This window comes from Phyllobates terribilis, unplaced genomic scaffold, assembly GCF_046119375.1.
Source record: "Phyllobates terribilis strain yellow unplaced genomic scaffold, ASM4611937v1 Scaffold_9__5_contigs__length_417890890, whole genome shotgun sequence".
Classification (NCBI taxonomy): domain Eukaryota; kingdom Metazoa; phylum Chordata; class Amphibia; order Anura; family Dendrobatidae; genus Phyllobates; species Phyllobates terribilis.
This window is the reverse complement of record NW_027362769.1, coordinates 25,032,116-25,104,204: the sequence shown is the minus strand read 5'-3', so window position 1 is coordinate 25,104,204 and position 72,089 is coordinate 25,032,116. Positions and strand designations below refer to the sequence as shown.

Below are 72,089 nucleotides of genomic sequence, written 5' to 3'. Positions count from 1 at the left end.
TTGCGGTGGACAGCCGAGCTCGATCCTTATAAAAGCTTTTTAACTGCAGCAGCTTTAGTGGACGCTACTGGAGCTGGAATTACGCGGCTGCTGGCATGAGACTTGCCCTCCAATAGATCTTGTAAATGGATTTAAAGTGTATTCATTCAAATTAGAGGGACAATTTAAATTAAAAAGCTTAGAGCTGCCTCCACCACAGGGGGGCTCTCTCGACCCACCAGCGGACAGGCACCAGTATTGGGAGAGGGGGGCTGGCCGTCAGGGTTCACCGCGGCTCTGGCACAAACCCAGCGACACGGAGGTGGCACGGGCAGGAGCGGACTGGCCGTCTCGGCTTCTCACTTTTTGGATTTTAGAAGGGCATGACATGCCTATATCTGTGTCTCCCCCTCCTTTTACTCCTCCACCTCTTTTCTTTTCACATGACTATATGTACTTGTCACTTTTCCATGTGTTAGTTGTGTCTTCTGAGCAGTTTGTCAGCTTTTGGACACCTTTGAAGGTGTTTTCTATGTGTTTCTATGTGTTTTTGTTTGCCTGCCATTGGTTTTAACGGTGTACGAAGGTGTTCGACGAACAGTTCGACGAACAGTTCGGCGAACACACGGGTGTTCGACGAACCGAACCGAACTCGAACACTACGGGGGTGGCTCAACACTATTTAATACTCGTGATGGTCATTATGAGTATCTCGCTATGCCCTTCGGATTATGCAATGCCCCGGCGTTTTTTCAAGATTTTGTCAATGATATCTTTCGGGATTTGCTGCTATCTTCCGTGGTAGTCTATCTCGATGATATCCTTATTTTTTTCCCGGACCTCTCCACACACAGAGAGGATGTTAGCAGGGTTTTTGAATGTTTGCGAGCAAATTCTTTATATTGTAAGCTGGAGAAGTCTCAGTTTGAACGAGAGTCGTTACCGTTCCTGGGCTACATCATATCCAGTAAGGGATTGGCTATGGATCCACAAAAATTGGTAGCGGTACAGAACTGGCAGGAGCCTCATTCTCTCAAAGCGGTACCATGCTTCATGGGCTTTATTAATTATTACCGGCAGTTCATACCACATTTTTCCACACTGGTGGCTCCCTTTGCCGCTTTAACCCGGAAGGGTGCCAATCCCAAGATTTGGTCTAAGGAGACATCCGAGGTGTTCCGGGAGATTAAATCCTATTTCTCTAAAGCTCTCATTCTCCATCACCCGGATGTGAATAAGCCATTCTTTTTGGAGGTCGATGCCTCCTCGGTCGGAGCAGGAGCGGTTCTCTCTCAAAAGAATGAACAGGGTCGGACAAGGCCATGTTTTTTCTTCTCCAAGACCTTCTCTCCAGCAGAGAAAAATTATACGATTGGTGACAAAGAATTACTGGCTATTAAGATGGCTTTTTCAGAATGGAGGTACCTCTTGGAGGGAGCTAAACATCCTTTCGTGGTATATTCCGATCACAAAAACCTTTCGTACCTTCAGACGGCGCAGAGTCTTAACCCGAGGCAGGCCAGGTGGTCTCTTTTCTTTTCCCTGTTCAATTTTTCCATTCATTTTTTAAAAGGGGAAAAGAATCCTCGGGCGGATGCATTGTCCCGGTCTATGGATACGGCTGAGGACGAGGACGAGCCCCGGCTTATTGTTCCGCCAGAATGTATGCTGACTGTGGCTCCAGTGTCAATAAACCAGGTTCCTCGCCGGGAGGACGTTCGTTCCTCCTAATTTACAGAATGAAGTACTGTCTTGGGCACATGCCTCTAAGATCGGAGGTCATTTTGGGGTCAGACGTACTACGGAGCTTCTCCAACGGTCGTATTGATGGCCTCGGTTGTCCCAAGACGTTAAGGAATATGTCCAAGCATGTGTCTCCTGTGCGAGAAATAAACCGTCCCGTCAGAGGCCAGCTGGTCTTCTTCATCCTTTACCCGTGGCGGATAGACCTTGGGAGCTGGTAGGGATGGACTTTATTGTTGAGTTACCTAAGTCCCGGGGAAACACGACAATATGGGTGGTGTCTGACCATTTCTCTAAGATGGTTCACCTGGTTCCTCTGCCTAGGGTTCCTTCTTCCCGGGTTCTGGCATCACTGTTCATTCGTCACGTTTTCCGTCTCCACGGAATGCCTGATAGGATTGTCTCTGACCAGGTCCACAGTTTTCCTCCCGGTTCTGGAGAGAGTTGTGCAACTTGCTCTCCATTGAACTGAATATCTCTACTGCCTATCACCCGGAGACTAATGGCCTGGTGGAATGCACTAACCAGACGCTTGTGACATACTTGCGTCAGTTCGTTTCGGCCAACCAGAATGACTGGTCGATATTGCTACCCTGGGCTGAGTTTGCCCTGAACAACGCAGTGGCGGATTCCACAGGTCAGACTCCGTTCCTCCTAAATAATGGGCAACATCCGCGAGTTCCGGTCCCTATGCCGGTTTCCTCTGTTGAACCTGGGGTCAGAGATTGGGCTCTGGAGGCACGGGAGGTTTGGGATCATACCCAGGAGGCTATATTGGCTTCCAAGAATCGGATGAGAGAGTCGGCTGACACTCATCGCCGTCCGGCCCCCGTATTCTCGCCGGGCGACAAAGTGTGGCTCGCAGCTCAGAATATCAGAGTACGTGGAGAATCCGCTAAGTTTGCCCCCCGTTTCATTGGTCCATTCAGAATTTTATCCCAGGTAAATCCCGTAGTGCACCGGCTACAGTTGCCACGACACATGAGGATTCACGACACGTTTCATGTGTCACTTCTTAAGCCGGTTCGCCTGTCAAAATTCTCGAAACCCCAACCTGCTCCTGACATCAGGGGGGATGATTTTGAGGTGCAGGCGATTGTGGGGTCCAAGATGGTCCGTTTGAAAAAACATTACCTCGTACAATGGAGGGGCCACAGATCTGAGGATCGTTCCTGTGAACCCGTGGACCACATTCACGCTCCCCTTCTCATTGCGGAATATGAGCGTCAAGTGGAGGGGTAGGTTAGAGGGGGGATAATGTTAGGCACCAGGCAGTTGCTGGATCTGAAATGGGTTCAGAATCATCAGTGGATTCGGTGGTCTCCCATTTAGGTTCAGCCAGGGCTGATGCTGCACAGCATCACTGTTAGTCCCAACGCCTAGCCAATGCACAAGATGTGCAAGTTGTATCTTGGGTGTTTGTGCCTAGCGCTATGAAGTATAGGTTGTGGAGGGAGTCGGGGCTCCGGCAGCCTAAGTCCAAGATGCATCACGCTGAGCTTGCCCGTGACATGGCGGACCGTGATTGGTGGTTCGGGAACTAGCTAATCCGGTGACCTAGCACCGCCTGATTGGTCACAGGTGACATCACCAATGGTGCGACAGTGGGGCAGGGCTTAATCTTTAAAAGGCCCGCCCACAAACATGGCGGCGCGCTCAGATCATTTAAGAAAGCGATGCTGTTGTGTGGACTACTGTGTTCCATGTGCTCTCTATCTGTTCACTCCGTGACCTGCCGATGCCAGAGTTCGCTCGGCTAATTAGCACAGGTCCCCTCGGCAGGTTAGCTCCATAGAGGCAGGTTAGCTCCATAGAGGCAGGTAGCTTTGTCTAGCAGCCTGGCTCAGCCAAAGGGGTCACCTAACACCCCGAGCAGCCTGCAGACGTCCTGATCTCGGCTAACGCCTGTCAGCCACGTGGAGTTGAACTATTCAGTCCGGTAGGACGCCGGCTGGAGGCATGTGTACCCATTGGCATAGTCACACACGCATTATAGCACCGCCACTGTAGTCCCTGTCCAGCAACAGGGCTACAGATAGGTTTCCGGTGGCTCATCTCCCGTGCTGTTAACGGAGATAGAGCGTACAGCTATACCCATTCCTGTGTGGAGTAACACGGAAGGGTTTAATATTTAAGTTGTCGCTTTCTTTCCACCCGGGAAGTGTTCGGCAGCAGTCCACCAGGCTGTATTGCGGACTCCGGGGTAGGGTGCGTTCCTATTTAATAAAGTTGTTTGCAACCGTCCCCTTAACAGGGAAAATTCTTTTTACGGAGACCCTCCTCTATGTCTCTTCAAAGGGGTATTGGGTTGCGTCCAAATTTTTGGCAGCCCTTGCAGTCACTGGATATGCAATAACAGTATAGGAGACCTACTTGTTAATAATGGGAACAACAAAGCATAGCCGGCTGATGGCTCTCTAACAATAGCTACGGCCGACTGCTGGCCTTTTAAGAATAGTAAGGGCCGTCTGATGGCCCTATAAAAATAGGCTTTATGACTTTCAGAGTCCCTCCATCATAAATAAAAATGGATGTATCTAATGATATGTCACACACCACATTGCCAGATAAGGTTGTAAAATGTTAAAATGACATTTCCCGGTGAATGCATTTGTCTTAAAAAATAACGTAAAAAAAACAAAACATTAGGATCTTTCTTTAGTATAAAAAACAGCGTCACCAATTTAACCTCAATGTAATCACATTGTTCAGCTCATGCACCTCCTCTTCAATCTCTGAAAAGACCACATCAGTCACAAGCTGACAGCACTGCAGCACTGCCTTGGCCAAGCGGCAACAGGCTGTGCTGAAGATAACATGCTTAATTGACAAACCGCCCAGAGCTGCAGAGTTGTTGAAAACTGTAACACAGCAGCCTGATGTTAGGCCGGTACGCAGGAAAAGGGCTTTCTCGCGGCGTTGAGCCAGCCCCTTTCCTGCTGATCAGTGATCGTCAGCATTTAGGTTCCATTATAGGGATTCTAAGTGTGGTTTCTGTGTTTCTGCTCATGTGCCGCTAAGCCACACCCCTTGTGGTCATGTGCCACTAAGCCACACCCCTTGTGGTCATGCCCGCTAAGCCACGCCCCTGTGTGGTCATGTGCCACTAAGCCACGTCCCCTTGCGGTCATGTGCCACTAAGCCATGCCCCCTGCTGTCTGGTACGGTGTGGTTGGTTGTCCTGGGGGGCTGTCTCTAAGTGTATTTAAGGGCTCCGTGGGCTCCGCCCCAGTGCTTAGTCTATCTCTTTCTAACCAGTGGTGAGGTCTCTGGCAGTAAATGCAGTGTGTGAGAGTTGTTGTCAAGGGTTCCTGCTGAAAGCTCCCTAGTCATCCTAGCCATCAATTAGGTCTAGGGGAATGCTGTGAGCAGCACGCTCTACCGTGTTGGTTCACCGGTTGGTGTCCACCCACTGAGGCATCCTTGCTGCCGATCCAGCATTCCAGGGTCCGCCATTGTATGTGTGGTCACACTGCCGCTTTTACACCCATGTGTTGGGTGCTGCAGAGATCCTCCTACTCTTTAGTAACTTAGGTTCCAGGCCTTTCCTGGCCTACAGCTATCTGCAGCTCTATACGCCGCCATCTTGTGATCAGGTTTTTCATGCTGCCAAATCCTTCCTGCTCTGCACAGCGGTGTCTTGCAGTGCAGAAGTTTATTAGTTTAGTTTCTGGAGTGTTGTTAACTCCCAGCATTATCCCTTGTTTAGTTACTACTTGTTTGTGCACTTAACACACTAGCTAATTGCTTTCTCTGTGCTTAGCTGAACATTCCTCTGGGACTCATCTGCTGCAGCTCCTCTGCAGTCCGGTGGACCCTGACGTGTCCTTTAAGTTTTATTTTATTAAAGGACACGCCAGCGTAACATTAGACTAGGCCAGGGTCTGGCTGAGTATGACGGCTGTTGCATGGAGTCAGAATGGCTCATCCTCGATGCAACGCCATATCCAGCAGCTGGAGTCTCGGTTGCAGCAAGTAGAACAATCTCTGCCGACTCTGGACATTCCGACTCTGACCGCACAGGCTGTGGGCCAGACGGTAGCCGCCCTAATACCCTCTCCTGTCCCAACTCCTCACCTAGCACTTCCAAGTAAGTTTTCTGGGAGCGCTCGGACCTGTCGGGGGTTTCTCAATCAATGTGTGGTGCACTTAGAGTTAAAACCGCAGGTGTACCCCACTGATAGGTCTAGAGTGGGATTCATATTTTCCTTGCTCTCCGAGCGGGAGCTGGAGTGGGCTTCTCCACTCTGGGAACGGACAGATCCAGTTGTGCAGACTGTAGCCGGTTTCACAACAGCCCTCAAACAGGTCTTTTTGGGTCCTGAGGTCACCAATGACACTGCCATGCGTCTTCTCACTATTAGTCAGGCTACATCTTCTGTAAGCAACTATGCGTTGCTTTTCCGCACCCAGCGGCTGAGTTGGATTGGCCAGACAAAGCTGATTCCCATTTTCTGGAGAGGTCTGGCCTCCCATGTAAAAGATACGTTGGCTACCCGAGAGGTGCCAGTAACGATTGAGGCATTGATTAATCTCGCTACCAGAATTGACCTTCAGTTTGCCGAGAGACGACTGGAGGTGACTGCTGAGAAGCTACGGGAGCGTTCTGCTCCAACCTTCTCAGTGCCTCTGAGTGAGGGTTCGGGCAATTTCGGCCCCTCTGTGCCCATGGAGGTGTCACGCACGGAGGGTCTTTGTCTTCCCAAGCTGTCAATAAAATCCGGTCTATTGTCCCACACCCCTCGGGGGTCTGGGCGATGCGCCAGTCGCTCTCCACTTGTTAAACGGTGAGTTCTGGTGTCTGTTGGAGGCGAGTCACTAGAGAATGAATTTGTTTCCTCCAAAATTCTGTTGCCATCCTCAGTCATTCTTGATCAAAAGACTGTGGAGATAGGAGCTTGTGAGGACTCGGGAGCAGAGGCAAACTTTATGTCCGCATCTTTCGCTCAGAGCCACTCAGTTCCATTAATTTTACTTCCTAATCCAGTTAAAATCAGAGTAGTTAACGGGTTTGTTCTGCCTAAGGAGGTTACTCATCGTACTGAGGCTATACAGCTCCAGATAGGAGCTAGCCATTACGAATCTATTTCTTTCCTGGTGATGGAGGAGGGGGTGGATTCAGTACTTTTGGGCCTGCCCTGGCTCCGGAGGCATTCCACCCATCTGGACTGGTCAACTGGTCAGGTTATCCAGTGGAGCTCTTCCTGCCAGGGGAATTGTATTCGTCCGTCGCTTCCGGTTTCTCGTTCTGAGTTACCACCGGAGCTGTCAGCGTTACCCATTCAATACGCGGAGTATGCAGATGTTTTCTCCAAAAAAGCTGCAGAGACTCTACCACCTCACAGGGCGTATGATTGCGCCATAAATTTGCTACCGGGTTCGGAACCCCCAAGAGGCAGGGTATATCCTTTGTCGGTCCCTGAGACAAAAGCAATGTCAGAATACATTGCAGATAATCTGGCAAGGGGGTTTATCCATAAATCTAATCCATGGGCAGATGCTCTGTCTCGCTCTTTTGACCCCCTGGGTGAAGAGTCGGAACCACGGCTTATTGTCCCATCCGAGAGTTTACTCTCGGTGAACCCTGTCACCTTGCAGGGACTTCCGCCTGGGAGGATCTTTGTGCCAGAGTCTTGTAAGCAAGAGGTTCTCCATTGGGGTAACTCTTCCAAGATTGGAGGACACTTTGGGGACAAAGGGACCAAAGAGCTAATTTCTCGGTCCTATTGGTGGCCCAAGATGTCCACTGATATCTCCCATTTTGTCGCCGCTTGCGTCTCTTGTACGCGAAATAAGCCATCTAGGGAACGGTCGGTGGGGCTTCTTATGCCTCTTCCCACTATGGAGGATTGGGCAACGAATGCCAGGGATATCTGGGATCAGACTCAGGAGTCTTTTCGTGCTTCTAAGGAGCGTATGAGGGTCACGTCCGATAGGCATCGGCGTCCTGCTCCAAGTTATGCTCCTGGGGACTTGGTGTGGCTTTCTGCACGCAATATTCGCGTCTGGGTGGTTTCAACTAAATTTGCTCCACGGTATTTGTGGCCATTTAAAATCTTGGCCAAAGTGAATGATGTGGCCTATCGGCTGAAATTGCCGGCCGCTTGGCGAATTTCTAACACCTTTCATGTTTCTTTACTCAAGCCGGTTACTCTCAATGAATTCTCTAGTTCCTTTCCGGCTGAATCGGAATCTGCACAGGATGACTTTGAGGTAAATGAAATCATTGCTTCTAAGGTGGTTAGGGGCAAGAAGTTTTATTTGGTGGACTGGCAAGATTATGGTCCAGAGGATAGGACTTGGGAGTCGGTAGACAATATCAACGCTCCAGATCTTATTGCAGCTTTTAAGCGTATCCATAATTTCGGGGGGGGGGGGGGGGAGTCCTAGAGAGGGGGGTAATGTTAGGCCAGTATGCAGAAGAAGGGCTTTCTCATGGCATTCGGCCAGGCCATTTCCTCCTGGTCAGTAATTGTCAGCATTTAGGTTCCATTCTAGGGATTCTAAGTGTGGTTTCTGCGTTTCTGCTCATGTGCCACTAAGCCACGCCCCTTGCGGTCATGTGCCACTAAGCCACGCCTCCTGCTGTCTGGTATAGCGTGGTTGGTTGTCCTGGGGTGCTGGGGCTGTCTCTAAGTGTATCTAAGGGCTCCGCCCCAGTGCCTAGTCCATCTCTTTCTAACCTGTGGTGAGGTCTCTGGCAGTAAATGCAGTGTGTGAGAGTCGTTGTCAAGGGTTCCTGCTGAAAGCTCCCTAGTCATCTTAGCCATCAATTAGGTCTAGGGGAATGCTGTGAGCAGCACGCTCTACCGTGTCGGTTAACCGGTTGGTGTCCACGCCATGGAGGCGTCTTTGCTACCGATCCAGCATTCCAGGGTCCGCCATTGTATGTGTGGTCACACTGCCGCTTTTACACCCATGTGTTGGGTGCTGCAGAGATCCTCACCTCTTTAGTAACTTAGGTTCCAGGCCTTTCCTTGTCTGCAGCTATCTGCAGCTCTATACGCCCCCATCTAGTGCTCAGGCGTTTCATGCTGCCAAATCCTTCCTGCTCAGAAGTTTATTAATTTTGTTTCTGAAGTGTTGTTAACTCCTAGTATTGTACCTTGTTTATTTACTACTTGTGTGTGCACTTAACACACTAGTTCATTTCTTTCTCTGTGCTTAGCTGAACATTCCTCTGGGACTCCGCTGCTGCAGCTCCTCTGCAGTCCGGTGGACCCGGCCGTGTCCTTTAAGTTTTATTTTATTTTATTAAAGGACACGCCAGCGTAACACCTGATCTGTGGCTCTCACCGCTGAACATACAGCCAGGCATAGTCGTGTGTGACAATGGGCGGAACCTGGTGATGGAGAAATGACAGCCGGGGTAGATACATTTTCCCTCTCTGCCAGTCCTTTCACTGAGCTAAAGAATATGGCTGTGGTGAAATACAACTGCCACTGAGAAGCTGTTTGATATTGAAAAACATTGTGCCCACCAGAGGATTTGATTCTGAGGGCTAACCTTTCTCACCCACTCAAGAGCCCAGTAGCAGCTGCAAAGTTAGCGCTATCATGAACTCTCCTGAGGTAGAAGCCAAGGCACAGCAGAAGGTTCTCTGGTGGGACCGTCCAACCCTGCCGAGAAGCAGTCCTGGCTAAGAAAAGTGTGTGGGAAGGTTCCCGGACACTCTATGGCTGCTTTTTTACTGAGGAGGAAACACATGCAAACACAGGGAGAACATATAAAGTCCTTGCAGATGTTGTCCTTGCTGGGATTTGAACCCAGGATCCCAGCGCTGCCATTCACCCTCTAATATCTAACAGTCTGGGGAAACTTGCACCTACTGCCACTCTATCTTCAGCTCCTTTGTGAGAAAATGTATTTGGGCAGCCACTCAGTCTACCAAATAAAATTCCTGAGAAGGAAATTGGGGATGGCTTCGCTACTGGTACTCAGGGCAGTGCTAATACCATGGCGTCGTACCATAGTTTGCTGGAAATATTCCAAGCTGATAGGAGGCAAGCAAATTCCCACAGAAAAGTACGAGCAGTAATGTTCAGGCCACATTTCAAGTGCAAGCAGCTTTAGAGGACTTCCTGGGAGAAATGACACGCAGGGTAGATACAGTTTCCCACTATGCCAATCCTTTCACCGAGCTAAATACAACTCTCAGCAAAAAAAGTTGTGGACTGGCTCCGGACCGTCCCTGGCCACATTCACCTGTCCACGTGTCTGTGGTTAGGCGATCCTTCCCAGTAAGTGCACTGGGGAGGGCACGGGTAATGTTGTGGGACCCATGCTTGTGGAAGGCGGAAGCGATACCGGGAAATATAGCAGCGGCTGGGGACCGAGTATGGACACCCGGCCGCCGCCGGCATGAGGTTATGAAAAGCTTCCGCCTCCACGAGCTTAAAAGGCCATATTTCAAGTGCAAAGAGCTTCCCAGAAATCTGGCAGTTTAGTGTTTCGGCCTGTGGGTGGGTGGGTGGCTGGCTGCATACTTGCACTTGCATTCCAAGAAACAGAAAACTAAACAGATGGTGGCCTCTATCATCATCATGGCCTCACCTCGGCACTATGAACTCTCCTGAAGGCGAAGCCAGGGCCCGCCGGAGGAGTCTCTGGTTCTCTGGTGGGCCCGTCCAACCCTGCCGAAAAGCAGCCCTGGCTAAGAAAAGTGTGGGGGAAGGTTCCCGGACACTCTATGGCTGCTTTTTTAATGTGGATTGGCCATGCTTATGTATGTTATTTCTCAAAACGCATTACAGATCAGGCCATTGTTCAACTCTGTATTCAAAAAATTAAATGCGCAAAGAAAGATGTGTGTGTGTCAAAGCACCACCGCCAAGTGCGAGTTGAGGTTGGACGGGCTGCCATTGCTTCTGCAACAAGCTCAATTACAGAACATCCTGGGAGAAATGACACGCAGGGTAGATACGGTTTCCCTCTATGCCAGTCCTTTCACCGAGCTAAATACAACTCACAGCAAAAAAAGTTGTGGACTGGCTCCGGACCGTCCCTGGCCACATTCACCTGTCCACGTGTCTGTGGTTAGGCGATCCTTCCCAGTAAGTGCACTGGGGAGGGCACGGGTAATGTTGTGGGACCCGGGCTTGTGGAAGGTGGAGGCAATACCGGGAAATATAGTGGCGGCTGGGGACCGAGTATGGACACCCGGCCGCCGCCGGCATGAGGTTGTGAAAGGCTTCCGCCTCCACAAGCCTAAAAGGCCACATTTTAAGTGCAAGCAGCTGTCAAAAATTTGGCTGTATAGTATTGCAGCCTGTGGGTGGGTGGCTGGCTGCCTGCATACTTGCACTTGCATTCCACGGAATGGGGTAGGGACAACTGAATGCTGCAGTGGGACAAGGACGTGGACGGTGATTGTTGAAAGTCTGCAATGGCAGGAGCATGGCGGGAGGCATCTTCGCATGCGCTAAGGATCACTTATGATGGGCACACTTTTAGGCAGTGACCTGGGAGTCAGAGATGCTTCCAGGGGTCTTCCCCATGCTGTTCCCATGTCTTTTCAGCACTGTATGCATGTGCCTGATGATGTGTCACACACCACATGGCCAGATAAGTTTGTAAAATGTTAAAATGACATTTCCCAGTGAATGCATTTGTCTTGGTTGAAAGCAATTCAAGAGTGCAAAAACGCATCAAAAAAGCTACGTGTGAACCTAGCCCAAGATGTGGAGGAGTATTTTTGTTTTTGGCTATTTATTTTGCCTTATGTACAAGTCATTACCCTGAAAAGGATGTTCCTTAACATATTTCCCAGGAAAATGTATTTTGGTTTTGTAATACTCTGACCACGTTGCTGACAGCAGTGATCTGGGAGTCAGAGATGCTTCCAGGGGTTTTCCCCATGCTGTTCCGATGTCATTTGAGCACTGTTCCCATTGATTTGGGCAATTTTTAGGCCCTCTGCAGACCACCGGGGGGAGCCGACTGAAAAATGTTTGAGTTTCCCATAGACTTACATTGGGCTCGTAGCTCGGGCTGAGCACTCGAGCATTCCAATTTGCTCGACCTGAGCAACGAGTACCCGAGCATTTTAGTGCTTGCTCATCACTACTTATGATACATATAATTTTCATGTACCTTTTCAGTTTCTTACCAAGGGCTTTTCTGGTTGTTAGAGGACTGATTTCTATCTATTATGTGCTGTTCAATATGTCTTTTTACAATTTTGTGCACAATAAATGTTTTTCAATTTTAGATAGAAACACTCCTTGTTTTGTTTTCTTACATTAATCATTTTGGAGTGGCTAATGTGGGTTCTTATTAGTCTAGTGACGTGCTTTTGACATGAATACCCATTTGAAAATTAAATATGTACCTGTTGGATTTATGGTTTCTTTCTAATATTACTCTGCCTGAAGGAAATCAATATTTACTGCAAGACCTATATTTCCAATAATACCGCTATGAAATATTTAATAATAATAATACCAATATTAATAATATCGCAATAATAATATTGCAATATGACAAGAAAATACCACCAGACCACAACCTAATATTACCAGCATATACAGTGTTGATTATACCACCATACTATTCATTAAAGTGGTTATCCAGGCTTGTGCAGTCACTCTGTGTAACTGCAGACTTCTGAATACTGACAGATCGCACTATCAGGATTCTCCGGTGTTGGCGTCGGAAACTTACGGCTACATACTTCCTACCTATTTTTACCCCAACACTCAAATCTTCTAGCTTTCTCATGATTAATTCCACATAGAGGTTAAAATAAAAGTGATTGAGGATGCATCTATGTCTTGTGCACTTTTTGATATTGAATATTGATGAGCGAACATGCTCGGATAACATGTTATCCGTGCATGCTCGGTATTTATCCCAGTACCTTGGGCATCTTGCTGTTTGTTAGGAAATCCCTGCATGTGTTACTGCTGTCTATCACTGCAAAACTTGCAGCCACAAGGACTTAAACATATTATCAGAGCACACCAAAGATACTCTGATATCACCAAAGCATGCTTGGATAATACGTTATCCGAGCACGTTCTCTCATCACTAATCTTGAACCATTCATACCTGGTTTGCAATATAGCTTTTTTGATTACTGTACAGTGACCTGTTTGATCTGATTATGTGCACAAGCACTGCTACTCAGTACTTTATAATGCTTATCTTGCTGAACACAGTTAAAAGCTTCTTCTGGCACTCCTTCATCTTTTCTATGATCCATTTTAAGGTTGCAAAATGATTACAGGTAACTCTACCCTTATGGAATCCAGCTTGGGCATCTCATGATAAAACTTCACAAGGTTAACAGAACCAGCTTCATTCTTCTCCCTTAGACCATATCTGACGACTACTCCTATATTCTCTGCTTCTCCAACCTTGGCATTGAAATCACCTATGATATAGACAGCGTGCTTTCTTAGAGTTCTGTTGAGAGTGTTTAGGACTTTGGCATAGAAGTTCCCATTGTCATGCTCTGACACATTTGCTGTTGGTCCATAGACTTGGATGTTGTATTGATTCAGTGATTCAAACCCATAGAGGTTCATGGAGAATGTTTCATGGGATAGGTCACCAGGAAATTCCTCAGCCCATAGCACTTACCCACAAGTTATGTGTTGCCAAACTTCCAGTACTTTAAGCCAACTAAAGGAAGTAAGGGATCGTTACTGTATAATAGAAATATTAGTCTTAGTATAGTAGTTTTCATTCAGTAAACATAAAGTACTATTACTCTATCACTATACAGTGGTAATTGTAGTTACCATGGTGTAGCTGTATTATTGAAACTATCAGCAATATTGGTCCTTGCATATTACAGAGATATGCATGGCAGTAATATTTGGGCCTGTGATTATATCGTGAATCTAATATTTCCCTTACTGTTTGTAAGTTATGCAATGATGGATCAACAGTCCAGTTGATCAAATATTCCATATCCATAAAAGAATCCAACAACAGAGATTCACTCTTATTGTAATTTTTTTTGTAATAATACATATTTAAAAGCAGGTTATTGTACCATTATGTAGAGAAAATATAATTCAAATACCATGATTAAGGACGCTCTCAGACATGCAAAGGATATTTGGATCAAATTTTCTTAGTATGTTACATTAATCTGCTTTTAAATATGCTCCTAGAAGCACTAGAGAGCAATGCTTTCTGCACGCCACCATGAACTGAATGACAGTGATTATGTTGTTGGTTCAATAATTTATAATTTAGACTAAGTTCAAAAGTTTACATGGAATCTACAACCAAAATGTCTAGTAATTTTCAGTACAATACAAGTGAATGAGGTTTTCAAAAACCTACTCCCATGTTGTGGAAAAAATCTGCATAAAAGTTAGAACATGTTGAGGATTTAAAAGTCAACAGCATGCTCTTTGTTTTGTGGATTTTCACTGTGGACTTTATCCTACTCAATGCCTTGTAAAGGAGTAGCATGAAATCCGAAGCCTGCAATCCACAATTAGCCAGCTAGGGAGTGGAGAATTCATTCCAGATTCGTGACAAAGTTCAAATATTGTCACAACATGTGAAAAAAGCCTTTGGGTCCAGCTAAAACCTGCCCTGATACCGTGTGAGGCTGGCTCCAGTTAATTTTCTAGTACACTGTAGCTTACAGGACTCTAAAATGAAAAATGATTTACAGCAGCATATTTGGACTCTATTTGTAAGAACTTGTTTGTCTGTATTAGTCATGTGCTCATAGGGTTTTAATCTTATAATTTTTATTTAATTCTGGTTGACTTTTTGGTTGCTCAAGAACTAATCAGTAGTTTATTATCGCTTTACAGTCTCAGATTTCCTGTTTTCTGTTGTTTGAAAATAAATGAAACTTGTAACAGATTTCCTCACCTCTGTCCATTCAATGGCTTCTTGTGGAGGACCACATGAACAGAACTGTCCATCAGTTTCCTCATATTAAATTTATATTTAAGTGGTGGGACTGTGAAATATTTAATAGAAATACAACAAACACATTGGAAAAAAAAGGAAACGTATTATGCAGCAAAGTTTTATCAGCCCTTTATGGGAAACACATAAATTCACAATTTGAATGTCTAATAAAAATCTTGGACTCTTCTAATGGAGCCAATTCTAGCATTTGTTGCCCCCCAATCGCTGAATCTTCTGTACTCGCCAGGTCTCAGGTAATACTGGCGTCCCCTATAGTTGGGTTCCTCATAGAAGATCCAATGGCCTTCAATAACATTGCAGGAGTTGATTTCATGGTAATTCAAATCTTTATGGATGTGTGGACTATCTTCTGTGAATTCAACCATTTGGCCTCTAAAATCTTCTTTTTCATACAATTTGATCATAAAGGATCCTGTGTGCTGCAAGATTCAGAGGACATGTTATGAATCACAAAACTGAAAAAACTTAGGCGAAAATGATTGTAACGTAATAGCTAAATGTATATAGTTCGTAAAGGGAATTTGTCATCAGGGTTTTGATACTCCAACTGAGAGAAGTATGATGTAGGGGAAGAGACCCTGATTTCAGTGATGTATCACTTACTAGGCTTCTTACTGCAGTTTTGATAAGAGTCACTGTTTTATCTGCTGCAGATCTACCAGTTCTCCTAATGCTGAGCTCTGTGTAACCCCGTCCACACCTCTGATTGACAGCTTTCTGTGTACACTATTCAGAGGTTGAAAACTGCCAATCAGTGGTGGGGGTGAGGCTATCCAGAGCCCAAGAATATGGAGACCTACATAGCAGCAGGTTTACTAGCCTCTAGTGATAATCAAAACTACAGTAAGGCTGTGTGCCCACTATGCGTTTTTTAAGCGTTTCTGCAGTGGCAATTCCGCTGCAGAAATGCTTAAAAAATGCTTGGTAGAAGGTCTGCAATGTTCCCCAATGATAATCCGCATGTGCTGTTCACATGCTGCGGAAATTTCAGCTGCGGATTATCATTGCGGAAAAATCCGCAGCACTGCCAATTATTTTGCGTAATTGTGGCGTTTTCGCCGCCATTGACTTGCATTGAATCGCATAATATCCGCATCACTACATGTACACATGTGGATATCATGCGGTTCAATGCGCAGATGGTACCCAGGTTTGGAGAAGAGGAGACTCTCCTCCTGACCTGGGTACTATAGTACCTGTAAAAAAAAAAGAATTAAAATAAAAAATATACATTATACTTTCCTTCTGATGGCCCTCGGTCTCCTCAGCGATCCGTCCTGGCTTCCCGGCAGCTCGCAATGGTCTAAAAGGACCTGCCATGACGTCATTTAGTCATGTGACGGGTCACGCGACCGCTGACGTCGGCGGTCGCGTGACCTGTCACATGACTAAATGATGCCATGGAAGGTCCTTTTAGACCACAACGAGACAGCAGGGAGATGGGACGCATCGGATAAGGACACCAGGGGCCATTGGAAGGTAAGTATAATATTTATTTTTTATTTTTTACCATTCTTTTACTGTCACACTATATAAATCCATGCCGGTTGCATGGATTTATACAGTGTGACCAAGTTGTCAAGCACTTTCCAAGTGATGCTAAAATCGCTTGGAAAGTGCTTGACTAGCCGCATGCGGAAATGCGTATGAAAAACGCTTCACTTACGCTTGTCCCTGGCAGGAAAAACGCATGTACAATCCGCATGTGTTTTTTCTGCCAGGGAGATGCAGAAACGCTCAGGAAAAATCCGGAGCATTTCTGCATCGTGGGCACATAGCCTAAGTAGTCTAATTAGTGACTCATCATTGTAATCAGGTTTTCTGCCCTATAGTATGCTGCTCTCAGATTAGGTGGCAAAACCTGGAGACAAGTTCCCTTTAATGAAAACATTGATTTGGTTTCATGAGTTTGACAATGAACAACTATAGATTAATAGGGAAAATTTTTTGTACTGACCAGAGGAATCATGTGGCAAGAACTAATTGTATCATTAAATCCCATCCAGTGTTTGTAATCAGGATATTCTCCTTTTTTAAGAAAATACTGATGACCCTTATTATTAGCCTGTTCATAAATCATCCAAGAGCCATTGTCAACTTTAATAGAGTTGCAGCGACTGACATGAGAGTGCAAGTCATTATGGTCACTGCTGCACTCGAAGGAGCGGCCCTTGAAATTCTTATCCTCAAAGAAAGTGATCTGTAGAAAAAAAATTATATTAGTCATAATAAAATAATAATATCTGTGGCATTTAATGAATGTTTTAGCTTTGCACTCTGAAAATAAAAAAAAACTGAAAACAAAATGCTAAAATTATTTTCATGATTATGGTGATGCATATATATTTACATACAGCTATGGCAAAAATTAAGAGACAACTGCAAAATTTTCAGTTTCTCTGATTTTTCTCTTTATAGGTATATTTTGAGCAAAATATACATTGTTGTTTTAGTCTATAAACTATTGACAACATGTCTCTGAAATTCAAAGCTAAAAATTTTGTATTTATTTGCAGCTAATAATAAAGTGTCAAAATACTAAAAAAGAAACAGTGCTTTCAGACCTCAAATTACTCATGTTTTAACTCAGGAACAGTTCAGAAATCAATATTTGGTGGACTAACCATGATTTTTAATCACATCTTTCATGTGTCTTGGCATGCTTTCCACCAATCTTTCCATGCTTTCCAATAGAAAACTGTTCAGTGGTCTCTTAATTTTTGTCAGAGCTATATATGAGCTTAGAATGTTTCTTTTTTTTATATTTTCCACATGTTTTTAAAGGTTTGAGTTTTCTGTAATCTGATTTTTTTACTCATTTTTTAAATTTAATTTTCTCTATTACATTTTCTTTTCTCAAATAATATTTCATTTCACCACTTCAAAGAAAGTAACATATTTTTTGGATTATAACACGCACTTTTTCCCCCAAAATTTGGGAGGAAAATGGTGGTGCGTTTTATAATCCGAAGGTAGCTTACCAGGGGAAGGTGGCTGCAGTAGAGTGGGGTTACAGGAGGCAGGGTCGCTGCTTCACGAGGCAGCAGGAGTGGGGCTGGGCTCTCATAAGACATTGGTGCCAGTGAGCGGAGTCCCCTTTCCCATTAATCTCCCTGCTTTGAGGGGGAAATGGCCACCGGAGGAGGCGCATGCCCAGATTGAGACCTCGGGACATAATGGAAATCAGTGGGAAAGAGGACTTTGCTCTCCAGCGCCGATATCTTATGAGACCCTGCCTCCTGTGATTTCTCTCTACCGCTGCCGCCTTCCACGATGAGCTTCCGTTAAAATGGATTATAAGACGCACCACCATTTAATTTAAAACATTTTTTTCCTATTTTCCGCCCCAAAATTTGTGGTGCACCTTATGGTCCAGTGCATCTTATAGTCCGCAAAATACAGTACATATAAAATAATGTAATTTAAAACAGTATAAAAATAATTATTTTGATACAATTATATTAAGTCACAAATACGATAGCGTATCATATTGCATCTCATATTGCATTAAATGTACAGAATGTAATTTATTATACGTAGGTTACACTATCAGGAAGTTTAAAAAACGTGTGTCTGAACACATACATAATATCACAAATGGCAACAATACATATTCAGGGGAAACCAAACACTTCATAGAGAAGCACAATAAAACAGTAGTTTGGTATGATATGGATTGGAAAAGGTTACTTGCCCAGAAAGGAGAGGTGATTGGCGCAAAAAATTATTAATGTAAAAAATGTATTGGATTCTGCTGTTAAACACTAAATAACCTAATGGGTTAAATTATAGAAATGATAGGATGTATATATATTGAAGACAACAACATAATGTTTATAGCAATGCTTAGTGCGACAGGTGTTTACTAAATCAATTATACATATTATGTGGTTGTTCACAAGTGATCGGTTCTGGTTTTAAGTTAAGTCACAGTTTAAGGTGAATGATTTCTATGACTAAGGGTGTGCAATACGTCGGAAATGTGTCAGAGGGTTAACATGGAATTGTGTAGTGCAGTGAAAACCACCTTCTGTGACACCAGCTCCCTAATAATGACTCCCTGTGTGCAGCACGAGGTGAGGGGGCATGTTCTGCTTGCAGCTTCTAGTACAGCCAATGATGATAATGGCTCCTTCACGGGGCTCCTAGCCAGGACCAGGCCACGGACCCTCACCTCCTGCTGCACATAGGGAGCCATTATCATCAGGCGACTGCTACTAGAAGCTGCAAGCATGCCACGCACCCTCACATCAGAATGCAGACAGGGAGCCATTATTAGGCTGTGTGCACACGATCCAGAGCCGCTGCGGGTTTGACGCTGCAGACTTATGCAGCGTCAAACCCGCAGCGCCAGATGTTACAGCATAGTGGATGGGATTTGTAGAAATCCCATGTCCACTATGCTTCTGCGGATCACCCGTGGAAACTGACATACGGCACGTCTTTCAGACCTGCAGCATGTAAATTTCTCCGGTGGGTCCGCATATGGGCTTTCCCCATAGACCTAACCTCTAAGACGAAAGTCCAGAGGTGAAAAAAGAAAAATAGTGCCGCTCATTAGCATATTGAGCGGAATCTGCTGGCGGCTTCTCCGCAGCGTTGGGCTGCAGCAGGCTCCGGATGGTGGGAACTAGTGTTGAGCCACCCCAGTAGTGTTCTGGTTCGGTTCAGTTCGTCGAACACCGGCATGTTCGTCGAACGGTTCGTCGAACACCGTCAAACACCGTTAAAACCAATGGCAGGCAAACGAAAACACATAGAAAACACCTTCAAAGGAGTCCAAAAGCTGACAAACTGCTCAGAATAGAATAGAATAGAATAGAGTATCACACATAGATTAGATAGATAGAAACATGTCAGTCACATATATAACAAGTACAGTGATGTGGCACCCTGCTGTTCACAGGTACCACAGGGCCAAAAGGATGCATGGACGGACTTCTCCACAAGAGGCCCTCACTACAAACAAACACACTACAAACAAACACCTCCACCCTTCCACCTCATACCACCAGAGGGAGCCCGTTAGGGATATATATATGGAGGGTGGAGCCAGGCAGTTCAGTTCAGCAGTTGTTCAAAGAGTGTGCTGCCACTGAGAGCAGTGAAGACACAGCACGTCTGCTGCTGAGTTGAGGGCCCCGAGTGTGGCCGGAGGCAAAGAGGAGAGGAGAGAGGAGTTGAGGGGGCAGAGGAGCATGATAGGCTCACCCCAAGACACAAACCTGACACCGGGTCCGTGCCTATAGGGTCCTTTATACCCAGTAGGGATCACCGGCATACCAGGAGGACTACAAGTCCCAGGTCGACCTGAAGCTAAACCCTTGACAGGACTAGTAACCATGAAGGCCCCAGCGTCCAGGGATAGTGGTTGCCAGAAAAAGGTCCTACTACCAAGCGCCAGGTGAAGGAACAGCACGACACAGAAGCTAGGCCCTGTTGCAGGCTAGCCAGGAGCTTAGAGAGAGGGAGACATGGACCAGGAGGCCTTATACCCGCTCACTGGGGAGAAGTCCTGATGTGCACCCTTCCTACCGAGTACCCTGGACGGTACCTGAAATCCGCACCAGTAAAGGTACTGAAGTGAATCCCCTGTCTCTGTCAGTTACTCCTGCTGCACCAAGTCTCCTGCACTGCAAGCCCCAGACGCACCACCATTTGCACCAACACTGCCCCGGGGGCCCGCTCCGCTTGTGGGGAGCAGAAACATCCCAGCTGCCATCCCATCACCCCCAGGAGGTCTGCAGCAGCGCCAGTAACCATTACCGGAAACAACAGGTGGCGTCAGGAGACAAACTGTACACTAAAAACTAGAGATGAGCGGTGTACGACTTGAACTGTTCGCCAATCTCAAATTCGAGCTGTTTTGGGCGGTGTTCGAGCCGTTCGGCTAACACGAACGATTTGAAAAAAATTCGGCTGTTCGAGGTTATGTTCGATAACTGTTCGTGCACCAAAATCATAACTGGATTTTTTCTCAGTAATGATGAAAATTAAAGTTAATACGCAGTTTGAGTGTACAGCGGGGCGGGGGGAGGGGCAGGGGATGGATCTCTGCAGGAATAATGAAGATCTCCAATTTTTTTTCTCTTTCCCGCATTTACAGTGGAGAGGTGCAATCTGTCAGCCTATCAGCAGCGCACACACGGAGCGAAGTGCTTTTTTTCACACAAGCAAGGGCATGTGTCATTGGCAGTGTATGTCACATGTCCTTGCCCTATAAGACCCAGCCATTTTCCCCGTCGCCACCATTTTCTCACTGCTGCAGCTGTGTGTTAGACGGCACCGCTGTTGCTGTGTGCGCTATACCTTGTTAATTTCAAGCCAATTTTTGCAGAAATTTACATATAGCTTGGGAGTAGGGAATAGTTGTGATTGCAGTCCTTTTAAGGACTAGGTTACAGCATTTCCTACGACTTTTATCAGGCAGGTCTGTGCTCTTAAATAGATAGGTTGGGAGTAAAGACTAATTGTAATTGCAGTCCTTTTCTGGACTAAGTTAGATCAGTTCCTATCAGTTTTTGCCAGGCAGGTCTGTGCCAGTGCTGTGCAAGTTTTTTTCACAGCATTTGGCTAAATCTAGCAAAGCTAATCCTTTTGGGCCAATTGCAGAGTGTGTTAGTCAGTGGAGTAGCCTATCTGTGTTGCAAGCTACACCACCTGTGTATAGAATACCAATTTTTTTACTGCACCTAGTGAAGTAAAACCTTTTGGGCATAGCATCATTCTATTAGTCCATCTATACTGACCTCCATAAGGTTGCAAATTGAATATAATTTTTTTCTGCATATACCTCTGAAAAAATATTTGGGCTTCTAGCTGTGTGGGACTTGTTCTATTAGTCCATCTATACTGACCTCCATAAGGTTGCAAATTGAATATAATATTTTTCTGCATCTAGCTCTGAAAAAATATTTGGCCTTCTAGCAGTGTGTGGGACTTGTTCTATTAGTCCATCTATACTGACCTCCATCAGGTTGCAAATTGAATATAATTGTTTTCTGCATCTAGCTCTGAAAAAATATTTGGGCTTCTAGCAGTGTGTGGGACTTGTTCCATTAGTCCATCTATACTGACCTCCATCAGGTTGCAAATTGAATATAATATTTTTCTGCATCTAGCTCTGAAAAAATATTTGGCCTTCTAGCAGTGTGTGGGACTTGTTCTATTAGTCCATCTATACTGACCTCCATCAGGTTGCAAATTGAATATAATATTTTTCTGCATCTAGCTCTGAAAAAATATTTGGCCTTCTAGCAGTGTGTGGGACTTGTTCTATTAGTCCATCTATACTGACCTCCATCAGGTTGCAAACTGAATATAATTTTTTTCTGCATCTAACCCAGACAATAGTTTTGGCCTAATACCACAGTTTGGTCAATCAGCTCTGCTCGGTTCCCATCCATTGTTTTTTTGTGCAAACAACTTCAGAGTTGTGAATTAGTTAACCACCAAAATGAGTGGAAAAAGGCCTGCTGCTGGTGGAAAGGGGAATAGGCGTGTTGGGAAGGGGAAAAAAGGTTGTGTCCGTGGAGTAGGTGTTAAAGCAACAGTAACATCTGCAGAAGGAAACCATCTTCCAGCAAAACTAAAATGTCTACTTCTTTTAGCGGACAATGTGATAAGATCCCTTTCTTACGGCCACACCAATCGCTACAAATTCCAGATGAGGCACAAAAACAGCAGGTGCTTCAACGGATATCAAGTGCTCCTTTAAGTGGGCTCTCCTCCGCATCAACTTCAACATCACAAATACTCCAGTCCTCAGAGGTGTCACCCCAATCGCACTTGCTTCCTCACAGCTCCCAAATCTCCAGCTGCCCATCTGAGTATGAGGTAGAACAGATGGTTGAGTCTGCAGAGCTGTTTACTCATACTATAGCCTGGGAATCAGAGGTCGGCTCCAGCGCTTCTGTGAATCCAGCCGAGGAAATGATCTGCACTGATGCCCAGAATCTTTATGAGTCGGATCCAGGACCAGATGAAGAAGGTTCTGACCATAATGTAGAACCTCATTCCCAAACTGTAACTCCTGTTGGTGGAGACAATGAGGAAGACGATAATGAGACTCAAATACCTGATTGGAGCGACAACTTTAGTTTTTTGTCAGGGCAGGAACAGGTTGACTCTGAGGACGACGGGTGTGATAACACACAGGGTGATGATGATGAGGTTGGAGATCCCACTTACTGTCAACCCACAGTCAGCCAAGAGATGAGGTCAGCAGAGGAGGTGGAGGAGGATGCTAGTGATGACGAGGTCAGGTTGCGCCTTCCTGGACAGAGACGTAGTACTGGAAGCACGTCAACAACTGCATCCTCAAACACAACTCTGCCTCTGACCACAAGTCGTGGTGGCTCTTCAGGTCGCATGGGTGCTAAGCCTTGCATAGCATGGGCATTTTTTCAGATCGATAAAGATGACCCAACTCGTGTTATCTGTAACATTTGTCAACAAAAGCTAAGTAGAGGCCAAAAAATACATAGTTTGAGTACTTCATGCATGAACCGGCACATGAACATGAAGCATAAGTTGCAGTGGGAAGCTCACTGTGCTACAATGCGGTCTAGTCGGCCGGGCCAACCACCGTCTGCCCCATCTTGTGCATCTGCGGCCTCTTCATCCTCTGTGACTGGGGGGACAGCAGTCACACCTGTTTTGGGACGCAGACCTGCCACCTCTTTACCCGCAACAGCCAGCGTGATTGGCAGGTCATCATTTTCTTTGGAGGTGGTAACACCAGCTGGTGTTGAGCGCTGTCCGACATCGATAGCACCACCTTTGGATAAAGGCAACCTAACATGTCTGCCTGCATCTTCCTCACAGACCGGCAGTTTGCCGGGGACACCCTTATCAACCCCGTCTAAGCACAACAGCCAGCCCTCAGTCCCTCAGATGTGGACAAGTAAAAGACCATTTCCTCCTAGCCATGAGAAAGCTGAGAGGTTGAATTTCACCAAGCTCTTGGCTACAGAAATGCTGCCTTTCCGCCTGGTGGACGCAGAGGATTTTCGAGACCTTATGTCCGTCGCAGTGCCCCAGTACCAGATGCCCAGTCGGCACTACTTCTCAAAGAAAGGTGTGCCTGCGCTCCACCAGCATGTCGCACACAACATCACCGCTTCTTTGAGAAACTCTGTGTGTGACAGGGTGCATTTCACCACAGACACTTGGACGAGTAGGCATGGACAGGGGCATTACATGTCGCTGACTGGGCACTGGGTAACTATGGTGACAGCAGGACAAGAGTCTGCTGTCCAAGTCTTGCCGTCCCCACAAGTTGTGCTTCAATCCTCTTTATGTCAAAGTTCCTCCACTGTTTCTACCTCCTCAACCTCCTCTCGGTCCTCCACCTGCACCCAAAGCCTGTCTGGTCATGCCACAAGCTTTCTAACTGAGCAGAAGGGATCCTGCACACCTCCTTACTATGCTGACAGTAGGGCTCAACATCATCAGGCGGTTTTTACTTTGAAATGTCTGGGAAATGTGAGTCACACAGCTGAGGAGCTGTGGGCAGCTCTGGAGAACCAATTTCATGAAGGGTTGTCTCCACTGTACCTGAAACCAGGGAAGGCCGTGTGCGACAATGCTGCAAACCTGGGTGCGGCCCTTCGCCGGGGCAATGTCACACACGTGCCTTGTATGGCTCACGTGTTGAACCTGGTTGTCCAGCAATTTTTAGCCCACTATCCCGGACTAGATGGCCTTCTGCAGAGGGCACGGTCGCTGTGTGCTCACTTCCACCGTTCGCATCCCGCAGCTCAGCGACTTACATCTCTACAGAAGTCGTTGGGCCTGCCACTTCACCGGCTAAAATGCGATGTGCCGACACGGTGGAATTCAACTCTGCACATGTTGCAGCGACTGTGGCAGCACCGACAAGTCCTGGTGCAATACGTTCTGACGTATAGCCTGGGCCAACAGGATCCAGAGGTGGGGCAAATCACGCTGGAGGAGTGGTCTCAGATCAGGGACCTATGCACCCTTCTGCACAGTTTTGAAAAGGCGACGAAGATGTTTAGTGGTGACGATGCCATTATTAGCATGACTATTCTGGTGATTTACATGCTGGAGCACATGTTAAACAGAATTCGGAGTCAGGTGGTGGCACAAGAGGAGGTGGAGGAAGTAGAAGAGGAGGAGTTGTATGCGGAAGGGCTAACATCTGCAAGGTCCAGACGGTCGGCAGTACCAAGGCGGCAGGCATGTGAGGGTGGGGGAGATGGTTTTACCAGGGCGCATGGTAGCAGCCAAACTAGTGAGGAAGGTGCAGGAGCCCAGGAAGAAGTGGAGGACGAACTGATGGAAGACTCATCAGATGAGGAGACCTTGATCACATTTCTGTTGTGCGAGGTTGGGGGGAGAGGACAGAGGAAGGAAGCATGATTGTTACCTCGCCACCAACACAACAGGGACTTGGTGCTCCTGGATGCGCAAGACACATGAGTGCCTTCTTGCTGCACTACCTGCAACATGACCCTCGAATTGGGAGAATTAGAAATAATCCTGACTACTGGGTTGCCACACTGTTAGATCCCCGGTACAAAAGTAAATTTGCAGAAATAATTCCTGCCATAGAAAGGGATGCACGCATGCAGGAGTATCAGCAGAGACTGTTGCAGAATCTTACATGTGCTTTTCCACAAAACACCAGTGGTGCACGTAGTGAATCTCACAGTTCCAACTTGCCAACCGTGGGACCGTCGAGTGTTCAGCACTCAAACCGTAACAGAAACACAGTATCTGCTGGTAACATCAATTTTGCGGAATCATTTCACCTCTTTTTTAGCTCATCCTTTGTAAGGCCACAGGAGACAAGAAGTCTGACACATAGTCAACGCCTAGAGATGATGGTACAGGAGTATCTCCAAGTAAACATTGAAGCCATGACTGTGTCACTGGACCCTTGCTCTTTTTGGGCTTCCAATCTGGATAACTGGCCGGAGCTCGCCACTTACGAGTTGGAGATCTTGTCATGCCCCGCTGCCAGCGTTCTGTCTGAACGTGTGTTCAGCGCTGCTGGTGGTGTGCTGACAGATAAGCGCACGCGGCTCTCCACTGATAATGTAGACAGACTCACGTTCATAAAGATGAACAAATCATGGATCCGAAACGACTTTTCTACCCCTGTGTCATCCTGGGGAGAGTAAAAGCTTGATTATTGGTTAAAATCACCTCACCAACCGTTTTAAGCTTTCAAATTACTAATCATGTCTATCTGTATCTTGGCTGGAAAATAATTTGGGCTTTGTAGCAGTGTGCAGTACTGATTCTATTAGGCCATCTATACTAAGCTCCACCAGATTTAAAATTAATAATAATTTTTAGCTGCATCTAGCCCGGAAAATAATTTTGGGGCCCCGAGATGCGCAAGACACATAAGTGCCTTCTTGTTGCACTACCTGCAACATGACCCTCAGATTGTCAGAATTCGAAGTAATCCTGACTACTGGGTTGCCACACTCTTAGATCCCCCACACTCTTCGATCAACCTTTTCATTTTAATAAAGACCAAAAAAATGGTCATTTTTGAAATTATAAGCATTAGCAGGTTATTAGAAACTGAAATCAAACAGTTTTCAACTCAAAACTATATTCTAGGTGATGTTACATTTACACATAGGACCCCTTGTTCGAAAGGAACTTCTGAACTCTCTCGTCCTTTGAATTTGTCAGGTTTTGGATGGTTTCTGCATCAATTGTTTTGCATGAGGACAGAATACCCTCCCAAAGCTGTTGCTTAGATGTGAACTGCCTCCCGCCATCATAGACACTCCTTTTGATGATGCTCCAGAGGTTCTGAATGGGGTAGTGGTCAGGGGAGCATGGGGGTCACACCATAAGTTTGTCCCCTTTTATGCCCATATCAGCCAGAGATGCTGATGTGTTATGTGCAGAATGAGACGGTGCATTATCATGCATGAAAATGATCTTGCTGCGGAATACACGGTTCTTCTTCTTGAACCATGGCAGGAAGTGCTGTTTGAGAAACTCCACATACATTATGGAGTTCATCTTTACCCCTTCAGGGATCCTAAAGGGGCCGACAATCTCTCTCCCCATGATTCCAGCCAAAACATTACTCCACCTCCTTCTTGTTGGCGCTGTAGCCGTGTTTGCGTGGGGTGTCCATCAACCAGCCATCCTCCACTCCATCCATCTGGACCATCGAGCGTTGCATGGCACTCATCCGTGAACAAAACAGTTTTGAAATCAGTCTTCATGTAATGTTTGGCCCACTGGAGCTGTTTCTGCTTGTGTGCAGTGGATAGAGGAGGTCGACAGGATGGCGTACGCACAGCTGCAAACCTCTGAAGGACCCTGCATCTTGTTGTTCGGGGGACGTTGAAGGCACCAGCAGCTTCAAAAACTTGTCTGCTGCTATGACAAGGCTTTTTTGCCGCTGCTCTTTTAACCTGACGTAATTGACTGTAGGAAAGAGTCCTCAATTTGCCCTTATCAGCACGCACACGTGTGTACTGTGAATCAGCTACATACTTCTTGATTGCCAAGACACTTCATCCTGATCATCGCACAATGTTGATTGTAGTCATGCCTTGACCTAAACACTCCACAATTTGTTGCTTCTCAGCAGCCGACACATCCTTTTTCTTTCCCATTTTGGCAGAAAATGTAGGCTGCTTAATAATGTGGGACAGCCTTCTTAAGTAGTCTTGCCTTTCATTGGACACACCTGCCAAACTAATTAGCACAGGTGTCTGCAATTGCTTACTGTGATATAAAAAGCCTTGACACACATCACCATCAATGAGTTTAACTGACAAACAAACAAATTCTTCCCTTATCACTCCTAAACACTTTTTGCATAATAATTTGGAACACAGTGTACATCTGCTTTTCCACAAAACACCAGTGGTTCCCGTAGTGAATCTTACAGCTCTAACTTGCCAACCGTGGTCTGTATGGAGTTGTTCAATAAAGGGCCCAAAATTAAGATAACATAGACGGGAGAGGTCTCTATGAATAGGAATTCCTAAGCATTTGATACCCTGTGAGGGCCAGGCAAAGGGAAAGTTGGACTGGATGGAATCCTGTATGGATTTGGGGAGGGAGACATCGAGGGCCTCAGACTTCGCTGTATTGATTTTAAAATTTGACCATGTAACAAAGTGATCTATTTCAGCCATAACAGCAGGGATGGATATATGTGATTGAGTGATACATACTAGGACATCATCAGCAAATAGAGAGCACTTGTACTCGGTGCCTCCCACCTCAATCCACCTAATATTGGAGTTATGGCAAATTGATGAGAGCAGGTGCTCCGTCACTAGGATGTATAAGAGAGGGGACAGAGGACATCCCTGCCTTGTCCCATTGGTAATTATGAAAGGTGATGAAAATGTTCTGACGCGCCCCCTGGGCATTGGGACATCCGGAGCCGGACCCTTTTTGGTGGATGTTGGTGGTTGTAGTCTCCGTGGCGGCGACCCGGTTCCGTGGCTCAGGGCGGTCAAACCAGTGGCAGAACTATTTACGTGGTTTTGATGTTTAAATGTCTGACTACGCCACCCGTGGATTGCGGTCAGAGTGAACCGCCGCTGCAGGGCAGACCGCTGAGGCTGGTGTTGTGGGTGCAGCAGGGTGTAGCATAACTCCCCATGGGAGGAGTATAGCCTCAGGGCACTGTATGCGGAGGATGGGGGTGATGGTGCAGGGCAGCAGCAGTAACGACACGGAGTCAGTGATGCAGTCCAAGGCCTTTACTCACAGTTCTTATTATCCAGACCACTTCTGCAGGTAACGGCTGCCCACGTCGTTCTGTGCTCACCAGGTGAGGGGCTCAGACAACTCCCAGATAACTTTGGAGCGTTTCACAGGACCCCCTTTGTGTGTCCTTTGTCTGGCCTTTCTTACCAACCCTTCTGTCCGGCTGCCTCGGGCCTCTTCTTGGTAAACTTGGTGCCAGTTTCCCTGACCCTATGTGCTGCCCTCCTAGCGGGTGTAGCGAGGGGCTGCGCCACATAAAATGTCACAGCCTCCGGTTTCTAGCTGAGGGTCGTTTCCCGCCTCCACTAGTTTCGGGGACCGGTCTCCCCCTTTGGCCTGACCCCTCCACGCAGGTGGATTCGGGCGTGCGGTGGCGACTCGCCCGTCCACACCCCTGGGATCCCTTCATTCCTCGTTCCTGGAGCCTTCTCCGCTCCTCTTCCTTCCTTCTCCCTCTTCCAGGCCTGGGCCTCTGTTACTAGGCCCGCCTCTGGAGCAGAGCTCATGCAGAGCCCCTGCTCCCTGTCACTTCTGCTCAGACTTCTCTGCACTGAACTAAGATGGTGCCCACCTTTTATACTCCCTTCTCAATGCACCCAGGAACTGCTTCCTCCACGCTCCTGCATTACAGGGTTCCCCTTCCTCAGTGTTCCCTCCCCCCACTCCAGCCAGGGACAGGGACTGTCGTACCCATCTCAGGGGCATATTGGTCGCCCTGCCCCACGGCAATGTGGTGTAATGCATGCAGGTGTCGGGGTCCTGATCCACACTCCATCCTTACCTGAGAGTGAGATATCACACCTCTGGGTGAGGTGCAATACCTCTGCAGCAACCGAGCCCTCGGGGTGCTACAGTTTCATTTATCTTCAGCCTAGGTGACGCATTGCGATACAGGGCCGTGATTTTGGCTATAATAGGGTCCCCTAGACCCCTACCCCAAGCTTTTTAAGAGAATAATATATGGTGTGCCAGGAGACTCTATGGAATGCTTTCTCAGCATCCAACGAGAGTATCTAATTACAAATTTTTAACTGCATCTAGCCCAGGAAATACTTTGTGCCTAGTAGCAGTGTCTGCTAGTCAGTGGATTATCCCGGCTGTTAAGCAAGCTACACCACCTGAGTTTGGACACTTAATTTTTTCAAAGGAAATGCTTCGGGACCACGGGATACTCAGTGAAGAGCATCAGGAGGCACCCTAAGGCATAGGGGCTGGGACTGGCGGTAGGACACCTTGCGGTGGACAGCCAACTCGATCCTTATCAAAGCTTTTTAACTGCAGCAGCTTTAGTGGACGCTACTGGAGCTGGAAATACGCGACTGCTGGCATGAGACTTGCCCTTCAATATATCCTTGTAAAAGGATTTAAAGTGTATTCATTCAAATTAGAGAGACAATTTAAATTAAAAAGCTTAGAGCTGCCTCCACCACAGGGGGGCTCGCTCGACCCACCACTGGACAGGCACCAGTATTGGGAGAGGGGGGCTGGCCGTCAGGGTCCACCGCGGCTCTGGCACAAACGGAGGTGGCATGGGCAGGAACGGACTGGCCGTGTCGGCTTCTCACTTTTTGGATTTTAGAAGGGCATGACATGCCTATATCTGTGTCTCCCCCTCCTTTTACTCCTCCACCTCTTTTCTTTTCGCATGACTATATGTACTTGTCACTTTTCCATGTGTTAGTTATGTCTTCTGAGCAGTTTGTCAGCTTTTGGACACCTTTGAAGGTGTTTTCTATGTGTTTCTATGTGTTTTTGTTTGCCTGCCATTGGTTTTAATGGTGTTTGAAGGTGTTCGACGAACAGTTCGACGAACAGTTCGGCTAACACAAGGGTGTTCGACGAACCTAACCGAACTCGAACACTACGGGGGTGGCTCAACACTACTAAAAACCCCTTTTTAAAGAGAGACCCAGAGTATGGGCCAGGGAGGCGACTGCCGTGACCTCCTAAACAAGGTAAAAGGCCGGGGTACCGAGTCCCCTATATTCCCCCTGGGTGACACAGTGACAGTGTTGGTTACTGTACTTGTCATTTAGTGTTAAAATCAAGGATTTATTTTAAAAAAAATTGGCGTGGGGTTCTCCGTAATTTTAGTCTCTAGCGGAGGTTAAGCAGACGGCTGGGGCAGATGTTTGAAGCCTGGGAAGGGGGTAATACCCACGGATATTCCCAGGCTACTAATATCAGCCCCCAGCTGAATACCTAGCCTTAACTAGCTATTAAAATGGGGGACCTCAAAAAAAATGACGTGGGGTCCCCCCTATTTTAATAGCTAGCAAAGGCTAGGCAGACAGCTGGGGGCTGATATTAATAGCCCAGGAAGGGTGCCATGAATATTGGCCCCCTCCCAGGCTAGAAACACCAGCCGTCAGCCGCCCCAGAAATGGCGCATCCATAGGATGCGCCAATTCTGACACTTAGCCTCGCTCTTCCCACTGCCCTGTAGCTGTGGCCGTGGGGTAATAGGGCTGGGGTTGATGTCAGCTTATAATGCCAGCTGACATCAAGCCCAGGTTAGAAATGGAGAGGCGTCTATGAGACGCCCCCATTACTAACCCCATAGTGAAAGTTAAAAAGAAACACAAACACCCAGAATAATGTCCTTTAATTGAAATAAAGACACAATTCTTTAATGTTCTAAATTAAACTCTAATTACCGTCACGCCCATTCCAGCTGAAGCCAATGTCTTCTGGAATAAAAGTAAAATAATAAACCAACCTCATCCTTACCTTTTCATGGTTCCCTGGACGGCTTCAGCTCTGCTACATTGACATGACAGGCTGGATCGCAGCAGAAAGCTGACATCCAGCTTGCCATGCCGCAGACACTGAGAAGCGCAGGCATGCTTGCGCTCCTCAGTGTCTGGCTGTGACGGCATCCAGATGAGCTGAGTTCATGTCCAATGAACTCAGCTCACCTCATGCACGTCACAGACAGTGTGAGAGAATTCTCCTGCACATGCAGTGCCGTCAAATGACATCACCGCTTGAGCAGGAGAATTTCCCCACGCTCGGACGGCATTGAGATGGCTGGCTGGACTGTAGCAGAATGCTGCCATCCAGCATGCCATCCTTCAGAGATACTGCAGAGTGCAGGCAATATCTCTGAAGGATGACAAGCTGGATGGCAGCATTCTGCTACCATCCAGCCTGCCATCTCAATGACATCCCAGTGTGGGAGAATTCTCCTGCTCAAGCGGTGACGTCATTTGCCGGCACCGCATGCGCAGGAGAATTCTTCCACGCTGTCAGTGACGTGCATGAGGTGAGCTGAGTTCATTGGACATGAACTCAGCTCATCTGGATGCCGTCACAGCGAGACACTGAGGAGCGCAAGCGTGCCTGCGCTTCTCAGTGTCTGTGGCATGGCAAGCTGGATGTCAGCTTTCTGCTGCGATCCAGCCTGTTATGTCAATGTAGCAGAGCTGAAGCCGTCCTGGGAACCATGGAAAGGTAAGGATGAGGTTGGTTTATTATTTTACTTTTATTGCAGAAGACATTGGCTTCAGTGGAATGGGCGATATGGTAATTAGAGTTTAATTTAGAACATTAAAAGAATGTGTGTTTATTTCAATTAAAGGACTTTATTCTGGGTGTTGTGTTTTTTTTAAATACTTTACTAGAAATTCATGGCGGTCATGTCTAATATTGGCGTGACCCCATGAATTCCGGGCTTAGGGCCAGCTGATAATACCAAGCTGGCCCTAACCCCTTTATTACCCAGTGAGCCACTGCACCAGGGCCCTGGATGAGTTGGTTACAGCGCCAAAAGGTGGCGCTTCTATGAACGCGCCATTTTCTGGGGTGGCTGCGGACTGAAATTTGCAGCGGGGGGGGGGGGCAGAAAGTTTGGGCCACCCTATGCTGCGGATTCCAGCCCCCAGCTGCTTAATTGTATCTGGCTGTACACAAAAATAGGGCGAAGGCTCACGTCAATTTTTTTTTAATTATTTCATGAAATTCATGAAATAATTAAAAAAGGGCTTCCCTGTATTTTTGTTTCAAGCCCGGTACAAATAGGCATCTGGGGGTTGGGGGCAGCCCGTTCCTGCCTGCTGTACCTGGCTGGACACAAAAATATGGCGAAGGCCACGTCAAATTTTTGGTGAAAAATTCATTAAAAAAACACAACACCCAGAATAAAGTCCCTTAATTTAAATAAACACACTTTCCTTTAATGTTCTAAATTAAACTCTACTTACCGTATCGCCCATTCCAGCTGAAGCCAATGTCTTCTGCAATAAAAGTAAAATAATAAACCAACCTCATCCTTACCTTTCCATGGTTCCCAGGACAGCTTCAGCTCTGCTACATTGACATGACAGGCTGGAGCGCAGCAGAACACTGCCATCCAGCTTGCCATGCCGCTGACACTGAGAAGCTCCTCAGTGAAGCTCCTCAGTGTCTGGCTGTGACGGCATCCAGATGAGCCGAGTTCAGGTCCAATGAACTCAGCTCACCTCATGCACGTTGTCACTGACAGTGTGGGAGAATTCTCCTGCGCTCACCACTTGAGCAGGAGAATTCTCCCACGCTGGGATGGCATTGAGATGACAGTCTGGATCGCAGCAGAGCGCTGCCATCCAGCTTGTCATCCTTCAGAGACACTGCAGAGTGCAAGCATGCCTGCACTCCGCAGTGTCTCTGAAGGATGGCATGCTGGATGGCAGCGTTCTGCTACCATCTAGCCTGCCATCTCAATGCCGTCCCAGCGTGGGAAAATTCTCCTGCTCAAGCTATGACATCATTTGTCGGCACCGCATGCACAGGAGAATTCTCCCATGCTGTCAGTGACGTGCATGAGGTGAGCTGAGTTCATTGGACATGAACTTGGCTCATCTGGATGCCGTCACAGCGAGACACTGAGGAGCGCAAGCATGCCTACGCTTCTCAGTGTCTGCGGCATGGCAAGCTGGATGTCAGCTTTCTGCTGTGATCCAGCCTGTCATGTCAATGTAGCAGAGCTGAAGCCGTCCTGGGAACCATGGAAAGGTAAGGATGAGGTTGGTTTGGTTTATTTTACTTTTATTGCAGGAGATCGTTGGCTTCAGCTGGAATGGGCGTGACGTAAGTAGAGTTTAATTTAGAACATTAACCCCTTCAGGACCCAGCCTATTTTGACCCTAAAGACCTTGGCATTTTTGTCAATTCTGACCAGTGTCCCTTTACAAAGCAAAAACTCTGGAACACTTCAACGGGTCCTAGCGATTCTGAGATTGTTTTTTCGTGACATATTGGGCTTCATGTTAGTATTAAATTTAGGTCGATAATATTTGCTTTTATTTGTGAAAAAATCAAAAATATGGGAAAAAAATTGAAAATTTTGCAATTTTCAAATTTTGAATTTTTATTCTACTAAACCAGAGAGTGATGTGACGCAAAATAGTTAATAAATAACATTTCCCACATGTCTACTTTACATCAGCACAATTTTGGAAAAAAAAAAAATTTTGGTCGGAAGTTTAAAGGGTTCAGCAATTTATCTTTTTTCCAGCAAAATTTACAAAACCATTTTTTTAGTGACCACATCACATTTGAAGTCCCTTTGAGGGGTCTTTATGACAGAAAACACCCAAAAGTGACACCATTCCAAAAACTGCACCCTTCAAGCTGCTCAAAACTACATTCAAGAAGATTATTAACCCTTCAGGTGCATCACAGGAACTAAAGCCACATGGAAGAAAAAAATGAACATTTTTATTTTTCTAACAAAAATTTTATTTTAGCCTAAATATTTTAATTTTCACATGGGTAACAGGATAAAATGCATCCTAAAATGTGTTGGTCAATTTCTCCTTAGTACACTGATACCTCATATGTGGTCATAAACCACTGTTTGGGCACACGGCAGGGCTCAGAAGTGAAGGAGCGCCATTTTACTTTTTGAATGGAAAATTAGCTCCAAAAGTCAAATTGCGCTCCTTCTCTTCTGAGCCCTGCCATGCGCCCAAACAGTGGTTTATGACCACATATGAGGTATCAGTGTACTCAGGAGAAATTGACTAATACATTTTAGGATGTATTTTATCCTGTTACCCATGTGAAAATGAAAAAATGTAGGCTAAAAGAAAATTTTTGTGAAAAAAAAAGTACTTTTTTGTTTTCACAGATCATTTTGTGAAGCACCTGGGGGTTCCAAGTGCTCACTATGCATCTAGATAGGTGCCGTGGGGGGTCTAGTTTCCAAAATGGGGTCACTTGTGGGGGAGCTCCACTGTTTAGGCACATTAGGGGCTCTCCAAACGCAACATGGTGTCCGCTAACAATTTGAGCCGATTTTCCATTCAATTTGTTAGCGGACACCATGTCGCGTTTGGAGAGCCGCGTTTGGAGAGCCGCTGTGTGGCCAAACATTGGAGCTCCCCCACAAGTGACCCCATTTTGGAAACTAGACCCCCCAAGGCACCTATATAGATGCATAGTGAGCACTTGGAACCCCCAGGTCCTTCACAAATTAATCCGTAAAAATAAAAAAGTGTTTTTTTTTCCACTTTTTCATTTTTATGAATCAATTTGTGAAGCACACAGCGGCTCTCCAAAAGCAACATGGTGTCCGCTAACAAATTGTCGGCTCAAATTGTTGGAAGACACCATGTTGCGTTTGGAGAGCCGCTGTGTGGCCAAACATTGGAGCTCCCCCACTAGTGACCCCATTTTGGAAACTAGACCCCCAAGGCACCTATCTAGATGCAGAGTGAGCACTTGGAACCCCCAGGTCCTTCACAAATTAATCCGTAAAAATAAAAAAGTGTTTTTTTTTCCACTTTTTCATTTTTATGAATCAATTTGTGAAGCACCTGGGGGTTCCAAGTGCTCACTATGCATCTAGATAGGTGCCTTGGGGGGTCTAGTTTCCAAAATGGGGTCACTTGTTAGGGAGCTCCAATGTTTGGGCACACAGGGACTCTCCAAACGCAACATGGTTCCAATTTGTTAGCGGACACCATTGTGTAGTGTATGTCAGGTTGGTGTGCGGTGTGGTATATTGTAGTGTATACACCACACACACACACACACACTACAACACACACACCAACCTGACATAGCCTCCTCAGCTGAGTACGCCCTAGACTGGGATGAGCGGGACGGGCGGGACATTTTGTGTGCTGTGTGCGTGTGTAAAAAAAAAAAAAAAAAAAATCTAAACTTTATTATAGTGTGAGTGTACGTGTGTGTGCTTGGTGTAACCTTCTGTCAGGCGCAGGGGGCTGTCAGGCGCAGGGGGGGGCTAAAGAGATGGAGGAGCCAGCAGCTGCAGCAAGGGGGCTGATCACTGGGGCAGGAGCCGGCAGCAGCAAGGGGGGTAGGAGTCCGGCAGCATCAGGGGGGTGATTACTGGGGCAGAAAGGGGAGCAGGAGCCAGCAGCAGGGGGGTGATCACTGGGTTTGCGGGGGGGGGTGATCACTGGGATGGGGGGGTGCACACTGGGGATGGGGAGTGAACACTGGAGACAGGTGGGGGTGAACATTGGGGTCAGGGGGGGTTGAACACTGGGGTCAGGGGGGGGTGAACACTGGGGACAGGGGGGGTGAACACTGGGGGGAGGGGTGATTATTGGGAGGTGGGGGGTGATATCACTGGGACTGGGGGATGGTGGGTTTGATCACAGGAGCAGGGCATTTACACTGAGCCTGCTGTTGCTGTCATCACAGTCCACCGGCTGTCAGAAGGAGAGCAGCAGCCGGTGGATGAAGACGTGGGAGAGGGAGCAGAGGGAGCGGAGGTCGGGGTGCAGGTATGAAAGTGGAGGGGGGGTGGAGGGGGGGTCAGGGTGGAGTGGAGGGGGGGTCGGGGGGAGTGGGGGCAATACTACCTGATGCAGATCAGCGGCGGCAGCAGGCGATCAGCGGCGGCAGAAGCGATCCACGAGCTCAGCAGCAGAGGGTCAACGGGGGGGCAGCTGCAGAGGGTCCACGGGGGGGCAGCTGCAGAGGGTCCACGGGGGGGCAGCAGCAGAGGGTCCACGGGGGGCAGCAGCAGAGGGTCCACAACGGCCGGCACACGATCCATGGACGGGCAGTTGCAGCCATCATTAAAAACTCCCTCCACATCTGATTGGGGCTAGTATCCATGTGACGCTAGCCCCCCATTCAGATCTGGGGGGAGGGGGGGACAGAGGTGACACTCCCCCCAGCCAATGGCTGATGCTGTAAGCATCAGGCCATGCCCAGATTTAAATATTACACCAATTTTCATTGGTGAAATATTTAATTCATACCGATTGGCAGTTTCACTAAAAGTGAAAATGAAACAGCCAATCGGAGGGGTCCCAGGCACGGGGGGGTTAATCCACCCCCCGTGGGGTCGACTTCAGGATGTCCAGTTGCAGTAGCAACTGTGACACCTGAGCGACCCCGCTCGCAGGCGCTGCAGGGGCTCTTTCCCTCCATGTCACACACGCTGTGACACGGGTCGGGAAGGAACTGTTTTCCATGTCACAAACGGTGTGACACGGGTCGGGAAGGGGTTAAAGAATTTTGTCTTTATTTCAATTAAAGGACTTTATTCTGGGTGTTTGTGTTTCTTTTTAACTTTCACTATGGGGTTAGTAATGAGGGCATCTCATAGACGCCTCTCCATTACTAACCTGGGCTTGATGTCAGCTGGCATTATAAGCTGACATCAACCCCAGCCCTATTAACCCAGCTGACGGCTGGTGTTTCTAGCATGGGAGGGGGCCAATATTCATGGCACCCTTCCTGGGCAAAAAATATCAGCCCCCAGCTGTCTGCCTAGCCTTTGCTAGCTATTAAAATAGGGGGGACCCCACGTCATTTTTTTTTGGGGTCCCCCATTTGAACAGCTAGTAAAAGCTAGGTTTTCAGCTGGGGGCTGATATTAGTAGCCTGGGAAGCTCCGTGGGTATTACCCCCTTCCCAGGCTTCAAACATCTGCCCCAGCCGTCTGATTAACCTCCGCTAGAGACTAAAATTACGGGGAACCGCACTCCAATTTTTTTTTTAATAAATCCTTGATTTTAACACTAAATGACAAGTACAGTAACCAACACTGTCACTGTACTTATTATATATGTGACTGACATGTTTCTATCTATCTAATCTATGTGTGATGTTCTATTCTTTCTGTTCTAAATTGTCGGGTACTGATGTATGCCGCTGATGAATTACCGGCTTTTCATGTTTCACTGTAAGCACTGTTCCCATCGATTTGGGCGATCACTGTAATGCCACAACCACCATGGCTGTGACATTACAGTGAGTGGCAGACAATCCCTGCATGATTGGTGCTCTAAATAGTGCCAGACATGCAGGACCGGGACCCGAGCCCCCGCCCGAGCATCGCGCAAGTACCGAGCAGTGGCGAGCATGCTCGCTCATCACTAATTAACAGTGTTACTGGGAAAAAATCCAGTTACGCTTTTGGTGCACGAACAGTTATCGAACATAACCTTGAACAGCCGAATTTTTTGCAAATCGTTCGAGTTCGTCGAACGTCTCGAACACCGCCCAAAACAGCTCGAATTTGAGATTGGCGTACAGTTCGAGTCGAACACCGCTCATCTCTAGTGGGAACGTAGCCTTAGGGGGCTGGTGTGACAGAAGCTGGTTTTCACTGCACTGCTCACCCCTCATTACATTACAAGGACATTGAAGCAATGTGCAGCTTCATGCTATTATCAGCCAGTCTAATAGCTGTTTCTCTGCAGAGTACAGAGGAGAGTGGCCACGTCCCCTCTCCCATAGCTTCCAACTGTCCCGTTTTCGGCGGGACTGTCCCTCTCTGAGGGCTCAGCTCCGCGTCCAGTCACGGCTCAGCTGTTCTCCCACCTGTGGAGGGTGGTGGGGGGGTTGCGGCGGTGGAGCAGCGGGCACAGGTAGTAGCCGGCAGCTGCAGCTACCATGTGTGCCTGCTGCTAATGAAAATGAATATTAACTCCTCTCCACGCCCGCCAACAACCTTTTGACACTGCTCTGTGTTAAATAGTGGTGTTCTGCGGTCCCCTATTAATTGGGACAGGAAAGTCGAGTGACAAGATGTGGGTGTTTGTTGTGGCACAATTTCAGCTTGCCACTGCCTCGGACTCTGCATGCACCATAATGTCCACTTCCCCATCCATTGCGGTAAAAATGTAATTATTTTTTCTTCACTGCCCAATGGTATAAAATTCTGTGACACACCTGTGGTGTCAATATGATCACTGCACCCCTAGATGAGTTATTGAGAGGTGTAGTTTGTAAAATGGGGTCACTTATGGGGAATTCTGCTGTTCTGGCACCTCAAGGGATCTCCTAGTGGGTCATGGCACCCTCAAACCATAACAGTAAAATCTGTACTATAATATAGTGCTCCTTCCCTTCTGATCTTTTTACTGTGCCTCAAAAGTAGTTCCCAATTACATGTAGGGTATTGGCGTACTCAGGAGAAATTGCACAACAAAATGAGCAGTCAATTTTCTCCTTTTCCCCTTGTGAAAATAAAAAAATTGGGGCTGAAAGAAAATCATTGTGGAAAAAATTAGATTTTTTATTTCTTTGGCTCTACGTTATAAACTTCTGTGAAGCACCTGGGGGTTCAAAGTGCTCACCACACATTTAGATAAGTTCCTTGAGGGGTCTTCAAAATGGGATCACTTGTGGGGGATTTCCACTGTTTAGGCTCATCAAGGGCTCTCTAAATGCGACATGGCGTCCGCTCTCAATTCCAGCCAATTTTGTGTTCAAAAAATCAAATGATGCTCCTTCCCTTCCGAACCCTGCCATGCGCTAAAACAGTGATTTTCACCCACATATAGGGTATCCGTGAACTCAGGAGAAAATCCACAACAACTTTTGTGGTCCATTTTCTCCTAGTACCCTTGTGAAAATAAAAAATTGGGGCTAAAAATTCACTTTTGTGGAAATTTTTTATTTTTATTTTCATGGCTCTATGTTATAAACTTCTGTGAAGCACCTGGAGGTTCAAAGTGCTCACCACACATCTAGATAGTTCATTGAGGGGTCTAGTTTTCAAAATGGGGTCACTTGTGGGGGGTTACCACTGTTTAGGCACATCAGGGGCTCTCCAAATGAAACATGGTGTCTGCTAATTATTCCATTATTCAAAAAGTCAAATAGCGCTCCGTCCCTTCCGAGCCATGCCATGTGCCCAAACAGTAATTTTCCTCCACACATTGGGTATCAGCATGCTCAGGAGAAATTGCACACTACATTTTGGGGTCCATTTATATCTGTTACCCTTGTGAAAATAAAAAAAAATGGGTCGAAATAAATTTTTTTGTGAAAAAAAGTTAAATCTTAATTTTTTTCTTCCTTATTGCTTCAGTTCCTGTGAAGCACCTGAAGGGTTAGTAAACTTCTTGAATGTGGTTTTGAGCTCCTTGAGGAGTGAAGTTTTTAGAATGGTGTAACTTTTGGCTATTTTCTGTCATATAGACCCCTCAAAGACACTTCAAATGTGATATGGTCCCTAAAAAAATGTTTTGAAAATTTTGTTGGAAAAATAAGAAATTGCTGGTCAAATTTTAATTCTTATAACTTCCTAACAAAATAAAATTTGTTTCCAAAATTGTGCTGATGTAAAGTAGACATGTGGTAAATGTTATTCATTAACTATTTTGTATGACATATCTCTCTAATTTAAGGGCATAACAATTCTAAATTTGAAAATTGCAAAATTTTCTAAATGTTCACCAAATTTCCGTTTTTTTCATCAATAAACGCAAGTCATATCGAAAATTTTTTACCACTATCATGAAGTACAATATGTCATGAAAAAACAGTCTCTGAATCAGTGCGTTCCAGAGTTATTGCCTCATAAAATTACAGTGCTCAGATTTAAAAATTGAGGCCTAGTAATTAACATGCAAAGTGGCTCGGTCCTTAAGGGGTTAATACAATAAATATTTTTCTCTTTTTTTAAAAGAAAAAAAAAGTAGACATACCCGAACTATAATGCTGTTCCACTAGTTAACCCCTTCAGTGAACACCGTAAAAAAATAAATGAAAAACAAGGCAAAAAACATTGCCGCCTAACAAAAAGGGGAATTAAACACGATCAAAAAGACGAATGTAAATAAAAATGGTATAGATGAAAACGTCATATTGTCCTGCACAAAAGAAGATGCCATACAGCTCTGTCAGCTGAAGCATAAAAAAGTAAGAGCTCTCAGAAAAAATTGATGCAAACATAAATAATTTTTGCTATAAAATAGTTTTCATTGTGTAAAATCGCCAAAGCATAAAAAAACAATATAAATGTGGTATTGCTGAAATCCTACTGACCCGAAGAATAAAGCTGCTTTATCAATTTTACCACACACGGAACGGCTGAAAAAAAATCACCAAACAATAATTACTGAATTGATGTTTTTTTTCATTATGCCTTTCAAAATACAGAATAGAAAGCGATCAAAATATGTAATTTGCTCCAAAATTATACCAATAAAAACGACAACTTGTCCCGCAAAAAACAAGCCATCACATGACTCTGTTGGCAGACATATGGAAAAAATATAGCTATTAAAATATGGCGATGTAAAAACTTGTTTTTACAATAAAAAGCGTCTTTTAGTGTGTGACAGCTACCAATCATAAAAACCTGATATAAATCTGGTATCGCTGTAATCGTACCCACCCGAAGAATAAAATCGCCTAATTACTTATACTACATGAGGAACGGCGTAAAAAAAAAAAATTAAACAAATTCTTCACCTTCTATTGATTTCTTCATTCTGTCTCCCAAAGATCACAGTAAAGCTCAGCTCACATTTATCTTGTGCACTGCACTGAGCGCTTATACCGGGGTTTCCATGTAAATCTCTGAAATACTTGATTCAGGCGGAACCTCCAGTGATTACCTATAATGAGGCAGATGGAGTCATTGTGGAAGCCGTCTGGCCTATGGTCCGGTGGTGTCCGTCTTTTTAGGCATGCATAAAAGCGCCATCGGCCACAGTTTTGTGCACTTCTGAAAAGAATGACAACGCTGAACAGAGGCCAGACGGAGTCCAGAGTAACTCTGCTGCCTCATTATAATGAATGGATCCCTTGGGAGTTCCATCTGAATCACGTCACGCCGAGATTTAGTTGGAAACCCTGATATAAGTGCTCAGCATAGAGCACAGGATAAATGTGTTACCGAATAGTATGTAAAATGTTCCCAATAAAAACTTCAACTCCATTCACAAAAGTCCACTCGGGTCTGCCATCTGTTAAAGGAAATATAAGGGGCTTCAATGTTACTGGTAGCACATAGGCTCTGGAAAAACGTAATGGCTACTCACCCTCCAAAACATATCCAGCAAATTCTGCGCTCAAAAATCCAAATATCCCCCTCCCTTCTGAGCTCCACAGTGTGCCTAAACTGCAGTTAGCGTCCACATGTTTGGCATTCCTGTAGAGATGAGAGCCAACCTAATTTAAGGGTTCATGTCTCCAGAAGCACAACCTAGGCATAACGTACTGGTCACTACAATGTACTGGTCACTACAACATACTGGTCACTACAATGTTTTGGTCACTACAACCGCAGTTAGCAATCTTCACTTAGCAACATCCACTACTGCTTGTTTCTGGAAAACACCCATGGAGTCAAAATTGCCACTTCACCTATAGATAAATTCACAAAAGGGTATAATTTACAAAATGGAGTCACTTGAAGGGGATTCAGCTCTTCTAGGACGTAGGGGCTCTGTACATGGCGTCCGCAAACTATTGTAGGAAACTATGCGCTCCATGAGGCAAAAAAGCACTCCGTCCCTCACGAGTCTGGGCGTATGGTTAAGCAGTACTGTACAGCCACATATGGGGTGTTTCTATATTCATCAGAAATTGTGGGACAAATTTTAGTGCCATTTTTACCCATTTCACAGTGTATAAATGTAAAATATAGGGCTAAAACAAAATTTTGGTGGTAAAAATTTAATTATTTTTCCTTCACTGCCCAATGGTATAAAATGCTGTGACACACCTGTGGTGTCAATACGATCCCCTAGATGAATTCATTGAGAGGTGTAGTTTGTAAAATGGGGTCACTTATGGAGGAGTTCTGATCTGGCACCTCAGGGGCTTTACCAATGTAACTTGGCACCCTCAAACCAGTCAAGCAAAATCTGAACTTCAATATGGCGCTTATTCGCTTCTGAGCTTTGCACTATGCCTCAAAAGTAGTTTTTGACCACATATGAGGTATCTGCATACTTAGGAGAAATTGCACAACAAATTTTGGGGTCCATTTTCACCTGTTACCCTTATGAAAATGCAAAATTTGGGGCTAAAAAACATTCTTGTGGGAAAAATGTGATTTTTTTTTATTTAATTTTATAAACTTCTGTGAAGGTCTTGGGGGTTCAAGGTGCATCTAGATAAGTTCCCTGAGGGTTCGAGTTTCCAAAATGGTGTCACATGTGGGGAGTTTCCACTGTTTAGGCATATCAGGGGCTCTCCAAATGCGACATGGCATCCGCTAATTATTCCAGCAAATTTTGCATTCAAAAAGTGAAATGGTGCTCCTTCACTTCCAACCCCTGCGGTGCGCCCAAGCAGTAGTTTTCTTCCACATAGTGGGTATTGACGTACTCAGCAGATGTTGCACAACAAGTTGTATGCTGCGATTTCTCCTGTTACTCTAATGAAAATGCAAAAATTTAGGGCTAAAAAAAACATTTTTGTAGAAAAATGTGATTTCTTTATTTTCGTGACTCAACATTATAAACTTCTGTGAAGCACCTGGGGGTTCAAGGTGCTCACCATACATCTAGATAAGTTCGCTGAGGAGTCTAGATTCCAAAATGTTGTCCCTTTGGGGGATTTCCACTGTTTAGGCACATCAGGGGCTCTCGAAACGCGACATGGCGTCCGCTAATTATTCAAGCAAATTTTACATTGAAAAAGTCAAATGGCACTCCTTCCCTTCCAAGGCCTGCCGTGTGCCTAAACAGTAGTTTTCCCTCACATATGGGGTATCAGTGTACTCTGTAGAAATTGCATAACAAATATATCACGGTGAAATTTTTCCTGTTACCCTTGTGAAAATGCAACATATAAACTATATAAACATTATAAACATATAATAATATGTTAAACATCAACATTATAAACTTCTATGATGCATCTTGGGATTCAAAGCGCTCACTACACATCTATACAAGTTCCCTGAGAGGTCTAGTTTTCGGAATGGTGTCACTTGTGGGGGGTTTCCACTGTTTAAGCACATCGGTGGCTCTCCAAATGCGACATGGCGTCCACTAATTATGCCAGCAAATTTTACATTCAAAAAGTCAAATGGCGCTCATTCCCTTCTGAGCCCTGCGGTGGGCCCAAACAGTAGCTTTCCCTCACATATTGGGTGTCGGTATGCTCAGGAGAAATTGCACAAGAAATTTTGGTATCCATTTCTCCTGTTATCCTGTAAAAAAAATTGAGTCTGAAGTAAAATTATTGTAAAAATTATTGTAAAATTATTATTATGTTATATAACTATAATGATTATTATTGTAAAAAAAAGTTAAATATTTATTTTTTCCTTCCACATTCCATTAATTCCTGTGAAGTGTAGTGGTTTTGAGCATCTTGAGGGGTGCAGTTTTTAGAATGGTGTCACTTTTGTGTATTTTCTGTCATATACACCCCTCAAAGTCACTTCAAATGTGATGTGGTCCTTAAAAAAATGGTTTTGTAAATTTTGTTGTAAAAATGATAAATTGCTGGTCAACTTTTAACCCTTATAACTCCCTACCAAAAAAAAATGTTTCCAAAATTGTGCTGATGTAAAGTAGACATGTGGAAAATGTTATCTAATAACTATAAATTTGAAAATTGCAAAATTTTCACAATTTTTGCCAAATTTCAGATTTTTTCACAAGTAAACCGTAAGTAATATCAAATAACTTTTACCACTATCATGAAGTACAATATGTCATGAAAAAACAATCTCAGAATTACCGGGATCCGTTGAAGCATTCCTGATTTATTACCTCATAATTTGACACTGGTCAGAATTCAAACAATTGGCCTAGTCAGGAAGGTGCATACAGCCTTCTGGGTGAAAGGATTAATGAAGTCATTGTAATGAAATTCATTCTTCAGGCTTTTTTGTTTGGAAGCTGCCTGCTCTTTAAAGTTGTAATAGGTGACGGCAAAGCCGCCAGCAAAGCTGCAACAGTAAAGAGACCACTGGCTTTTTCCAGAAGCAGCTTTGCCTAGAAAAACCTCTGCTGTCAGAATTGAGACATCATGTGAACATACCATAAAATGGAATTAAGTGGAGCATTCTCACTAAAGTAAAACACACTCTATCTCTGTATGTATATATGTATATATATAATATATAAACATATATAAATATATATATATATATATATACATATATACAGTTCTATGAAAAAGTTTGGGCACCCCTATTAATCTTAAGCTTAATGTTTTATAAAAATTGGTGTTTTTGCAACAGCTATTTCAGTTTGATATATGCAATAACTGTTGGACACAGTAATGTTTCTGCCTTGAAATGAGGTTTATTGTACTAACAGAGAATGTGCAATCTGCATTCAAACAAAATTTGACAGGTGCATAAGTATGGGCACCTCACCCGAAAAGTGACATTAATTTTTAGTAGATCCTCCTTTTGAAAAAATAACAGTCAGTTCCTGGATCCTGGATGAAGGTATTTTGACCATTCCTCTTTACAAAACAATTCCAGTTCAGTAAAGTTTGGTGGTCGCCGAGCATGGACAGCCCTCTTCAAATGATCCCACAGATGTTCAATGATATTCAGGTCTGGGGACTGGGATGGCCATTCCAGAACATTGTAATTGTTCCTCTGCATGAATGCCTGAGTAGATTTGGAGCGGTGTTTTGGATCATTGTCTTACTGAAAGATCCATCCCCTGCGTAACTTCAACTTTATCACTGATTCTTGAACATTATTGTCAAGAATCTGCTGATACTGAGTGGAATCCATGCGTCCCTCAACTTTAACAAGATTCCCGGTGCCGGCATTGGCCACACAGCCCCAAAGCATGATGGAACTTCCACCAAATTTTACTGTGGGTAGAAAGTGTTTTTCTTGGAATGCTGTGTTTTTTTGCCGCCATGCATAACGCCTTTTAATATGACCAAACAACTCAATCTTGGTTTCATCAGTCCACAGGACATTCTTCCAAAAAGAAATTGGCTTCTCCAAATGTGCTTTTGCATACCTCAGCCGACTCTGTTTGTGGCGTGCTTGCAGAAACGGCTTCTTTCGCATCACTCTCCCATACAGCTTCTCCTTGTGCAAAGTGCGTTGTATAGTTGACCGATGCACAGTGACACCATCTGCAGCAAGTTGATGCTGCAGCTCTCTGGAGGTGGTCTGAGGATTGTCCTTGACTGATCTCACCATTCTTCTTCTCTGCCTTTCTGATGTTTTTCTTGGCCTGCCACTTCTAGCCTTAACAAGAACTGTCCCTGTGTTCTTCCATTTCCTTACTATGTTCCTCACAGTGGAAACTGACAGGTTAAATCTCTGAGACAGCTTTTTGTATCCTTCCCCTGAACAACTATGTTGAATAATCTTTGTTTTCAGATCATTTGACAGTTGTTTTGAGGAGCCCATGATGCCACTCTTCAGAGGAGATTCAAACAGGAGAACAACTTGCAAGTGGCCACTTTAAGTAGCTTTTCTCATGATTGCATACACCTGGCTATGACGTTCCAAGCTCAATGAGGTTACAAAACCAATAAAAGTGCTTTAGTAAGTCAGTAAAAAGTAGGTAGGAGTATTTAAAACAAGAAAATGATAAGGGTGCCCATACTTATGCACCTGTCAAATTTTGTTTGAATGCAGATTGCACATTTTCTGTTAGTACAATAAACCTCATTTCAAGGCAGAAACATTACTGTGTCCAACAGTTATTACATATATCAAACTGAAATAGCTGTTGCAAAAACACCAATTTTTATAAAACATTAAGCTTAAGATTAATAGGGGTGCCCAAACTTTTTCATATAACTGTATATCTATAGTATAACGCTACAAGGGTCTCTCCTTCTGAAGCCTTTATAGATTGCGCAAGCGCGACAGGCCTGCGCAGTCTGGCTCCAGACAGAAGAACGCATGGAGCTGTTACAGGTAAGAGGAATGTGTATGGCGCCGGAGATCGCAGTATGTGTAAACACTGAACGCATACCGCAATCTCTGGCGCCATACTTACCTGACCGGGAGGAGCATTGCTGGGGCACCTTTTTTCTCACCGGAGACCGGGGCAGGAGTGAAGGCATCGGAATCGGCGCTTGGGAATATTGCTATCCGGAGCCATTTTACTGAAGACACATTTGCAGTGTGTCTTCAGCAAAATGGCGCCGGACAGAGCGGTATGGGCATGTGCGTACTCCGGTGCCACACTCCTCCCCCGGCCTCTGGCAGAACAGGACACAGCAGCACAGGAGCACAGGCAAGAAAGGTGAGTATATGTGGTTTTTTTTGCATATGTGCAGTGTGAATGGGATGAGGGTTGCCATACATACCAGGATTGGGGGGTGAGGGGGCCACACATACCAGGATTGGGGGATGAGGGGGCCACACATACCAGGATTGGGGGATGAGGGGTACCATACATACCAGGATTGAGGGGTGAGGGGTACCATGCGTACCAGGATTGGGGGGTGAGGGGACCATGCATACCAGAATTGGGAATGAGGGGTATCATACATACCAGGATTGGGGGGTGAGGGGTGCCATGCATACCAGCATTGGGGATGAGGGGTGCCATGCATACCAGCATTGGGGATGAGGGGTACCATGCATACCAGAATAGGGATGAGGGGTACCATGCATACCAGGAAAGGAATGCGGTTTACCATGCATACCAGGATGAGGGATGGGGTGCCATGCATACCAGGATGAGGGGTACCATGCATACTAGAATAGGGATGAGGGGTACCATACATACCAGGATTGGAGGGTGAGGGGACCATGCATACCAGGATTGGGGGTGAGGGGACCATGCATACCAAGATTGGGGATGAGGGGTGCCATATATACCAGGATTGGGGGGTGAGGGGTGCCATGCATGCCAGCATTGGGGATGAGGGGAGCCATGCATACCAGCATTGGGGATGAGGGGAGCCATGCATACCAGCATTGGGGATGAGGGGTACCATGCATACCAGAATAGGGATGAGGGGTATCATGCATACCAGGATAATGGATGGGGTGCCATGCATACCAGGATAAGGGATGGGATGCCATGCATACCAGGATTGGGGGATGAGGAGTGCCATACATACCAGGATAGGGATGAGGGGGCCATGCATACCAGGATTGGGGGTGAGGGAGCCATGCATACCAGGATGAGGGATTGGGTGCCATGCATACCAGGATTGGGGGATGAGGAAGCCATACATAGAAGAATTGGGATGAAGGGTGCCATGTATACCAGAATAGGGATGCGGGGTACCATGCATACCAGAATGAGGGATGTGGTGCTATACATACCAGAATGAGGGGTACCATACATACCAAGATAGATATGAGGGGTACCATACATACCAGAATAGGGATGAGGGGTGCCATGCATACCAGGATGAGGGATGGGGTGCCATGCATACCAGTATTGGGTGATGAGGAGGCCATACATACCAGGATTGGGAGTTGAGGGGTGCCATACATACCAGAATTGGGATGAGGGGTGCCATGTATACTAGGATGAGGGGTACCATACATACCAGGATGAGGGATGGGGTTTCATGCATAACAGGACTGGGATAAGGGGTGCAATGTATACCAGATTTGGAATGAGGGGTGCCATGCATACCATGATTGGGGATGAGGAGTGCCATGCATACCAGGATTGGGGGTGAGGAGTACCATACATACCAAGAAGAGGGGTACCATACATACCAGGATAGGGATGAGGGGTACCATACATACCAGAATAAGGGAAGGGGTGCCATAAATACCAGGATAGGGATGAGTGGTGCCATGCATACCAGAATGAGGGATGGGGTGCCATGCATACCAGGATTGGGCTGAGGGGTGTAATGCATACCAGATTTGGAATGAGGGGTGCCATGCATACCAGAATTGGGAATGAGGGATGCCATGCATACCAGGATTGGTGATGAGGGAGACCATGCATACCAGGATAGAGATGAGGGGTACCATGCATACCAGGATAGGATGGGGGACAGGATGGTGGCAGCACAAATTCCAGGATGGGGGGCAGCACATACCAGCATGGGAGACCATATACCAATAAAAATGCTCGCCACCCGGGCGTAGAATGGGTACAATAGCTAGAATATACTGTGTATATATATATATATATTTATATATAAAATTATATTTACTAACTCAAGCATAACATTGACAATTCAATTTTATTCTGAACAATAATACAAAAGCCCTTAAATTTTATCAACGCAGGTGCTCAAACTATTTTCCAGTACAATTTGCACAGCTTTGAAGTCTGCCTCTTACTCTTCGACAAACTTTTTTGCACAAGTCTCTTTAGGTATTCATTTCTTGAAATGCATCTCTTATGTAATTTTTCAAATCACTGACACTTTTTGGTTTTCGACTATAAACTTTGTCCTTGAGTACTCCCCAAAAGAAAAAATCCATTGGGGTCAAGTCTGGTGAACGTGCCAGCCAATCAAGTGGGCCTCTTCGGCCAATCCATTTATTAGGAAATGTTTCATCAAGATACTCGCGGACTACTCTTGAATAATGTGGAGGGGCCCCATCTTGTTGGAAATAAAGGTCATTTGAATTAGGCTGTTACTGTAACTGGGGAACAACTTGATTCATTAGAATTTCGAGATACTTATCTCCTATGACTGTTCCATCAAAAAATATTGGTCCTAAAACACCAAAAGTTGAAACACCACCCCAAACATTGACACCAGGCTCATTTAGTTGTTGCTCTAATGTTAAATGAATGTTCTCATTATACCAGTAAATACAATTATGTCTGTTAATATGGCCGGATAATTTGAAAGAAGCTTCATCACTCCACATAATGTTATCTAAAATTACTGGATTTTCTTCAATTTCGTTAAGCATAATCTCACTAAATTGCAGCCGCCTGTCTGGATCATCCACCAATAAACCATGAATTAGACGTGGACGATAAGCTTTCCACCCAATAGATTTCAGGATTTGCATGATAGAAGCTCTTCTGGTGGACTGTTTTGAACTCTGAACCAATGTTTCAGCAACAAGTTGTTTATTATCTTCTGGACAGACTGTTTTGGGTCGACCAGTTTTTGGAGCATTAAGGATTGAGCCAGTGGCATTGAATTTGTCACGAATGCGGTAAATGGTTTGTCTCTTTGGGGCTTGAGTACCAAATGTTTCAACCCAATTTGCTCTAACGGTTTCAGCATTTTGAGATTTCCAATACTCTGTTAAAATCTATTTTCTTTGATCTGTATTTAAATTATTTGCCATTATGTGTGAAAACTAGATCTGTGAATCTAGCTCAGTTGCCCTTAGTAACCAATCAGATTCCACCTTTCATTTTCCAAAGAGTCTGTGAGGAATGAAAAGTGGAATCTGATTGGTTGCCAAGGGCAACCTAGCCAGTTTCACTTTACACCATGTTTGATAAATCTCCCCCTTTATAACCTTATTACACTTTCTGTCCACCTACTTTTGGACCACCCTGCATATATATATATATATATATATATATATATATATATATATATATATATAAATATATATGTATGTATATATATATATATATATATATTATATATATATATATATATATATATATATATATATATATATATATATATATAAAGCCATGCAAGTGATGGCAGCATCTAAATACATAAATTCTAAATATTACATGCATACATTATATATATTTAACATCTTTTATAAAAATGGGCTTACCTTTCCCATTCTGACTTTATGGGAGGCTCAGTGATCTGTGATTAGACTGGTGAGAGCTTCTATATAAATAAGCGTGTTACTAGGTCAGCAAATACTAAACAATAGATGCTTTTTGTTTCCAGAAAAAAACTACTGATCAGTTTAATTTAATCTTTTTATCCAGATACTTCATTATTTTTACAGCAGTGGACAAAGCTTTTGTCCTCATGTTCCTGGCACTGCCAAGGACTCACATGATTGTTCAGTACAGCAGAGGAAGGGCAATGTTGACATTGTGAGAGAACAAACCTACAGCATGGATCACGGAAATGTTTTGGTGTAACATTACTAAGTCAAGCACATACAGTTCTGCTCATAGTTATTGGCACCCATGAAGTTTAAGTATATAATGTGAAATATCTCCTGAAAAAAATGAATAAAGTGAAACAGTTTTCTTGTATAGAGCAATTGTGTTAAATACAAAAGAGCAAATGATAAACAATAATTTAAAACAAAAAACAATGGGAGGGAAAAATAGAAAAACTTAAAAGCTTGCTGTGTCACTGGTATTGGCACCCTTTACATTAATTTAGTATGGAAACATATTTTAACTCGCCTGTGGTAAATCACAAAAGAGATTCACCTGTGATTCATTGCTTGTGCCCATGTGACATGAATTAGCCAATAAATAATGACTTCAGAGTTTTAAAAAGCCACATGGTAGGCCCTGTTCATTTGTCACAATGGGGAAGACAGTGGAGCTGTCTGAGGACATCAGAACTGCCATTATAAGCACACACAAGACTTCCAAAGGGTATAAGGCCATCTCCAAAGACCTTGGTATCCCAGTTTCAACAGTGTGCAATGTTATTAAGAAGTTTGCCAAGCATGGAATTGTCAAGAACCTCCCTGGACATGGGTGAAAGAGGAAAATTGACAAGGGATGTCTTTGAAGGTTGGTGCGAATGGTGGAAATAACACTAAGTCAAACATCCAAAGACCTGAAGGCCAACTTAGAACAGTCTGGGGCTATGCTTTCAACAAGTACCATACACCGCACACTAAACCAAGCAGAACTGTATGGGCGAAGGCCAAGGAAGAACCCATTGATGAAGAAAAGACATAAAAAGAAACGACTGATCTTTGCAAAAGAGTACCTTGACAAACCACAATCCTTCTGTGAAACTGTTCTGTGGACAGATTAAACAAAAATAGAGCTTTTTGGCAATGAAAAGCATCAGTTAGTTTACAGACGGTGCAATGAAGCTTTTAACGAAAAGAAAACCATACCAACAGTTAAGCATGGTGGAGGATCCATAATGCTGTGGGGTTGCTTTGCTGCGTCTGGTACTGGAGGTCTTAAATGTATCACAGCAATAATGAAATCAGAGAACTATCAAGAGATTTTAGAGCGAAATGTCCTACCCAGTGTAAGAAAACTTGGTTTGAGTCAAAGATCATGGGTCCTCCAGCAAGAAAATGACCCAGAGCACACATTCAAAAGTACACAGGAATAGTTAAAAAATAAAAAATGGGCTGTTTTAAAATGGCCAGCAATAAATCCTCCTTACCTCAATCCCATTGAAAATCTTTGGGGTGAGCTGAAAACTGCCATTGGGAAAAAGAACACTGCAAACATTCAAGAGCTTGAACAAAATGCAACGGAAGAGTGGGAGAAAATTCCAGCTGAGAAGTGCAAGAAGCTTATAGATTTCTACAAGAAACGTTTGGAGACTATCAGCAATGTCAAAGGGTGTTTAACCAAGTATTAATTAGGGTTGCTTTTATAGCTGCACATGCTGTTTATTCTATTTCTTCTTTGAAATTGCAACATGGAAGTTGAAAAACAATGTTTTATTGTTGTATTACTTTGGACCACTAATTAAAAAATCCTGAGGATATAACTTTGGTAAATTTCCATTTATTTCTGAAGATATTGTACAGTCTATGATAAAATGAAGGGGTGCCAATAATGGTGAGCAACACTGTATAAGAAATTACAAAATTGGGAAACAATTATTTAGCAAAATTGGCAGATTAAGAATCCATGGTTACAAATACATAGTCTAATAGTTAATAAAAATAATAATGTCTAAAAAAAAGCGTGAATATGATGGTACCATTTAAGTAAGTAAAATGAATAAATAAATCATTAAAATACAAACTTAGATGAAATAACAGGGTCCTATGGTTTTAACCCTTTAATGACCAGGTCAAATTTTTGCAATCTGACATGGGTCACTTTATGTAGTAATAACTCTGGAATGCTTCAACATATTCTATTGAATTTGAAATTGTTTTTTTCGTGCCACATTATACTTTATGACAGTGGTAAATTTAGATTGACATGTTTTGTTTTATTTATAAAAATATCAGAAATGTGACAAAAAATTCCAAAAATTTTCAATTTTCAAATTTTGAATGGTTATCCCTTTAATCCAGCTAATTATACCACACAGAAACATTAATAAATAACTTTTCCCTCATGTCTGCTTTACATCGGCACCATTTGTAAGATGTTATTTTGTTAGCACTTTAGAAGGTTTAAAAAAGTAGCAGTCATTTTTCATTTTTTTAAGGGAAATTTACAAAACTTATTTTTAGGGACCTATTCAGTTTTGAAATGACTTTGGGTTTCCTATAAATTGGAAATCCCCAAAAGTGATACCATTTTAAAACAGCACCCCTCAACGTATTCAAAATGGCTTTCAAGTAGTTCATTAACCCTTCAGGTGCTTTTCAGGAACTAATGCGAAGTGACATGACAGGAATGAAAAAATTTATTTTTACCACCTATGTAAATGTTTATAACTTCTGAACAGGCCATATTAGCTGGTAGACTTTAAGGCCATTATTTGGCTATGAATTGCCATGGCAAACATCAGGACTACACAATCAAGATCTCAGAGTGCCGATGGGTTTAAAGAAGGAGCCCCCATACTCTGTTAACCATCTATTTAAGGGGTTAAACAGCCATTATCGGTGCCAACACTGATCGTGGCTGATGCAGCAAATTGTCAGCGTACAGCTGATAGCTACTGGATTGTCACCCGTCAGAGGATGCTAGTCTTGTATATCGCAGGTCAGTTTTAAGTCGCATTGGCGTTCATTAAGGAGTTAAAAAGATGTAAGCTAGGGAATTTGTAATGTTGGTCTGTATAAAAAATATCATGGTATAGGATGTCAAGGAGGCTTTTTTGACATATTACTGTACAAATAAATGTTAATATAAAGATGAATTTATCTTAGTAGGTGAACTTTTTCAGTTTATCTATTTATTTTTTTTATCTAGAAACAGCACCACCATTATTCATAACTAGTGTTGAGCGATATCTTCCGATATCGGGAAATATCAGATTGGATTGGATCGGACCGATACCCAAAAAATATCAGATATCGCCGATTCCGATACCGGAAACCAATGCAAGTCAATGGGACACAAATATCGTAATAAAAATAAACCCTTTATTTCCTTGTAGGTTAATTCTACATGAAGGAAAACAACTAAGAATAATGTAGAATTCATTACATGAAAAGCCGGCAATTCAGCAGCGGCATACACCGGTACCCGACAATTTAGAACAGAAAGAATAGAACATCACACATAGATTAGATAGATAGAAACATGTCAGTCACATATATATGAAGTACAGTGACAATGTTGCTTACTGTACTTGTCATTTAATGTAAAGGATTTATTAAAAAAAATAACAGTGTTTTCATGCACCGTCTCTTTAAAAATGCCAGCCGGCAATTCAGCATCGGTACCCGACAATTTATAACAGAAAGAAAAGAGCATCACACATAGATTAGATACATAGAAACATGTCAGTCACATATATAAGAAGTACAGTGATAGTGTTGATTACTGTACTTGTCATTTAGTATTAAAATAAAGGATTTATTAAAAAAAAAATTGGCGTGGGGTTCCCCGTAATTTTAGTCTCTAGCGGAGGTTAAGCAGATGGCTGGGGCAGATGTTTGAAGCCTGGGAAGGGGGTAATACCCACGGAGCTTCCCAGGGTACTAATATCAGCCCCCCAGCTGAATACCTAGCCTTTACTAGCTATTAAGGGAAGATATAGGAGAGGGAGAAGAGGGGGTCGAGTCCATGTGGGTAGAGATAGAGGGGGCAAAAAATAATAATAAAATATTACTGGGGGTCTGCTATAAGCCACCAAATATAACAGAGGAGAATGAGAATCTGCTATTAGGACAAATAGACAAAGTAGCAAAACATAATGAAGTGATTGTAATGGGGGATTTCAACTACCCGGATATTGACTGGGAAACAGAAACCTGTAGATCTCAGAAAGGAAAAAGGTTCTTGACAAATATTAAGGATAATTATCTCTCCCAACTAGTGCAGGAACCAACGAGAGGGAAGGCCGTGTTGGACTTAATATTGACTAATAGGCCTGATAGAATAACTGAGGTACCGATAGGGGGGCACCTAGGTAATAGCGATCATAATATTATCGACTTCAAAATGCCCTTCAGTAGGGTTATCAATAAGGGAACAACAAAAACATTAAACTTTAGGAGGGCGAAGTTTGATCAGCTGATAGAAAACCTTCAACTTATTGACTGGGACAAAGTACTTAATCAATGGAATATGAATAGTAAATGGGAAACCTTCAAAAGAATTCTGAATACTCAGTGCGAGAGGTATATACCGTATGGGAATAAAAGGGCCAGAAATAAGAGGAAACCAATATGGTTGAACAAGAACGTAAAAGGGGCGTTAAATAGCAAAAAAGAGGCATTCAAGAGATTAAAACAGGAAAACAGTAAGGAGGCACTAATGTGTTGCAAGGAAAAAACGAGAACCTGCAAAAAACAAATAAAAATAGCGAAGGAGGAAACAGAGAAACGTATTGCTAGGGAAAGTAGATCAAATCCCAAACTGTTCTTTACGTATATAAATAGTAAAAGGATTAAATCGGATAATATTGGACCGATAAAAAGTGAGGAAGGCAAAATCATAGAGAAAGATGAGGATAAAGCTAATCTATTAAATAATTTTTTTTCGACAACTTTCACAAAGGAAATAGAACTAACAGGAGAAATGAGAAGTGACAAGCTTAATCCTCCACTAAGTATGACTAATCTAACCCAAGTTGAGGTACAGAAACGCCTCAGTAACATTAAAATAAACAAACCACCAGGACCTGATGGCATACACCCACGGGTACTAAGGGAACTAAGTAATGTGATAGACAGACCGTTATATCTTATATTTAAGGACTCTGTTGAGACTGGGTCTGTACCACTTGATTGGCGACAGGCGAATGTAGTGCCAATATTCAAAAAGGGAGCGAAAAGTGACGCCGGAAACTATCGGCCGGTGAGTCTGACGTCCGTTGTGGGCAAAATTTTTGAAAGCTTCATTAAAGAGGCAATTACGGAGCATCTTGATGCTAATAATCTTTTAATCCCGAACCAACATGGATTCATGAGGAATCGCTCCTGCCAAACAAACCTGATTGACTTCTACGAGTAGGTTAGCACTCGATTAGATCAGGGGGAACCAGTGGATGTCGTGTATCTCGACTTCTCAAAAGCGTTCGATAGCGTGCCACATAATAGGTTGGTATACAAAATGAGAATGATGGGGCTGGGGGAAAATGTCTGCAAGTGCGTAGCTAACTGGCTAAAGGATAGAAGGCAGAGGGTGGTTATAAATGGAATATTCTCAGATTGGGTAAGCGTCACTAGTGGGGTACCACAGGGGTCTGTACTAGGCCCAATGTTATTTAATATCTTTATTAACGACATAGTCAACGGGATAAATAGTAAAATATCAATATTTGCAGATGACACAAAGTTATGTAAAACAATTAATACAAAAGAGGACAGTGGAGACCTACAGAGGGATTTGGATAAGCTGGGTAGGTGGAGCATTAAATGGCAAATGAGGTTTAACGAGGAGAAATGTAAGGTCATACATATGGGAAGGAAAAATGGAAGTCACCAGTACTCACTGAATAGGAAATCATTGGGGAATTCAGAGATGGAGAAGGACTTGGGCATCTTGATTGATAGCAAACTAAATTGGAGTGCCCAAAGTCAGGCCGCTGCTGTAAGGGCAAACAGGGTAATGGGATGTATCAGAAGAGGTATAGCTGCAAAGGAAGAGAACATTGTTCTTCCACTGTACAAAGCACTGGTCAGACCACACTTGGAATACTGTGCTCAGTTATGGGCCCCAATATATAGAAAGGATATAAATGAGCTTGAAAAGGTACAAAGGAGGGCAACAAAATTAATAAAGGGAATGGAGGGACTGCAATACCCAGAGAGGTTGGCAAAACTAGGACTATTCAGCCTGGAAAAGAGAAGGTTGAGGGGGGACATAATAAATGTGTACAAATATGTTAGGGGACAGTATGGAGATCTTACCCGGGATTTGTTCAAAAGGAGGGATATTACGGTAACAAGAGGGCATTCACTAAGACTGGAAGAGAAAAGGTTTCAGCACCAGCATAGGAAGGGGTTCTTTACGGTAAGAGCAGTGAGAATATGGAATTCACTGAGTGAGGAGACGGTAATGTCAGAAGCATTACACCAGTTCAAGCGGGGACTGGATGCATTTCTAGATACCAGGCAGATTTCAGCATATACTTAAAAATAAAATAAAATAGTAGGTTGATACAGGGATTTATTCTGACTGCTGGTTTCAGAGTCGGGAGGGAATTTTTCCTCAGGTGAAGATTGGCTAAATCATTTGAGGTTTTTGCCCTCCTCTGGATCAACTTTAGCAATTACAGAACTAACAGGTCGAAACTTGATGGACGCAAGTCTTTATTCGGCTTTACAAACTATGTTACTATGTATGTTACTATGTTACTATGTTATTAAAATGGGGGACCCCCAAAAAAATGACGTGCGGTCCCCCCTATTTTAATAGCTAGCAAAGGCTAGGCAGACAGCTGGGGGCTGATATTAATAGCCCAGGAAGGGTGCCATGAATATTTGCCCCCTCCCAGGCTAGAAACACCAGCCGTCAGCCGCCCCAGAAATGGCGCATCCATAGGATGTGCCAATTCTGGCACTTAGCCTCGCTCTTCCCACTGCCCTGTAGTGGTGGCAGTGGGGTAATAGAGTTGGGGTTGATGTCAGCTTATAATGCCAGCTGACATCAAGCCCAGGTTAGTAATGGAGAGGTATCTATAAGACACCCCCATTACTAACCCCATAGTCAAAGTTAAAAAAAAACCACAAACACCCAGAATAAAGTCCATTAATTGAAATAAAGGCATAATTCGTTATTGTTCTAAATTAAACCATGCTTACCATCACGCCCATTCCAACTGAAGCCAACGATCTCCTGCTATAAAAGTAAAATAATAAAGCAACCTCATCCTTACCTTTCCATGGTTCCCACGACAGCTCCAGCTCTGCTACATTCACATGACAGGCTGGATCGCAGCCGAAAGCTGCCATCCAGCTTGCCATGGCGCACAGACTGAGAAGCGCAGGCATGCTTGCGCTCCTCAGTGTCTGGCTGTGATGGCATCCAGATGAGCCGAGTTCATGTCCAATGAACTCAGCTCACCTCCTGCACGTCACTGACAGCGTGAGAAAATTCTCCTGCTCAAGCGCTGAGCGCAGGAGAATTTTCCCACCCTGTCAGTGACGTGCATGAGGTGAGCTGAGTTCATTGGACATGAGCTCACCTCATGCACATCACTGACAGCATGGGAAAATTCTCCTGCGATTGCAGTGAGCGTGAGAGAATTCTCCTGCTGAAGCGCTGAGTGCACGACAATTTTCCCACGCTGTCAGTGACGTGCATGAGGTGAGCTCATGTCCAATGAACTCAGCACACCTTATGCAAGTCACTGACAGCGCGGGAAAATTCTCCTGCACTCAGCACTTGAGCAGGAGAATTCTCCCACACTGTCAGTGACGTGCATGAGGTGAGCTGAGTTCATTGGACATGACCTCGGCTCATCTTTATGCCGCCACAGCGAGACACTGAGGAGCGCAAGCATGCCTACGCTTCTCAGTGTGTGCGGCATGGCAAGCTGGATGGCAGCGTTCTGTTGCGATCCAGCCTGTCATGTCAATGTAGCAGAGCTGAAGCTGTCGTGGGAACCATGGAAAGGTAAGGATGATGTTGGTTTATTATTTTACTTTTATTGCAGAAGACTTTGGCTTCAGCTGGAATGGGCATGATGGTAAGTATGGTTTAATTTAGAACATTAAAAAATTGTGTGTTTATTTCAATTAAAGGACTTTATTCTGGGTGTTTGTGTTTGTTTTTTTTAACTTTGACTATGGGGTTAGTAATGGGGGTGTCTTATAGACGCCTCTCCATTACCAACCTGGGCTTGACGTCAGCTGAAATTATAAGCTGACATCAACCCCAGCCCTATTACCCCACTGCCACAGCTGCAGGGCAGTGGGAAGAGCGAGGCTAAGTGCCAGAATTGGCACATCCTATGGATGCGCAATTTCTGGGGCGGCTGACGGCTGGTGTTTCTAGCCTGGGAGGGGGCAAATATTCATGGCACCCTTCCTGGGCTATTAATATCAGCCCCCAGCTGTCTGCCTAGCCTTTGCCAGCTATTAAAATAGGGGGGACCCCACATCATTTTTTTGGGGGGTGTCCCCCATTTTAATAGCTAGTAAAGGCTAGATATTCAGCTGGGGGCTGATATTAGTAGCCTGGGAAGCTCCGTGGGTATTACCCCCTTCCCAGGCTTCAAACATCTGCCCCAGCCATCTGCTTAACCTCCGCTAGAGACTAAAATTACGGGGAACCCCAAGCCATTTTTTTTTTAATAAATCCTTTATTTTAACACTAAATGACAAGTACAGTAATCAACACTATCACTGTACTTCTTATATATGTGACTGACATGTTTCTATGTATCTAATCTATGTGTAATGCTCTATTCTTTCTATTCTAAATTGTCGGGTACCGCTGCTGAATTGCCGGCCGGCTTTTTTAAAGAGACGGTGCATGAAAACACTATTATTTTTTAAATAAATCCTTTAATACTAAATGACAAGTACAGTAAGCAACACTGTCACTGTACTTCTTATATATGTGACTGACATGTTTCTATCTATCTAACTTATGCGTGATGCTCTATTCTTTCTGTTGTAAATTGCCGGGTACCGGTGTATGCCGCTGCTGAATTGCCGGCCGGCTTTTTTAAAGAGACGGTGCATGAAAACACTATTATTTTTTTTAATAAATCCTTTAACACTAAATGACAAGTACAGTAAGCAGAGCGCTGCCATCCAGCTTGTCATCCTTCAGAGACACTGCAGAGTGCAGGCATTATGGGAACTTCCGATTCCGGTGTTCGATATTCTAAAAGTATCGGAACTCAGTATCGGAACTCCGATACCGCGAATATCGGTCGATACCCGATATTTCAGTATCGGAATGCTCATCACTATTCATAACATGTTTAATTATTGCAGCTCAGCCCAATTCAAGAGAAAAAATAGAGCTATTTCTGGAAAAAAAACAGTCAATTTTTATTATTTGATGCAGCTTTAGCTTGCATTTAAAGGGAACCGAAAACTATGATGTCATCTTTACTGCTACAGGCATATACCACCAAAGTGATCGTCCTGCATCAGATATTCAAGTGGTAAGTGATTTCTATTTTTCTATGCCATAATATTCCCTACCTTATGGTCAGTTTTGTAAAATCCCTGGAATTCCCTTAAACTTAAATTGATAGAGATAATAGCAAATGGAGAAAGTAATAGAATTACCTACTCAGGTAGTTAATTTAAACATTTGATACTGAATACTATTTTATGCTAGCTGTGAGGGATCAGCTCTGTGGTAGGCGCTGGTTCGTTTCACACAGGGATGCAGTCCAATGGTTCAAAATAAACTGATGGTTTATTACATGTCCATAAACCAGGCCGGAAACAAAAATATCACAGCCTCTTTCAGCTTACAAAAAGGCATAACAGAACAAAACACAAAATAACAAGTCCATACAGTATGGCCTCAGCCGTTTAAACTCAGATGCCTTTCTCTGCCTTCAGCAAGGTCTGAGCAGCACATGCAAGCCTGCTCACCTTGCACAACACACAGACACAGAGACAGGCGCAGCTGTCTTAAATCAGTCCTTCCAAGACCTGGACTGGAGGTAAGTGAGCAGCTTATTCCCTCCAGCTCTTTCAGCTGTTCATAAAACCCGGCCCTATAATCTGGGCCCATTAAACTCCTCTCAGCACTATGTGTGCTGGAGCCTGCTTTCCGAGACCTACATCACCAAGGTTTGGCACCTTGGGGACACGTACCTCCCGTCCATAACCTGTCCGGCTGCAACCTTGCATAGCATATAACCAAAAACATTGCCTTCTTTTGCAGAATAAAGTAAAATTTAAAAATGATACCTAAACCACATGCAACATGAATCAGAGCCTGGCTGTATGACTACAGCCAAATATATTATTATAGGAAGCATTCTGTCATTTCATAGAAAATATACTTTGAATATGAGGGTGGAGACCATAGCCGGAGACAACAGCAATCACCGCCCAGGGCAGACTTCTCCTAGTATCGCTGTAGGTGATTGACAGGTCTCTCCGTACTGAGTGATTTGTCAATCACATCTAGCAGCGCTGAGAAGAGCCAGCTGGTGGCAAAGCTGGAATAGTCTTTTCTTTGGCTATAGTTAATGGCCGTATCCTGAAAGTATACTTTCTCTGAAACACTAAAACGTTTCAGAGAAAAAAAATACTTAGATGCAATTGTACATTCAGGTCCTGATTCATGTTATATGCAGATTTGGCTGCATGAATCAGGTGACAGTTTCCCTTTAAAGTCATTCTCTCTTATATAAGACTCCAAGAGAGGTGAAGAATGAGTATAATGTTTATTATCTAGATTAGAAAATTGGTTGTCATTTCAACTGACATAAGGATGAATCAATTCTGAATGAATCGAATTTTTAAAATGTAAAACAAATTAGCAAATTCCAGTGTATCTGAATTTTTGATGTCCAAACAGCCACATTTTATTTGATTCACATGGGCCAGTAAGTAGATAAAAAACAAAATATCATCCTCATCTAGCCCTTTACTTGTTCCTGCCACTACAGCTCCTTGTCGGTCTTCATCTGGTCTTTTAAGGTACCAATTATGCTCTGGTCTTCTCTTCACTCTTTGCCAGTGCATGTTCTGATGTCTTGACATCAGAACGTGCATTGCCCTACATGATCTTTCTTAGATAGCCCGGGAAGTGCCAATGGAGAGTGAAGAGAAGACCGGAGCAGAAGCAGGTGCTTCAGGATGCAGTCAGACGGCTGTATAACACAAACGACTATCGCATCACAATTTTTGGACAGGCCAGCAGCTTTCCTGACCAGAGCTTGACAGTATGTATTTCTATGCTGCTGCAATGCTTGTTTGCACTGTGATACGATAGTCATCCGTGTTATACGGCCGTCTGACTTCACCCTTAGGCCATGGCCCCACTATCAGTATTTGGTCAGTATTCGGTCAGTATTTTTTCTCAGGAGTGGGAACCAAAACCATGAGTGGGTGATAAATGCATAATTGGTGACTTGTTTCTATTATACCTTTTCTCTGATTGTTCCTCACCTGGTTTTGGCTCCAACTGCTGAGAAAAATACTGACCGAATACTGATAGTGGGGCCGTGGCCTTAGGCAGAATCCAGCGAAGAACTACTAGTGAGCTGAAGAAGAGACAAGTGAGGGGTAAGGTAAGTAAGAAATTATATTGTTTTTAAGACCTTCCTGATGCATCCATTTATTATGCTTTGGGGTCGGGTAGACTTCAAAGTGTAATAAAACGATTTAGTAACCAAATTTGAGCAAATTTCCTTGCTGAATTCAAGCAAATCTACCAAGTTTAAATTCTGGCAGATTTGCTCATCTCTACGGACAAACCTTTAATCTGTTAATGACGGCCGCCATACATGTCTGCTTTCACTGTATGGAGCAGTCTCAGGAGCTATGCCCGCTCCATGCAATCAATGCAGGTGATGAATGTGTTACATTCAGAACTAGATTAATCACTTAAATGTCACTATCAAGTATGATTGCAGCATTTAACAGGCTTCACCATGACAGCTGTCACTTCTGGCAGCTATTAGCACCCTGTATGTCATGATCACAGGGTGCAATCTATTGCAATGTCAACCAGGGGTCTTTTGAAGGTCCTTATGTGAGATCTATTAAACTGTATGGGATTTATGGGAAATCATCAGTTCACAAGACACGGCAATACTATCGTATTAATAGCAAGTGTTAATTTATTTTACATTTCATTATTTATGTTTATGGAAAAGCGGGGTGCTTTAGGATATTTTTACTGTTTTTTTATATTTTCTACTATAGTATTGCAGTGTATTGCTAACTTCTCTGCCTTTCTGTGACTCTTCCAGTCTCTCTGTATCTCTGTAGCAACCTGCTGATGACAATCTGTGGACACTCAAAGCTACGGACCTGGAGAATCATGTTGCCAGATCACTTTTACCACACAATAATAGCCATAAAATCTAAAACAAAAAAATGGCAGAATTGTGTATTTTTTCACCAGTCCATCCCACTTGGAATTTGTTTCCCATTTTGCAGTATACTATATAGTAAAATGAAGATTGTCTTTTAAAAATGGGACCAATAGAAAGCCGGCATCCTAGAAAAGTTAAAAAAATTAATAAAAGGGAAGGTGCCATAAAAAAAAATTGTTTCAACTATTGAAACAATGTAAAGTATTAATGTTTAAATTTAAAAGAAATCAATTGTTTTTAATGGAGTAAAATATGAAAAATAATTAACATTTTTTATATTCTCCACTTTTAAACACTAGGGGGAGCACCTGCTGAAATTTGCCATGAAAACCTAGTTAGCTGCTAACTCGCATTACGACTGCAGTAAATGTGGGCTGGATCTGCTCACTTGTGTCTGATGTCACACCTCTCCTCCCCTTCTGGGTGTTTGCAATAGAATAATGGAGGTATAAAATTTAGGATCACAGTGCAGAGCCACTTTGTTGGTAACTGCAAAGTGATACTGAAATGTGCACAAGGTCACCAAAGACGATTCACCGGGCCAATTCTGTTAGTTGGTGCTGTTCACCGTATCATATGCTCGAGTTAGATAAGCAGAGTTTATCATGTGCTGCAATTAGATACGTGGAATGTAACACATGCTGGGATTAGATACAGGGCTCAGAGTAGTGTACCACATGATGGGATTAGACATAGGGCTCAGCAGAGTGTATCACACAGAATGAGATTACATACACAGTATCTAATGTATGTAATGTGTGACACTGCTCCATCCACTTCTATGGGAGCAGTGACATAATCTGTGACACCACTAAGTCTGTAAAGGACATATTGATACTCATGCTAGAGCAACTCCATTTTGTATGTTCGCTTTAAAATCATGTTATTATCACTCCTTGCATAACATACATTCTTTCTTTCTCTTCCCATAGAACTTATCTCACATTAACCTTTTCTCAAGAGAACATTTTGTCAGACACTCTGTTATCTAACTTGTTTAGGCCAGGTTTGACCTTGTAAAATTTCCATAGTGCTTCAAACTAACAATGATAATATGACCATATATGTGTTTCCGTAATAATTGTACTAACATCAGTTAGCCTATAGTATTGTAGTATGGCTGTAGAGTTGGCTATTTGATATACTCAAAACAATATAAAATGCTAAGCAAAATAAACGGGATCAGAGATTCTTTGAATCCTCCCAATACAGAACATTGTTTCCATTTGGTTTTCTGTGGATTGCAATCAACATAATAATTTAATAATTTGACACTCACTTGGTCAACCGTGAAGGGTTATTGCCCTCCCTTAACAGTTGGTGCCGTGACTCGGATCCCTAACCAGTGACGCCCCTCCACCTCTGGACGTCCACAAAGAGAGACCTGCCTTCAGCCTCCCCCACTGGAATTTGGACTGATCATCCCCCACAAAAAGCCATGGTAAGTGCACCAGTTCTTTACTGATGATACTGACCGTTTGGCGTGGTTACCACGTGGTGTGTGGTTGTTTGCAGTATCTCCGGACGTCCTGGTTGGATATAGTCAAAGGTGAGACTACAAGGGGTGTAGTCCCATTAGGGGTCTGATATTATTTAACTTCAAAGCAGTATCACCTCGGATTGACAAGTGAATATTGTGTGAATCTTTCTCAGCTTCTGACAAAAATCCTTAGGAGAGACTGAACATTGTTAGTCTCAGTTGCAGCAGGTGATCGAAGATTGGCTAGGACATGCAAGTAGATATATGTATATCGAGTGTCCGGAGCTCTGCTAAGTTGCTAAGAGCTGCAAAGCTGATGCAAAAGTGCTCCTCCTTTCATTGTGCTGTGAAAGAATTCCCCCGACAGGAGGGGTGAGTTAATAGTGGAACAGCTGGGAGCTCTGGCCAGACTCCGCTGTGCACAAGTTAAGGATCTTTTTGTCAGTTGTAGTGAATAATCAATGTTTCCGTGGAGCAAAAAGAATTTGTCTCCCCTGCATTAGGGGGAGAATCTGATGAATATCATGATCAGTCGAGAAGGGAAAAGATCATTTAAGCACGCGCCAAAAGTGTTTAAGGTGTTAAATTTTCCTGTGGAGGGGAGGCTTCAGCCTGCGTTGTGGGACGAAGGAATTCGCCACAATAGAGGAAAATTAGTTGATTGCGGATTGTTGGAAGATGCTGAAAACTTTAGGAAAGTGGCACATGAGATTTGTGATGAAGGATATGTTGAAAAAGTACAGGAGGAAGTAGGTTCCCCCTTCCCAAATTATGTGTCCACAATCCAAATCTAGGGCCCCTAAAGAAGCATCTCCCACAAATGTAGCAGTACCCCAGCCCCTGAATCTGGAAACTGAGCAATTTATACCTTATGAGATTAAAGACCCTGCACTTCCCACTGAGAGTCGGCCACTATCATATAACCCAGACGGTTGGCTCTGTAATGTGTGTTGGGTCACTAATCCAGGATGGCGCAAGACGTGCTATAATTGTGGAGCACGTAAACCCAGTGTTGTAGTACCAACCTGCCCATTACTTAACGCTGACGTGGTGTATTATAAATCACTACCCCCACTTGCCCCTACCATTCAGAGGGACCCAGGGTCCTCTGAACTCTTCCCTATTCACCCTCTCCCAAACTGGGGAAATAGAACATGGACGTGAGTATGAGGAGGTGGCGTCTGTTTTACTGAATGGTCCTTCAGAATTCTCTACTATACTGAGAATAGGCATGGGGAGTATACCACAACAGCAGGTTGGGATCATTGTAAACGCAGCAAATGCGAAACTGCAGCATTGGTGGGGGCTAGCTGCAGAGATATGTATGTCGTATTGGGGGACCTACAATACAAGCTGCATCTAATGATTACATCCGTGACCATGGTCCGTTAAGAGAAGGAGAGGTGATAGCTACAAGAGCAGGACAGCTATCATGTCAGTTTGTTATACATGTAGAGAAAAAAGAGTAATGTCATTGTGTAAGATTACAGTACAAGATGTTAAATGCAGCAAGGAAGATAATGGAATGTTGAAATATTGAAAAGTCAATACATGTGAGGAAAGGTTGCGCTGAGTTTGTTGACCGAAGGAAAAAGTATGTAGATATGTGGAGGAACTTAAATGGTTTACTGAAATATGCGCGCTGCCAGATAAGCGCCCAGTTACAGCTGTTAGCATAGCAAAACGGCCTTGGCTTGGTACAGAGCAGAGAGGGAAAAAAGGTGAATGGAGGAAGAAAATACAGACAAAAAGGGAAAGACGCTATGTTACGTGTATTACAAAGATACTGCTCTCCGATAATGGCGGGGTAATGAATTGTTGGAAACGTTCTAATTGAGGCCAGCAGAATCCATTGTCAGCAGATAATTGTGTTGCATGTCACGTGCCCCGTCCAGGAGACCCACCCCTTGCCACTACCCAAGCCACTCCTAGTGCCCCATCCTCATCTGTTATACCTATGTCCGCCCAAAGTTCCAACCCTTCCTGCAGCGGCCATGTTGCTACACCCATTGCATCACCTCCAGCCTCTGACCACATGTCCCTTTGGTGGTGGCCATCTTGGTGCACCCTTCCTGTAGTATGCTTCCTTCTGGTGGTAGCCATCTTAGCACACCCGGAATACAGGCCGCAATACACACTACACCCAGAATCCCAGAATGTGTATGAGGAAGATCATCATGATCAGTGTATGACAGAGCATTATATGTGGTTATGTAAACTAATTCTGTAGATGGTTTTATATCCTTAAGTTTCTAATAGATGCACATACACGTTGTCTAGTTTACAGTAATTGATTTAGCAAACGTTTTTTTTTGTTTTTTTTTATTAGCATTCCACTACACAAAGACTGTCAGTTTCTGTTTGCATTTACATATTACATTTACACGGAGCAAATGTCCATCAGGGCCAGTGTTAGCCTCCTCAAGCATCTAGCAAAACTGAATTGTCGAGTCTCAGCCTCGAAGCTTCAGTTTTGCCTTGGTCAAGTGGTCTTCTCAGGCCATTGCCTTACTCAGGGTGCCAGACATCTCACAGAAGAAAGGAAGATGGCCATCTATGCACTACCATTCCCAAAAGATCCCATAGAGCTGCAACGGTTCCTCGGACTATGTACATATTGCAGACAATGGATCCCAGACGCCTCACATATGATGCATTAAGAGAAGACACTCTGGCTGATGTAAACAACAAGGAACACCAAGAACTGTTGCAATGAGCCCAGCTGTCTACGAGCGGCTCACGCCACACAGTAACCTAAACATCTGTCTACACTGTGACACCTGCGGCTGCAGTGTTCGTTGATGTTGCCAGAAAATGTGGACTGTGCCTTTTTAGTAGTGATGAGCGAATATGTTCGAAATCCGATCTCAAATGTTAAATTCGACCCAAATGTGACACATTCGGATTCGTGATCGGAAATGCGAGCATTTTTACTTAAATTCGGGAAAATCGGTAACATTCGGCGAAGAATACGGGAAAATTATTGCGGTGCAACTACAGTGTTTTTAACAGTTTGGCTAGCATACTGCTTGTGTATGATGAGCAGGGGGACGTGTTTAATGAGTGGAGGGGCTGGGGTGTCACGTGTGTGTTAGCAGTGACAGACAGTCGCCCTGCAGTGGGTTGCAGGAGACCTCTACATTTGACATTGCAGACACCTTCTTAGAGGCTTTATCTGATACCCAGCGTCTACCTTCCTCTGGCTAATTAACACTTTGGCCTGGGTGCATAAGTACCTGATGTGTTCCAGAGGGAGGTGCCGGTGATATTCATTTCTCCTTGTGAATACATTAACAAGAGCAGTACTTTTTCCTCTCTGGTGCTTGAGGACATGTGCGTATTTGTCTGGAGTCATCTAAATCTAAGCAATTTCTCCCTGTTTGTCCTCCCTTGTTATCTTTAGTGTTCAGTGAGGATCGACTAGTGCTCATCTCCTCCCTTCCCTAGCCTTAGCCAAATGCCAGGGAAAGACAGGACGAGGAACAAGTGCGGCGATTGGTGAAGAACCAATATAGGGACGTTAGGGGAGACAGGGTGACATTCTATCAGCCAGGAGGTCTCCCCTACCCCCTTTCCCTAGGGTCTGGGCTTCCTTTCCCTCTTCCCTTTGTGTTGCACTAAGTCTTTCCCACACCTTGAGTGACATTATCGCCTGCCGAGCACATTTTGAAAAAAAAAAAAAACTTTGTTTTTTTTTTCTGTCTGTGTGTTTTTCGGTGTCAGTCATTTTTTTTTCCTTTCTACTTGGTATGGGTTCAGTTGCAGAGCTCGCAGAGCAGTTCTGCTGTCTGTCTCTGGAGGTGAATAACCTCCGTTGTGAGATTCAGCAGCAGCATCAGCGGCTACAGGTCGCCAATGTGGGGGTCTCTGCAGGTAGGCCTGTCCAGCCTGAACACAAGGTTGCCCTCCCGGACAGGTTTTCAGGAGGTAGGGACAACTTTTTTGTTTTCAAGGAGGTCTGCAAACTGTATTTTAAACTTCGTCCTTACTCCTCCGGAAATGAGGAGCAACGGGTTGGAATTGTGATCTCTCTACTGCAGGGAGATCCTCAGTCATTGGTGTTTTCTTTACCACAGGACTCAGTTTGTCTCCAGTTTGTGGAGGGATTTTTTTGGGCTCTGGCCCTCATCTATGATGACCCTGACCGAGTCTCCTTGGCTGAGTGTAGGCTACGTTGCCTTCAGCAGGGAAATTGGTCAGTGGAGACGTACAGTTCGGAATTCCGTAGATGGGCAACGGATTCCAAATGGAATGACTCAGCACTTAGAAGTAAATTTTGTGAGGGGCTTACTGAAAGGTTGAAAAATGCCTTGGCAGTATATGAAACCCCTAAGTCCTTGGAGGCTGCCATGTCTTTGGCCATACGTCTTGATATACACCTTCAGGATAGACGGGTGAGAACACCTTCTCCGGGGCCTACTTGTCGGGGTTGTGTACCTCTGCCGGAGGAGCGGTCTGGGGGTGAACCATTACTGGGGGAGGTGGAGGAACCCATGCAGTTAGGGGGTGTCTCTGCATCATACATCTCCCCTGAGATTCGCAAGAAAAAAGGCGTATGTTTTTTTTGTGGAAAAAAGGGACATTTTGTTGGAACCTGTCCTTCAATTCCTAAACAAAAGGAGACTCGATTAACTCTTGGTAGTCTGGAGTTGGATAACCAAGGGGTCCATTTGTTGCCAACCTGCAGTTCCCGCTTTGTCCTGACAACAGATATGGTGCTAGAGAGCAAAACCGAGAAAATTTCTGTGTTTGTTGACAGTGGAGTTGGAGTCAGGATGGTTGATGCTGAGTTAGTGAAAACTCATGGTCTTGCTAGCTGTACTTTAGATAAACCTATTTCCATCTTCACCATCGACTCGGCGCCACTTGCACAGAAAGCATTTACTCAGATTGTACATAATGTGTAACTGAGGGTGGGGTCAGTTCATTGTGAAATAATCCCTTGCTATGTCCTGGACAATCTTCCCACACCGATTGTTTTGGGTATTCCTTGAGTTGTTGAACATAATCCATTGGTGAATTGGCAAGCCGGGGAGATTATTGAATGGGGCGATTACTGCCATGAAAACTTTTTAGATATTTCCCTTGTTACTATCTCTAGGGAAATATTACCTGCTTTTCTGTCTGTTTTTAAAGACGTGTTTTCAGAGAGGGGGTATCAGGATTTGCCTCCTCATCGTACTTATGACTGTCCTATTAACCTGACCCCGGAGCTAAACTACCCAAGTCCAGACTGTATAATCTTTCTGGCCCTGAGAGACAAGCCATGAAGGATTTTATTGCGGAAAGTCTGGAGAAGGGACATATCAGACCCTCAGCTTCACCATTGGTAGCAGGGTTCATCTTTGAGAAGAAAAAAAGATGGCGATCTACATCCTGTTTAGATTTCCGGGAATTAAATCAAATTACCATCCGTGATCCATACCCTCTTCCTCTGATTCCTGATTTGTTCAGCCAAGTTGTAGGAGCTAAGGTATTCTCCAAGTTGGATTTAAAGGGAGCCTACAATCCGGTTAGAATCAGCGAAGGGGACAAATGGAAAACAGCATTCAATACCCCAGAAGGAAATTTCAAGAGTCTGGTTATGCCTTTTGGTTTGACCAATGTACCTGTGGTATTCCAGCATATCATAAATGATTTTTTCCATCATTTGGTGGGGAGCTTTGTGGTGGTTTATCTGGACGATAATTTGGTTTACTCACCTGATTTTGAGACACATCGGGGGCATGTTAAGCAGGTGCTCCAGATATTAAGGGATAACAAACTTTATACCAAACTGGAAAATGTGTTTTTGTTGTTCAGGAGGTGCAGTTTTTGGGGTACTTGTTGTCATCTTCGGGTTTTCGGATGGATCCGGAGAAGATCCATGCAGTCCTTGATTGGGAACTTCCCGATAACCTGAAGGCTTTACTAATTTTTACCGGAAATTCATCCAAAATTACTCTGTAATTGTGAGACCCCTTATTGACATGACTAAGAAGGGGTCTTATTTTTCCAAAGGGTCAGATGCCTCCTTCCAGGCTTTTTCTTCCTTAAAGAATCATTTTGCCACTGCACCTATACTCAGTCAACCCCCCGATGTTTCCCAACCCTCTATTGTGGAGATTGATGTGTCAGATGTCGGGGTTGGGGCTGTGTTGTCTCAGGGTCCATCTCCTGGTAAATGGCGTCCATGCGCCTTCTTTTCTAAAAAATTGTCTTCCGCTGAGAGAAATTATGACGTGGGTAATAGGGAACTTTTGGCGATCAAATTGGCATTCGAAGAATGGCGACATTGGTTGGAGGGGGCTGTCCATCCTATTACTGTTATTACTGATAGTGATGAGCGAGCACTAAAATGCTCGGGTACTCGTTGTTCAAGTCGGGCAAATTGGAATGCTTGAATGCTCGGTCTGAGTAATGAGCCCAATGTAAGTCTATGGGAAACTCGAGCATTTTTCAGGCGGCTCCCCCCGCCGGTCTGCAGAGTGCCTAAAAATTGACCAAATGGATGGGAACCGTGCTCAAATGACATGGGAATAGCATGGAGAAGACCCATGGAAGCATTTCTGACTCCCAGGTCACTGCTAGCAACAATGTTATCAGAGTCATTACTTCACTTTTACGGACTCACAAGAAAACATACAAAAACGAAACCAAAATGTATTTTCCTGGGCAATATGTTAAGAAACTTCCTTTCCAGGGTAATGACTTGTATATAAGGCAAAATAAATAACCCAAAAAAAATGCTCCTCCCCACCTTCGGCTATGTTCACACGTAGCGGTTTTGATGCATTTTTGCACTTTTGCATTGCTTTCAACCAAGACAAATGCATTCACCAGGAAATGTCATTTTAACATTTTACAACCTTATCTGGCCATGTGGTCTGGGACACATCATCAGACACATGCATACAGTGCTGAAAAGACATGGGATCAGCATGGGGAAGCCCCTGAAAGCATCTCTGCCTAAAAGTGTGCCCATCATAAGTGATCTTTGGCACATGCGAAGATGCCTCCCACCATGCTACTGTCATTGCAGACTTGCAACAATCACCGTCCATGTCCTTGTCCCAGCACAGCATTCAGTTGTCCCTACCCTATTCCTTGTAATGCAAACACAAGTATGCAGCCAGCCACCCACCCACCCACAGGCTGCAATACTATACTGCCAAATTTTTGACAGCTGCTTGCACTTGAAATGTGGCCTTTAATCCTCGTGGAGGTGGAAGCTGTCCTCAACCTTTTGGCGACGGCCTGGTGTCCATACTTGGTCCCCAGCCGCCACTTTTTGTCCCGGTGTCATCTCCGCCTTCCACAAGCATGGGTCCTACAACATTACCCTTGCCCTCCGCAGTGCACTTACTGGGAAGGACCGCCTAACCACAAAGACGTGGACAAGTGAATGTGGCCAGGGACGGTACGAAGCCAGTCCACAGCTTTTTGTGAGAGTTGTATTTCATTACAGCCATATTTTTTAGCTCTGTTAAAGGACTGACTGGTGAAACCGTATCTACTTCAGCTGTCATTTCTCCCAGGAAGTCCTCTAATGCAGCTAAGTTGGCGCATAAGCAATGGCAGCCTGTCCAACATCAGCTCGCACTTGTCGGTGATGCTTGACACATGAACATCTTTCTTTGTCCTTTAATTTCATGACTACAGAGTTGGGAAATGGTCTGATCTGCAATGCGGTTTCAGAAATAACATGCAATTAAGCACTTCCAATCCACATTAAAAAAAGCAGCCATACAGTGTCCGGGAACCCTTCCCACACACTTTTCTTAGCCAGGACTGCTTCTTAGCAGGGTTGGACAATCCTTGGGTGGGCCCTGGTTTCTCCATCAGGAGAGTTCATGATAGTGCAGACTTTGCAGTAGCTATGGGGCTCTTGAGCGGGGAAAAAAGGTGAGCATTCAGAATCAAATCCTC

The 72,089-nt window shown here is 44.3% G+C and overlaps 1 protein-coding gene across 1 annotated transcript; it reads right to left on the bottom strand.

Moving 5' to 3' along the window:
• Positions 1 to 14,676: 14,676 nt before the first annotated feature.
• LOC141160804 (gamma-crystallin 2-like) lies at positions 14,677 to 50,433 on the bottom strand. Its single transcript, XM_073645593.1, has 3 exons — positions 50,205 to 50,433; positions 16,587 to 16,829; positions 14,677 to 15,048 (listed from the first exon to the last, which is right to left on the bottom strand). The coding sequence occupies exons 1-3, from the start codon at positions 50,211 to 50,213 to the stop codon at positions 14,773 to 14,775; spliced, it is 528 nt and encodes a 175-aa protein (XP_073501694.1). The 5' UTR covers positions 50,214 to 50,433; the 3' UTR covers positions 14,677 to 14,772.
• Positions 50,434 to 72,089: the final 21,656 nt, after the last annotated feature.

Coding starts and splice junctions, on each gene's coding strand:
- LOC141160804 (XM_073645593.1), bottom strand. Junction 15,049..16,586: donor CTTGCCACATGATTCCTCTG/GTCAGTACAAAA, acceptor TGAATCTTGCAG/CACACAGGATCCTTTATGAT.